Source organism: Amblyraja radiata, chromosome 23 (assembly GCF_010909765.2).
Source record: "Amblyraja radiata isolate CabotCenter1 chromosome 23, sAmbRad1.1.pri, whole genome shotgun sequence".
Classification (NCBI taxonomy): Eukaryota; Metazoa; Chordata; class Chondrichthyes; order Rajiformes; family Rajidae; genus Amblyraja; species Amblyraja radiata.
In genome coordinates, this window is record NC_045978.1 from 32,795,873 (window position 1) to 32,856,820 (window position 60,948).

At 46.0% G+C, this 60,948-nt stretch overlaps 2 protein-coding genes and 1 pseudogene across 2 annotated transcripts; 2 read left to right on the forward strand and 1 right to left on the reverse strand.

Moving 5' to 3' along the window:
• Window positions 1-4,964: 4,964 nt before the first annotated feature.
• Window positions 4,965-11,043, forward strand: LOC116986447 (phosphoenolpyruvate carboxykinase, cytosolic [GTP]-like). The gene is made up of 9 exons (XM_033041991.1): window positions 4,965-5,103; window positions 5,602-5,855; window positions 6,753-6,934; window positions 7,319-7,522; window positions 7,647-7,834; window positions 7,988-8,150; window positions 8,293-8,649; window positions 8,998-9,093; window positions 9,829-11,043. The coding sequence occupies exons 2-9, from the start codon at window positions 5,632-5,634 to the stop codon at window positions 10,281-10,283; spliced, it is 1,869 nt and encodes a 622-aa protein (XP_032897882.1). The 5' UTR covers window positions 4,965-5,103; window positions 5,602-5,631; the 3' UTR covers window positions 10,284-11,043.
• A 7,768-nt stretch (window positions 11,044-18,811) lies between these two features.
• LOC116986543 lies at window positions 18,812-18,908 on the forward strand (annotated as a pseudogene).
• A 9,704-nt stretch (window positions 18,909-28,612) lies between these two features.
• Window positions 28,613-52,261, reverse strand: LOC116986448 (phosphoenolpyruvate carboxykinase, cytosolic [GTP]-like). Its single transcript, XM_033041993.1, has 8 exons — window positions 52,068-52,261; window positions 43,110-43,291; window positions 42,435-42,638; window positions 42,123-42,310; window positions 41,822-41,984; window positions 41,323-41,679; window positions 38,583-38,678; window positions 28,613-29,290 (listed from the first exon to the last, which is right to left on the reverse strand). The coding sequence occupies exons 1-8, from the start codon at window positions 52,247-52,249 to the stop codon at window positions 28,836-28,838; spliced, it is 1,827 nt and encodes a 608-aa protein (XP_032897884.1). The 5' UTR covers window positions 52,250-52,261; the 3' UTR covers window positions 28,613-28,835.
• Window positions 52,262-60,948: the final 8,687 nt, after the last annotated feature.

Genomic DNA, 60,948 nt, shown 5'->3' on the forward strand with positions numbered 1-60,948 from the left:
AGTGGAGGGTAGGACAATGGAGAGTGATAGAGTGCAGGCTGAGAGAAAATAGATGACGTAGGCTGGTGTTGACTGGGAGTTCCCGGTGTCTGGTCTTCAATCTCTGGCCAGTTCTGGTGCAACTTTTTTCTCTTCATGGATACTGCACTCTCCCAATATTCACCGTTGTTTTTGGGCATGCAGCAACGGCTGCATTCTGTGTTTTACACGTCCAGCAGATTTTTCTTCTCTCTTGTCCTTCCTTACATCTCCACCAGAGAGACAAACTGTCATGAACAATCCTCCTTCATCCTCCCTCACGGCAGACCAGTCTGTGTCAATAGTCTCTCTGTCTCTACTGGGGTGTAATGGTTCCTGGTTCGTGACTTTTGTATCAGTAGATTAGGAGTCTCTTATTCAGCGACCCATTTGGAAAATAAAACATCGCTAAAACTAGGAGCCGCTGTGTCTGAAACACTGATTTTAAAAACTCACACTTCACAAACTTTAATGCATGGCTGGGACCTGTAATCTAAGTCAAGGTTTCAGCTTTTCTGATGTATTCACATTGAGAAGCCCTGCACGGAGCCATCAGGTTTGAGATAACCCCCAAAGCCCCGTAAATGTTGTCATTGATTCACTGTTCATCATTTTCAGACTTTGCCTCCTGACGTGTTGTTGCTTTACAAAGTAAACACAATGTATCGGCAAAATGACATTTACTGTGCAAACTGCCACCTCACACTGTCGTTGCAATTGAGAAGTGAAAGTAAATAAAATATATCTGCAAAATGTGGTACCCTTTGCCAATAGACACACTTTGCCTTTTAAAGTAAATAAAATTGGTTTTGAAAGAAGCAAAGGTTTCTGCCACCAACATAAACATTCATCCAGCAAGAGAAGTGAATTTGTGACCTGAAGCTGGTCCATTGCAGCATTACGAATGTTTTATCTGAGCAAGAATGAGCATCAGTACAAATTCCCTTTCTAAGCTCCATGAACCTTACGTGGGAGATGGATAGCCTGCAAGGATTCCTACTCCTGAAATGACAAGAACCCTCACAAGGAACATGCTTGTGTGGGGAGACACAAAATGCTGGAGCAACTCAGCGGGACAGGCAGTATCTCTGGCGAGAAGGAATGGGTGACATTTTGTGTTGAGACCCTTCTTCAGACCCAACCCGAAATGTCACCCATTCCTTCTCCCCGGAGATGCTGCCTGTCTCGCTGAGTTATTCCACCATTTTGTGTTTATCTTCGGTTTAAACCAGCATCTGCAGTTCCTTCCTGCACATGCTTGTGTGAGCCATTAGGTAAACAGAATCCAGCTTTGCAATAAATCAAGATGTTATGGGAGCTCTTTGAATAAAAGTGCATGTTTGAATTTTGCAACATTTTTAAATGATGGAGGCCATCAGCATGTCTCGAGGATGGTGAATCCTTGGTTGAAAAGCACTTGGAGGCTTAACTGCCAAGTATATTCAAGACAAATTGACAAGCTTTTGGATATTAAGTGAATCAAAAGCATGGTTCTGAGGTAAGAGATCAGCCACAATGTTATTGAAGGAAGGGGCGCACACACACCAGATCAAATAGCTTACTCTTGCTTCTTCTGCACCTATATTTATGCTTGACTTCAACTTTGATGTTCCCTTGCACTAATATTTACCAGCTCTTATTCAAAATACAAGAATGTTACTACAGGGGAGTATATTTTATTATTGATTATATTCCAGAAACAGATGCTGTTGCTATCCACACAGATAGCTGAGATTTACTATTGCCCTCAGGTTTTTATCTTTAAAATCCTTCTCGGTGGTTTTCAATTTAACATGAAGAGACCCATCTGGTGGTGAGAGGTTGCCTATCTATATGAGAAGTTTCAGTTTAGTCTCTAGACCAGTTGTCTCTTGTCAGTCCCATTCTCTTTATCCCAGACAAAAGTACTATCATTGATCCAATGATTGTTTGCAGGGAAGAGTATTGCTTTTTATTTATGGACTGACAAACATTCCAAGCAATCTCCCACCATTTAAGGTTTCATTCAAGGAAAAGAAGGTAGCCAGGGGCAGGAAAGACTTGCTTAAGGATCTTGGAGTATGTGTGTGTGTGTATGGGGGGGGGGGGGGGGGGGGGGGGGAGCACAGCTTTTGATGACATCTTGTTCCCAGGTGCACACAGGAAGCTGAACACTCAGAGACCAATGTACTGTATCTGGAGTGTAGATACTTCCCTTACACAGACATAACTCCAGCCACAAACTCATAGCTGAACTGCCCTGCTTGGGAGGACACCATCTCTTCCCCGCAGGTCACACAGGGTTCCAGGCTCCATTCTATTCCCAGCTAAAGGATAGAGAAGGATTTTCCTCATATGCCATGGTGGCTCCCACAGATCTTCTGACATAATTATAATTGGATAATTGTAAAACATAACCAAATGTAGCCATGTTAATCTAAAGTGGCAGCCCTATCAATTACCTAATCTGAGCCCTCTGCAGGTGGGATGTGCTCTGTGCTTCAGGAATGGGAAGCACAATTGGTCATTGTTGGGTTAAGGGGAGAAAAAGTAAGAGGGGCGCTCATGAGACGTATGTGGGCAAAGACAGAATGTACTTGCAAAGACAGAATGGACAGAAGTGAATATGTATAGGAAGGAACTGCGGATGTTGGTTTATACCAAAGACAGACACAAAGTGCTGGAGTAACTCAGCTGGTCAGGCAGCACCTCTGGAGAAAAGGAATAGGTGACGTTTCGGTCGAGACCCTTCTTCAGATCATGGAGTGAATAGAGATTGACAGGGAGATTGACTAAGTACATGTCATCATTATCCATGAATTCAGATGGTCTGAGGATAAATGTGCCCATGACAGACAGATCCCTAATGACCAATACTTGCTCCTCCATCTGAGCAACATGTTCAGCCTGAAATCAGCCCTCTTCCATTTATTGAACCAATTCAGTCTGTGCATGCATGTGCAAGTGTGAGCTAAGCTCAATGTTTGTTGGATTCTGCCTACATTGGCTAAATCACTTCTTTGATGTATAGGAAGGAACTGCAGATGCTGGTTTAAACCAAAGATAGACACAAAAAGCTGGAGTAACTCAGGCAGCATCTCTGGAGAGAAAGAATGGGTGATGTTTCGGGTTGAGATCCTTCTTCAGTCTCCAGAGATGCTGCCTGTCCTGCTGAGTTACTCGAGCTTTTTATGTCTATCTTCACTTCTCCGATGCCCTTATGTCATCCAGCCGGATGGTTCAGTCACCATTACTGAATCGCAGGCCCGCTCCTTGTCCAGCTGAAGATCTTTTATACAAATCTCACAAATAAACTCCAGCAGTGTCGCCATCTAACCCTGCCAGGTTGAGAGATAATAGTATAGGTTAGGAACGCAGAGAACACTAAGAATTAGACATCAAAGTGTGAGGCATCTTAAACAGGTGCAATGGGTATGATAGAAAGCCAAGCATCAATTGGACAGGGGAAATGTTTTGTACTCTAACCCATTTGTTTAAGAGCAGAATAACCTAATGGATAGTCTTTCTTTTTTTCCCACCATCTGTACATTTTTTTGTCCCCAGGACTCTTTCATGACAGATCTACTGGGTGCCTTCCACTGTGATTCCGCTAATGATGCCTCAGCATCTCTCTCTAGGATACTGGAGTACAACTGACTTTTTTAAGCAGGAATAGCATCTACTGTAACTCATAGAAATAAATTACATTGTGCAAAGCAGCAATTCTTCCATCTAGTCTAGAAAGAGCGGTAGCTTTAGGAAATTTCTGCTTGGTATGCAGGTTTTTTGACAACCCCTACACTGAAAAAGTGTATCAAAAACAAGCAGAGGTGCATGCTACCATTCTAAATGCAGTACCCACTAATGAATATTACGTTTGTTGCAGCCATCGTGATTTTTGTAGGTCGTGCCTGGGAAATTGTTCTATCAGAGGTAGTAGTGAACTCCAAGGAAAGTCACCTAATGCTTCTTGCAAATGAACATGAACATCCAGTACTTTTTCCTCTTCAGAGATCGATCCATTGTGGCACTTTCTGAAAGAGCAGTATTCACCCTGTCCGAGTCCATTTTTATCTACTTTTCAGCTACACCAGATTGCTCTGAGGAAGGGTCTTTGACCTGAAACACTAACTTTGCTTCTTTCTCCACAGACGCTGCCTGGCCTGCTGACTATTTCGAGCATTTTCTGTTTTTATTTCAGATTTGCACCATCTGCAGGTTGTTGTTCACTTACAATTTGATTATTCTATCTTTGCTGTTGATGGAATCCAACTATGCACAGATTAGCTACAGATTCTTCCTATTTTACAAATTGACTATACTCTGATAGCATCTCTTCAGCTGCAAAGTGCTTTTGGATGCCTTGAGATTCGAATAGATGTGATACAAATGCAAGTCTTCCTCTTCCCTATTCTATTCCGAGCCTAAGTGATATCGTGAATTGAATCTACGCCTGATTCGAGCCCCCAACTCCTAGCCTATCAGCAGGTAACAATAGTGATCATAAATCAACAATTCAGCTCCGGAGGTGTGCCTGCCTGTGCTAAGATCTCATTGGAAGGTCAGCTGCTGCAATGTTCCTGTGGGAACAACATATGTCATAAATCGCAATCAGCATTTTCTGGTTCAAAAAACAATCCACATAGTTGCCTCAGAGTTGGTCCAAAGTCCGACACTAGAATGTTCAGTAACTTGCCTACCTCAGCTTTAACGGGGGGAAAAAATACATTTTAACAAATATCGATCACTGTTTGCTGAAAGACGTTATTGGCTGGATTATGTATTAAAGTATGTCACGACGTGAGCTTGTGCACACTTCAAACCTATTGACGACTGGTTGTTCGAACAGTTGTTAAAAGTACAAATTCTGTCACTGGATTACGTATTAACTGCGTTCTCAGTGAGGTGGGTTCACTATCAGTGACGTACATGACAAGCCCCCTTATTGGGAGTAATTGGTGGAGGGGCTTGGCTAATTCTGTATTTAAAGACACAGGCAATCCAATGAAAGATCATCAGATACCTGAAGAACTTCAGAGTTAAGGTTGCTTGGAAGAAAAAAACATCTATAATCAAACTGACTGGAAGGCAGATTCAGCAAGCAAAGTAAGTGATTTTCAGTGTTTATTGGAATAGATGCCACTGAGAATAGAAGACACAAGAAATTGAAAATGTTAGAATCTTGAGCAAACACAAGTGCTGGAGGAAGGTCTGAAGAAGGATTTTGACCAGAAATGTCATCTATCCATTTCTCCACAGATGCTGCCTGATGCACTTAGTTCCTCCAGCACTTTGTGTTTTGCTATTGAGAATAGATGTTTTTTTCCAGTTGAGACTCATAACGTTATTTTTATTGCAGCATACCTTTGTAAATAACTGAATTATTTATTATTTCTATCTATGTGGTGTTCCTTTTTTTCTTTTAAAGCAAACTGAGACTACTTATTGTGTTTCTTAGCATTGTCTGATACTTATTCTACATACAACAATCATGCATTGAGACAATATCACTTTAAATCTCTATAATAATGTGTGTGCAATGCTTTAATTTTCTTCACGTGTTCACATTAACAGTTTGTCATAATCATTCATTGTTGTTTGCAGGTTGCTAACGATCTTCTTAGTGGAGACGATATGGCACCCCAGTTCCAGTCTCAGACCTTGGGCGCTGTGAAAGTGGTCTATGGGGATCTGAGCGAGTTAAGTCCTAGTGTGAGAGACTTTGTGGAAGAAAGTGCGAAGCTGTGCCAGCCAGCCAGCATCCACATCTGTGATGGAAGCGAGGAGGAGAACAGGCAGATTCTGGCCCTGATGGAGGAACAAGGAATGATCAAACGCTTACACAAGTACCAGAACTGGTGAGCAGTTTTCTCCCATGTGGTTTGTAACATTGTTGTTAGTCTGTTTAATTAGTCTATTTTGACTATTTTACCATTGTAATGTTCTTTGTACAAACCATGTTCTCGGGGTATCTAAACCTAAATTTTAGTAGTTACTTAAGTTATGATGTCGGATGGAAGCTGCATACCCAAATCTCGTTGCACTTATGTGCAATGACAATAAAATACATTATTATTATTATTATTATTGTTTTTTTTGGCAGTGTATAACAAATTTAGCCATACCATATTTACTTTAACTGTTGAATATCAGACGTGATGCTCGAATGTTACACATAGTGCGAAGCATGCATGCTGTGCTACCAGTGTGGTGCTTCTATCACCTCTCCAGCTCCTTGCTGGGTCTCACTGAGATTGCTAGACCCCCAAATGAACTGCCCAGAACTTCATATCATCACACTTGTCATGGTAGAATGGGTAGAGATCTAGCTCCTGCACAGAGCTTTAAAGTGATATGGAAGATAATGTCAGTTCATTAATGAATATTCATTGATGCCAAACAGATATCAAATGTCAGCATGGCTGGTCCTTGCAGCAAGAAGCAGAACATGGTTCCAGTAAAATTTCAGTGATGCTACACAGCACCATGCACAGGTTTAGATGGAATACACATTGTATAACGTTCTCTGCCCATCTCCCTTAGTAGTTTACACCACACATGCATTATATTCAACATAAAGTCTCCGACTTTGCAGAATTGTCCTGTGCACTTTGACCAATCGGTACCAGAACTCTGCAGTCGTTGTGAACGCTGCACATTGCAACGGTGCGGCGGTGAGGCTGTCAGTGTGGGCAGTGACTGACCTAAAGGAGGAGTCACCACCTCTCGTTCTCATCACCTTTTATCACCTCCAGCTGGCTGGCTCGCACCGACCCCAAGGATGTCGCTCGTGTGGAGAGTCAAACGGTGATTGTGACCCCTGAACAGCGGGATACCGTTCCCATAGCGAAGAACGGACAGAGCCAGCTGGGCCGATGGCTGTCCGAGAAGGAATTTGAGAAGGCCTTCACCGCACGATTCCCAGAGTGTATGAAAGGTAAAAGGCGTTGATTCAATCTGTAATATCTCCCAACTACTCCTTTATGTTGACTAGTTGCGCTGGCATTTGGCCACCTCTCCCAACACTCAAATTACCTAAGGTGGTTCCAGATCTACACCGCGGAGCTAGGATCCCTGCAGCTGACAATCACAGACATTGCAAACAAATTTCCTGCGAACGCTCTTTGGACATATTAGTGGGATCTTTGCCAAATTGCACAGTGTAGCTTGTACATATATAGGAATGCTACCATATTTGACAGTGTAGAGGTACAATAATTAAAATTTAAACTCTCCTTAACATTTTGGTAATAAGGCATTCTCCAGTGAGCTTCTGCTCCAGCAGTGCCCATGGACTGACCTCCTTGCTTTGAATCTTCAGGCCGTACGATGTACCTGATCCCGTTCAGCATGGGGCCCGTGGAGTCGCCTCTGAGCAAGTTTGGCGTCCAGCTCACGGACTCGCCCTACGTTGTAGCCAGCATGAGGATCATGACTCGTATGGGAGCGGCTGTGCTGGAGGCGCTGGGCAGCGGCCAGTTTGTGAAGTGTCTCCACTCGGTGGGCTGTCCTCTACCACTGAAGAGTAAGTGTGGTCCTGCTGTTTGAACGGCTTGTGCTGTGTGGATGATGGGGGAAGGGGTTGTTGTGTACTTTGAGGCAGAAACTTTGTACTGGGCCTGTGGTGACAATCTCCGTCTTGCTTGCAGAGCCACTGGTCAATAACTGGGCCTGCAACCCGGAGCTCATCCTGGTCGCCCACATTCCTCAGCGCATGGAGATCACTTCATACGGGAGTGGCTACGGCGGCAACTCGCTGCTGGGGAAGAAATGCTTTGCCCTGCGCATTGCGTCGAGGATGGCCAGGGACGAGGGCTGGCTGGCTGAACACATGCTGGTGAGTAGAGAGGGGGGGAGTAGAGAGGGGGGGAGGAGGAGGGGGGGCTGCTCCTTGTGGAGCCACGGCTGGAGGGTTAGTCAGCAGCTGCAGATTATCAGTAACCTGGCTTTGCTCCCAGCGTCTGACCGGCCTCTCCCCTTCCTTCCACAGATCATGGGTGTGACCAACCCCAAAGGCCAGAAGAAGTACATTGCTGCCGCTTTCCCCAGCGCTTGTGGCAAAACTAACATGGCCATGATGAAGCCCACACTGCCTGGCTGGAAGGTCGAGTGTGTGGGAGATGACATCGCCTGGATGAAGTTTGATGAGCAAGGTTTGTGGGTTTTGACAAATCTCCACAGTTGAAATCAAATGAAACAAAATATTGAGGAAATTGTCGAATTTATTCCAAGCCTTGTGCCTGGCATGAGAATGGATAACCCTGTTAACAAAGATCATCCTGCTCCTCTCCACAGGAATCCTGAGGGCAATCAACCCAGAGAACGGCTTTTTCGGTGTTGCCCCCGGGACATCTGTGAAAACCAACCCAAACGCTATGAAAACCATTCATGAGAACACCATTTTCACCAACGTGGCAGAGACCAGTGATGGTGGTGTTTACTGGGAAGGAATCGACGAAACCCTTCCTCCCCACATCACAGTGACTTCCTGGAGGAACAAAAGGTGGACGCCAGAAGATGGGGAACCTTGTTCACATCCCAACTCCAGGTTCTGCTCTCCTGCCAGCCAGTGTCCAATCATGGACCCAAACTGGGAGTCTCCCGATGGCGTTCCCATTGAAGCAATTATCTTTGGAGGGCGGAGGCCGAGAGGTATGGAAGTGTATTCTGTAAAGGAGCACTCACAAGCATTAGACGGTCCGTGTGCGGGTTAATGACAATGTACTGAACCACTGCTCAATGTGCTGAGGAGCCCCCACTGCAGTCAAGTAGTAAATGGCTGGAATTGTAAGCTCTTAAATCAATCAATTGAACTGCATGAGATTATAGTCGTTACACAGTTCTCACACATAATAATGTAGCATGCTACTGATGTGTGTCACTTATACAATCCCTATGATTAGCAGGGCAGTTACTGATAGCTCCCCTATCCTACAATCTAGAGGGCAGTAGGTTTTCTTCCCAATATGTACAATTTCATATTGATATCTGTCCCTCCAGGTGTCCCTCTGGTGTATGAAGCGTTCAACTGGCAGCACGGAGTTTTCATCGGAGCAGCCATGAGATCCGAGGCTACAGCTGCAGCTGAGCACAAAGGTACGAGACGATATGATAGAACTTGATTTATCCCAGGAGGAAAATTGATTTGCCAACAGTCATGAATACAAGATACATGTAACAGAAAACATAAAATTAAAGTGCTGAGTGGAAAAGATTGGGGATGTGCAAAGATTATGGATGGGGGGTGGGGGAGAGGAGGAGGGGAGTCCGTCTACCCCACGACAGAAGCGGGAGGTATTGTACATTTTGATAGCATAAGAGTGAGACTGGGACAGGGAGTACAATGAGTCGAGTGTGGGGAGTCCAGTGAGACCCATGACAGTGTACAGTTCAGTCAGACAGAGAACACCACAGCATTGTAGCGCTGTTGTTACAGACAGACGGAAGGTGAGCAACAGTCAATTCACAATCCAGTAGTCTGCAGTACAGGAGGGTTATAACATTGCAACATGTAATGCAGAGCAGAATGAAATCATTTAGAAATTTAAAAAAAGTTAAATTGGTCGTGAAATACAATAATGTAGTGGCACAGAGCACAATAACAATGGAGGAGAACATGCACTAACATTGAAATATATGTTGGGAAGTGTATGCCAGGAACATGGAGCTTTGTTCAACATGAGACAGGGAGCTTTACCCTCACATTTGAATCCAGGACAAAGGTTGTGGCATGCTGGGGTTTGTTTCCATAAGTAACATCCCATTAGTCCCGTGATTCCCGTGAGCCTCTCGGTACCAGTTTTTTACGCCTCCTCTCTCGTTCTTCTTCAGGTAAGGTCATCATGCACGACCCTTTTGCCATGAGGCCTTTCTTCGGTTACAACTTTGGCAAGTACCTGTCGCACTGGCTCAGCATGGAGCACAGGCCCCAGTGCAGACTTCCCAAGATCTTCCACGTCAACTGGTTTCGCAAGGACAAGCAGAACAACTACCTGTGGCCCGGCTTTGGTGAGAACTCGCGGGTCCTGGAGTGGATGTTCCGTAGGATCGAGGGAGAGGACTGCGCCAAGCTCTCTCCCCTTGGCCTCATCCCCACTGATGGTGCCCTGAACCTGGAGGGCCTGAACAATGTGAACATGGAGGAGCTCTTCAGTGTCGAGAAGGAGTTCTGGGAAGAGGAAGTAAGAGAGATCAGGAGATACTTTAATGAGCAAGTCAGTAACGACCTTCCCAGTGATGTGGCCAATCAGCTGGTGCAGTTAGAGCAGAGAATAAGTCGCCTGTAACCAGGGCCTGCCAACAGGACTATGGGCAGTAGCCATGATCAGTTCCCACAAAATGGCCTCCAGTTGGTAAACATCAGTGTTTATTATGATTGTGAGTTAAATTCTCACACACATGCAATAATATTAGTGAGCTGTGTCTACTAACAGGTTTAGGTGAAAACTGGTGTTTCTAGAGTGGGCATTTACAATAATATTTAGTAGCGTAGACCTCTTGCTTATGTCTATTTGTATTTTGTACTCTAATACATAGCCAACATGAATTAACAAGGTCTGTGAATGCAGAGTCTGGCTGTGGGAATCCATGGCTCAGAATATGTTAGAGAACCATCTGCAGCCCACATGAAGGAAGCAGGACTTGAACCGGCCATTCTGAGCTGTTCTGAGTCTGTATTAATGTTCCTGCTGGAACTTTTGGGAGAGGTGACCTGTCCTGTGAACAGCAGGCAGCAAGGTCCTTTTAACGGGACAATTCTAATTTTAGTTTTGTTCAATTGTGGTCATTAATTTATCGGTGAGGTACAGTCAGCACCCTGATACCACTGCCTCACTGATCAATGACCTTTGATAATACCACATGTAGAAACTCAGCCCATCATCAGTGGTTGACAGTGTGAAAGCATAGAGAGTTCATCTGTTCAAACTATAACTTATTTTTCTACAACTGATTTTGACTGAACTTGCATTATAATGCAGTGTGTTTCAAAAAAAAATGATTGTAGAGTTGTGTGGTGTTAAAAAATAAACTGTTTTGTTATGTTCTCTACATTTTGAATTTTATTTCACTGCATAATTCTCTGGGGTGCTATTTTTATTGTTGGGGGGTGGGGGGGATATGGGCATCAGTGGAAGGACTAGCATTTATTATCCGTCCCTAATTGCCCTGGAGTAGGTTATAGTGAACCACAACTTTAACCCGCTGCTGGTTTTTTGGTGAAGATGCCCCACGGTGCTGTTGGAAAGTGAGTCCCAGGATTTAGACTCAATACAATGTAGTAAAGGCAATATATTCCCAAATCAGCATGGTGTAATACTTGGAAAATATGCAACTGTCAATGCTGAAAATATTCAGGTTAGACAGCATATGTAGAGAAAGAAATGGAATTAATGTTTCAGATTGGTGACCTTTCATAATTCGTTGCATTTTCTGTTATTAGTCCTGCTTAAAAGCTCCCTGATCCTAAAGAAAAACTGGACAAAACTCCCAGGATATTTACAATCTTTAATTTAGTAGATATTTAGATTAAAAGAAAATCAAACTCACACGTACGTAAACAATTCATAATACGTGGTCCCGTTTCTTAAACAATTCACCATAGGTGGCCTAGTTTCCTGAATGTCCGTGTTATTGAAATGGGAGGATGGCAAGAACTCCCGATAGCTTCATACATATAAAAGCGTTGCCCGGGCTTGCTACTCTCCTAGTTTTGGCGATACTGGGAAGGTAAGTGAGTCGCCGACATCTTCCACAAGATGTAGCAGACAGCCCTTCTTCACCAGCAGAAGATCGGAAATTAATCCTTAGTAAACGAGAGGTCCATTCTAGAGTCTGATAACAGCAGGGAGGATGCTGTTCTTGAATCTGGAGGTATGTATTTTCAAGCCTTTGCATCTTCTGCCGAGTAAGTGAGGGGAGAAGAATGAATGACTAGGGGGAAAGTGGTCCATGATAATGTCGGCTGCTTTCCCAAGGCAGCATTATGTACAGATAGAGTGGTATTAAGGTGGGTCGTTCGCTTGACGGACTGGGCAGCATCAACAATTCTCTTCAGTTTCTTGCGATCCTGGGCTGAGCAGTTGCACACCAGGCTGTGAAGCATCCTGATAGTATGCTTTCTATGGAGTAGATACCGATGAGAATCATTGGCCATATTTTGCTGGAACCACTTAGTTCCAATGGTGCCCCGGTAGAATGGTAGTCAATCTATATCAAGAGGAAAACAGTTGCACAAAGATTGAAGATGTACCTTGCGTGAATAAAGCTAGTTGTGTTTGTTGGAGATCCATCTTCCCACGACATCACTGCAGGAGTTCCTCTGGGGAGTGAACTCAGCCTAATTATCTTCCTCTGCTTCATCAATTGTCTTCCATCCATTGGGAAGTCCACCTCCTGCTTAGGTGCAGGAGTAGGCCATTCGGCCCTTCGAGCCATCACCGCCATTCAATGTGATCATGGCTGATCATCCCCAATCAGTATCCCGTTCCTGTCTTCTCCCCATATCTGCTATTTTAAGAGCCCTATCTAGCTCTCTCTTGAAAGCATCCAGAGAACCTGCCTTCATCGCCCTGAGAATTCCACAGACTCACCACTCTGAGAAAAAGTGTTTCCTCGTCTCCGTTCTAAATGGCTTACTCATTCTTAAACTGTGGCCCCTGGTTCTGAACTCCCCCAACATCGGGAACATGTTTCCTGCCTCTAGTGTGTCCAAGCTCTTAACAATCTCATATGTTTCAATGAGATACCCTCTCATCCTTCTAAACTCCAGAGTGTACAAGCCCTTAGTTAGTGTACAATTCATGATTTCACCTGCAAAATGCTCCCACACATCTATGGAAATGGTGGCTCATAACTTCACTGCAGCTAATTTCACCTTGCTCTGTTCTGGCTGACTCCAGCAAACCCACAAGTAATTTCTGATCCTTTTAAATTGGCAGAAGTAACTACAAGTCTTTGTCAAGGTCGAGGGCTTGCCTCCCTTGGAGAGGATTAGATGACAGTATTACTTTGGCATCGCTAAGGTTCTAAACCACAGTGAACTGTACTTCCATGACAGGTTCCCACTGGAAACATCCCCCTGCATCATGTAAGGCCTGTATAATGTGACTAGTGAAGATGGCTAAAGTTGCTGGGCGAGAATCCACAAATAGGGCAGTAGTGATGAACAGACCAGGTTGAAAAAAGATGTTATTAAGCTCTGCACCTCTCCTGCTAATGCCTCTCGATCGGACATACCGGGTAATCAATGACCCCCCTTCCCCCAGGGGTACTAGCAGTGGCCTTCTGAGAGCAACAGCTGCAAACCCACAAGTGCGTACAGGGTTAACAGTGGCCCCCTCAAAACAGTGGTGGCCATTTGAGTAAAGAAGCTGCAAAACTGGGGCTGGTTCTTGCCCGGCCCATTGGACGAGCCACATCAAATTATGACGTTGCTACATGGCAGGGTTAATCCATGTCATCTAGTGACAAGAGGTCAATACGTGTGGATGAACGAGTGATCAATGAAGGACTAACTTAATCAATAAACCCCAACAAAAGCTGATTTTGCCCACAAGATCGGCCAAATAACGACCATAACATCTTGGATCAACACCGGGACCACTCCCATGCTGCCTGCCAGAAAACATGGTGGAGCTGGATAGACAATAACACACGAGGCACTTTAAACACTCGAAATATGCTCTTGTGAGTGTTTCTAATAGTACGAGTAACAGGTTTCTCCCTGCACTTCAGATCAGCTAACCAGTCATGGTCCTCATGTGTCTTGATTCTGCATACCTGCTATAGTGTCATAATGAACAAGCCCTTCAGCACAAAATGTGTGTGATAAGCATGATGCCATCTGCCTGCATGTGGTCTGTATCCCTTCATCCCCTGCCTGTTCACATGCCTCTTAAATATTACTATTGTATCAGCTATCACCACCACCCGTGGCAAAAAACGTGCCTCATACATCTTTAGACTTTCCCCATCTTACCTTAGATCTACGCCCTCTCGTATTTGACATTTCTACCCTAGGAATAAGGTTCTGACTATCTACCCCCCTCATAATTTTAGATATTTCTATCAAGGTATACCTCAACCTCCGATATTCCAGAGAAAACACCCTCTCCTTACAACTCATACTCTCCAATCAAAGCCACATCCTAATAAACCACCTCTGCACCCTCACCATAACCTTCCTGTAATATGATTTCCAGAATTGCACACACTATTCCAAATGTGGTTTCAACAAAGTTTTATAAATCTGCAACTTGTCTCTGCAACTTGTATCTTCAGTGTCCCGACTGATAAAAAAAAATAAGTAGACCTACGCCTGCTTTACCATTCAATCCACTTGCATTCCAAATTTCAGGAAGCTATGGACTTCGACCCCAAGAACCAAGTCAAGAGCGTTTTATCGTCATGTGTCCCAAAACAGAACAATGACATTTTTACTTGCAGCTGCATAACAGATGTGAAACATAGTACTCAGGAGACACCATAATAAACAAAAAAATAAATTCAATATATAAAACACAAACAATATAGTGCAACGAAAGAAACAAATGAAACAATATCCCAAGTCCCTAGTGCAATCAAGGCAGTTTGTACTTTGGAGTTTAGTTGGAGATCTTAGTGTTCAATGATGGTGTTGGGAAGAAACTGCTCCTGAAACCGAATGTTGCTGTTTTCAGGCTCCTATACCTTCTTCTTGATAGCAGGAGTGTGGCCAGGGTGGCGTGGGTCCTTGATGACGCTGGCTGCAATTTTGAGGCAGCGCTTTCTCTAGATCCCTTTGATGGTGGGGAGGTCAGTACCCATGATGGACTGGGTAGTGTTCACTACTTTTTGCAATCTTCATTCCTGGGCGTTTGACTTGTTGAACCAGGCTACGATGCGACCAGTCAATATGCCCACTACTATATACCTGTAGAAGTTCAAGAGAGTATTTCTCGACATAACCAGGATCCTTTTGTACATCAAAGCTCCTAAATCATGCCATTTACTGTATATCCTCTTACGTTTTATCTCCCAAAGGATAACACCACACTCTTGTCAGGATTAAACTCCATCTGCCATTTCTTTGCCCATATTTCCAAAAATCTAACCACCTGTACCCTTTGACAATCTTCCTCACTACTCACAAATTTTCCACTTATCAGGTTGTCCATAAACGTACAAGCTCCTTCTACAAGCTCTCTGCCTTCCCCATCTCCATTTTCATCCATATCATTTAACGGTCCACAAACAACAGATGGACCAGTACTGATCCCTGCAGAACATGATTGGTATCAGAACTTCAGCCAGAATAACATCCATCCTTAGGGTCTCATAAGGCCTAGCCACTTTTCAATCCAATCTGAGTCTCCGTAGATCCCTTGAACCTTGGATCATCTGGGACCTTGGCTAAAGTGCACAACATCCCCTGTCCTTCCTTTACCAATCACTTTGGTCATCTCAAAATAATTAAATTTGTGAGACATAACCTTCCCTGCACAAACCTCTACTGACTATCCCGAATAGGTTCAGACTTTTTCAGATGTGAGTAAAACCTATCCAGAATAATATTTTTCCTACTGTTAGGTTCACCAGCCTGCAAATTTCCTGCTTTGGCCCAAGTGTTCTTCTTAAGAAAAGTAACATCAGCTGTTTTCCAGCCCTCTGGGACCTCACTATTGTCAACTGAGTGTCGTGTGATGATTGCCATCACCCTGTGTGCTCAGTGCGTGCATAAATGACACACACAGAACCATCTCCATTTGTGCACCACACCTGGTATAAAATCCTGATTGATTTTAAGCTGCAATTGAATCATTTGGCAGAAAGCAACATGTGCTAGGTGATTGAATTTGACGTTTCTAGACTGATGTGTTATTTCCATGGCTTTATGCTGCAGAATGTCAGTGCTAAAATTCTCATGTACCGATACACAAAGGTCCCTCCGAAATAATGTTTTGAGTGGACTTTGAGGCTTTGGCATAGAGCCATACCAATAAAGATCAGAACCCGCTGGTATTTGCCAAGGCCATTGGGTGCCAGATTCACACTCGATGACCCTAATGTTACAGACACTAGAAATGGAATTACAACATATCCCTCACCTTTATTGTGTGCAACATACTCCACCGGGTGGCATCGTACAATGGCTGCCTCGTCAACAGTGTCTTGTCCCTTTCTCTCTTTGTTGTTTTTTTAGTCTGTAGTTAAATGTTGTTTTAGTGTATCTTTAGTTTTGTATTGTGTGGGGGATGGAGGGGGTTGGGGGAAACCTTTTTTATCTCTTTCCTTGAAGGAGATGCGACTTTTTCCTTATCGTATCTCCGTCTGCACTGCGGCCTAATCTCGTGGAGCTGGCAGCCTCTTGCTGGGGATCAACCTTGGGAGCTCCAACCTGCGGATTTAACAGCTCGCAGTTGGCGGTCCCTTTGCCAGGGATCGACCTCGGAAGCTCCAACCACGGGAACCTGCGGAATTCAACATCGTGGAGCTCGCGGTCCCCGGTTAGGGACCGGCTTCGGGAGCTTCAATCCAGAGGAGCTTCGACCATCCCGATCACGTGAGTTTCGATCGTCCCAAGGCGGGAGCTTCGATCGCCGGCTGCAGGAGCTTCAATCGCCTCCACTGCGGTTGGTCCGACTCCCCCAACTGCGGGAGAAAAGGAGGAAGGAAGATAAGACTTTATTGCCTTCCATCACAGTGAGGAATGTGGAGGAGCCGCTGTGGTGGATGTTTATGTTAAATCTTTGTGGTTGCATGTTTTGTTGCTTTTTTGCTATGACTGTATGGCAAATCAAATTCCTCGTATGATTTACATACTTGTTTTGTTTTCATACTTGGCTAATAAAATCAATTACAATTACAATTACAATTATGCTGACAGACGACACTGAGATTCACTTTCTACGGAAATCTGAAGGCTTGTAAGAAAGCAGAGACAGTTGTGATTCCAAAGAGCAATTATTTTCCAAAGATGGAGAGCAGACAAGAAGAAGAGAACAGACGGAGTGGACTGGGTTACAAAGAGGGAATGGGCCAAGGGCAAATAAAGGCCATGGGAAGACTTGCAAGCAGGGAAAATGACATTTCTCTTCCTACCAGTAGTTATTGGAGTGCAGGAGCAACATTGGTCTATGACTGGTAGACTGATGGAGAATTTGGAATGAAGATGATTTTTAGATTGCAGATTAGCTAGGTTAGCTCTGATTACAGACTGGGGGGAGAATAATCTGACGCAGATACATGACTAGGTCTCAATTAAACCCAGCCTATTTTATGTGTGAGGGTAATCATGGCCCAAGTTAGTAATTGAAGTTAGTTCTTGGTTTTGGTAATTGAAAGATTGAGATTTAATCCTAATTGGTGAACGAGTGAGAGTTAATTTAGTGCTGGTTAGTTAGTAAAGGTTAATCATAATTTTACTTCGGAGTCACGTGAGTGATTCCGTGAAGTAGCCCCGCCAGTCCGCATGCAAGTCATTACGTCGTTCGCATGGCGAAGCACCGGACGGGCAGGCGAGTCGCTCCTGCCAGCGGTAAGTTTAAACCTACAGGTAAGTTTTACTTCTTACCAGGTTGTGTTTTTCTTGCAGGAACCTCTTCAGAGGCGGTATCACCAGGGTGCCGACTGAGAGCACCGTGGCTACTCCTGTGGGGTGGAAAAGCCATTAAAAAGTAAGGCCCGTGGACTCCGATGAGTCGGGCCAGGAGGATTCCCTTCCCACTAGAAGCGACGTCTGTGGACGTCTGGCAAAGATGGAGCACCTGATGGAGAGGATGCTCCATCACGACTTGCTCCAGGAGGAGCTTTATATCCGTGGGTCACCCCATGGGCACGGGGCTACTTGGGGGCCCATGGCAGCAGCACCTGTAGAAGGGCTGCATAATGTCACCTTCATGGAGGAGGTGAGCTTACCGGGGCAGTTTTGTTCTGACCCTGAGGTTGGAGGTATTGCAGAGCAGCATACCCCAAGGCATGGAAGCCAAGAAACAGGGGTGCCAGGCATGGCATCGAAATTCACCATACCAACTGGGACTGGTGAGCCAATAAAAAGAATATCAGGGCTGTCTGGAAAGAGCTCCTGATGGAGAAGATGCTCCAGCACGATATGCTCCAGCAAGAGGAGCTTTATATCCGGGGGTCTCCTCGGGGGCACGTGGCAGCAGCACCTATAGAAGGGCTGCATGATGTCTCCCTCTTGGAGGAGGTGAGCACACGGAGTCAGTTTTGTTCTGACTCCGAGATCGGAGGTATAGCCGGTGAGCATACCACGAGGCAGGAGCCTGCGGCAGCAACTGTTCAGGGCTGTCTACGAATCTCCCTCTCTGTGGAGGGGAGTGCGAGTGGTCAGTGTAACTGACTTCAAATTCTAAAGTATGTCCGTGGAACGTACTGGAGCACATGCGTATGGATTCAAGGGAGTCCTCGCAAACGAAGGTGGCAGAATACCGGGAAGGGGCCAGAGTTCCCCTCATGCTATAAGTGCCGGGAATCAACAGCGCTATCAGGGGTGACATTAAAGACCAGCCGCCGAATCTTCTCTTCAGGTAAGACCTATTCAACAGGTAAAACCTGGATGAGGAAGCAAAAGCTGTCGGACCAATCGAGGCACCAATGACGAGCAAAGCTTCATCGTTGCGGCGACAACACACCCCACGCCTCCATTGGCAGTAAGCAGTTCACTGAAGTTGGTAGCAGCATGGAAGCTGGGTCTTCAAGCCGAGGCCTAAGTCGGGCTCAGGGACCATCTACGGGACTATGGGACCATCTACAAGTTGGTAATATTTACACTTGTTTTTGTACAAATGATAATGATAACATGTGTTTAGTTTATGTGTTGTATGAAAGTAGCATTCCCCTTGATAAGGATGGAATGGGCCCTAGTGGCCTTACAACACACAAATGGTTGTGGCATCTAACCATGTAAAACTGCACAATACTAGGGTTCCAAGCACAGAATTGGGCCAGATTTGTCTTTACAGGCAAGCTCAGAATTATGTCCAGAGTTGTCTTTCGAGGCAGGCTCAGTATTATGGCCAGGATTGGCTTTCGGGACAGGCTCGGAAATCGGGCCAGAGTTGTTGCTCGAGCAGGTACGGAATTCGCAGGCGTGGCCTGTTCATTGTGAAAAAGATGCAGAATGGTGTTTAACTCGCATGTGCAGTATAGATAGAGCTCTAGGGGCTAGCGGAGTCAAGGGATATGGGGAGAAGGCAGGCACGGATTATTGATAGGGGACGGTCAGCCATGATCACAATGAATGGCGGTGCTGGCTCGAAGGGCCGAATGACTTCCTCCTGCACCTATTTTCTATGTTTCTATCTTTCATATCAAAAACTGTTTTAGGAAGCCAGACTTGGTGTCGACAGGTGGGTCACATGGGCAGAAGCTTCCTGGGGCTTCTTCAGAGGTCCAGACTTACTGGAGCCAACTAGGTCACATGGGTCTCCAGCACCTTGCAATGTATTGTCACTATCAGTGAAGCCCAGTTTCTCACAGGTGCCTGCCATTTCCAAAGTACCCAAACCCCTGCATATTAACACCCTCATCCTCCTGCGATCCAAAGAATAGTCCCAGTCTGCTCAACCTCTCCCTTTAGGTTCAGACCCTCGAGTCCTGGCAACATCCTCGTAAATCCTCTCTGTACCCTTTCCAACTTGACAATATCTTTCTTGTACCATGTGCCCAGAACTGAACACAATATGCTAAATACAACTGCACCAATGTCCTATAAAACAGCAACATGACCTTCCAACCTCTATACTCAATCCAGACTGATGAAGGCCAAAGTGCCAAAATCCTTTTTGACCACCCCATCGCTCTGTGATGCCACTTTCAAGGAACTATGTACCTACACTCCTAGATCCCTCTGCTCTACAACACTCCCCATAGCCCTACCATTCACTGTGTAAGTCCTGCCCATGTTAAACTTTCCAAAATGCAACACCTTCCAGTCAAATAAATATTGAAAAATAAAATAGAAAATGCTGGAAACACTCAACAGATCAGGCAACACCTTTGGAAAGAGAAACAGTCATATTCTAGGTCTAAACCCCTTGGTCAGATGCTGACCAATCTGTCCAGCATTTTCTGTTTTCCTCCAATGTTTTGGTGAGTTGGCCATGACCTTTGAACTGTGACACTGCAAAACTGCAAAGAATTGCCCTGTTTCATCAGGGAAGGAATGCTGGTATGAACCAAAGAGCAAGTTTTCACTTCCTCCCATGATCAGTTCATATACAGATCAGGAGACAAGGGAATGAGTGATAGATGTGTACGTGAGGGTCCAACCTAGCCCTGGTTACTGACTGGGGACGTGTAATCTACCCCTGGTTACTAGCCAGGCTAGTCCGGATAAATAACTCGGTGTCAATTAAACCCAGTCTATTTTATGTGTGGGGTTAATCATGGCCCAGGTTAGTAATTGAAGCTGGTTTTGGTTTTGGTAATTGAATGATTGAGGTTTAACCCTGACTCTGGTTGTTGAACGAATGAGGGGTAATCTGGTCATGGTTAGTTAGTAAGGGTTAATCCTGATTTTAATGAATGACTGTGCTAATTCTGACCCAGGCCAATGAATGAGCAATAGTCAATCTAGACCCCTGGTTGGTGAGTGAGTGAATGGTTAATCCACACTTGGTTAGTGAGTGAGTGAGTGTGCTACTCTGACCTTGATTGGTCTATGAGGGATAATCTAGCCCAGGTTAGTAAATTAGGTACATCTAACCCTGATTAGTGTGATGGTTAAATGGCCATGGTTAGTGAGTGGGATTAATCTGGCCCTGGTTAGTGAGTGAGATTAATCTGGCCCTGGTTAGTGAGTGGGATTAATCTGGCCCTGGTTAGTGAGTGAGGGTTAATCTGGCCCTGGTTAGTGAGTGAGGGTTAATCTTGAGTCTGGCACACACTGGACAATGGACCTTGGCTGTATTCCCTGCAGCCACTGTTCATGCATCTCTAAAGCTGTCTGCAGACCCACAAGGCAGCTGAATAGTCCCTTGGGACAAGTTTCAAAGGCAAGACGGGTGTGGTGTGAGGGAGGAGCAGAGAAGGGTTCGTGACAGGAGACCTGACCCTCAGGAACCTCCAGAGAGAGATGCCCCCTGCTTCTGGCTGCCCCTGGAATAACAAATCCAGAGGGTGTTTTTCCGACTATCACAAAGATCTGTGACTGTGTGTAGCCCGCACTCCTGCTAGGCGCCCACGCCAGGACTTCCCTGCCAGGAAGACCTTTTGTCATCATTTTGGCCCTCATATCTGAGGAAAGATGTGCTGCCGTTTTGAGAGGTTTACGAAAATCATCCCGGGGGTGATTGGGTTAACATATGATGAGCGTTTGACGGCATTGGGCCTGTACTCACTGAAGGATGAGGGGACACCTTGTTGAAACTTACTGAATAATGAAAGGCCTGGATAGAGTGGATGTGGAGAGGATGTTTCCATTAGTGGATGAGTCTTGAACCAGAGGGCATAGCAGAATAAAAATACCTACCTTTAGAAAGGAGGTTAGGAGGAATTCCTTTTGTCAGTGGGTGGTGAATCAGTGGAATTCATTGATAAATTCTTGATTCCTAAGGGTGTCAGAGGTTATGGTGAGAAGGCAGGAGAATAGGGTTGAGAGGGAAAGGTAGATCAGCCGTGATTGAATGGTGGAGTAGACTTGATCGGCCAAATGGCCTAATTCTGCTCCTAGAACCTATGAAGTTATGAAGGAGCCCCACAGTGACCAAGTGCGGCCTGAAGAAAGTGTTGTTGGCCAGGGGCTACAACATGAGCCGCAACAACACTGCGTCAACCAGACGGTGCAGCAGCTAGTGAATGGTGGCATAGACTCGATGGGCTGATTGGCCTACTTCTGTGCTCCTATGATCGCAGTCTCCCACAGGGACAACTGTGAAGTACAGTTCACGCTTCATCCCACTTGCCATGAAGGCTAACCTTCCATTCGCTGTTGTGGCTGCACATTGCCTTTCTCACCTTCACACACACAAATACCTCGCTACTTCAGTGCTCTGTAGTCCCCTTCATTTAAACAATATTCTGCGTTTTCTGCTTAAATGGATATTCCCACATTATAATACACCTCCCAAACTCTTGCCGACTAGTTTAACTTATTTGCATCCCTCTACCAGCTCCCTGCCTTCCCCACACATCGGCCAAGTTACCAATGGTAACTCTTCCGGTCGAAAAATATTCAAAAATAAAACAGAATATATTGGAAACACTCAACGGATCAGGCAACACCTTCAGAAAGAGAAACAGTAATTTTCCAGGTTGAAACCCCTTGGTCAGATGCAGCCTAATCAGTGCAGCATTTTCTGTTTTCTTCCAATATTTTGTTCGATTGGCCATGACCTTTGAACCTTGACGCTCAAAACTGCAAAGAATTGCTCTGTTTCATCAGGGAAGGAATGTTGGTATGAAGCAAAGAGCACGTTTGCACTTCCTTCGATGATCAGTTCACACACAGCGCAAGAGATAAAGAAATGAATTCTACGAACATTTTTGTACCTTCCATTTCCTTCAATTGGGTAGTACAGGAGGAAAACTAAATTGTGAAATTCATAAACAATAAGGAAGGATTAATAACGAATATCAATAAGCTGCATCTGATGGATGTCTAAAACAAAAGCAGAAAATGCCAGAAACACTCAGCAGATCAGGCCGCATCTGCAGGAAGAGAAACAGAGTCAATGTTTCTGATCAATAACACTTTGTTAGAAGCTTGCAAAGTTGCAGGGAGGGATTGTTTCTGACATGATACAGCTGGGGTGACCTTGAAGAGAAGCTGTAAATATGGTTAAAGCATAATGTGCTGGAGTAACTCAACAGGTCAGGCAGCATCTCTATGCAGGATCTGGTTGGGGTCTGGTCCATTCTTCAGACTGATCTGAAGAATGGTTCTGACTCAAACAATCGACTGTCCACGTTCTTCAGAGATGCTGGCTGACTTGCTGAGTTACTCCAACACTTTGTGCTTTACTCAAGATTACAGCATCTGCAGTTCCTCGTATCTCCTGTCAACATGTTTACCAGGTTAATGAGTAAATGGGAGCAGTTAGAGAGTGAGTACGAGGACAACAAATGAATTTGGGAATTGCAAAATGCAGGGAGGAGTTAGACTGGAAACTCCCGGAGATAAAACAAAGGAAAATAAGACCAAGCTGAGCCAATACTACAGATGGATGACTGTTGCAGACAGGGAAATCAAGTTACCTGAGGCAGTGGAATTCAATATTGTCTAGAGAGTACAACATGCCCAGGTGGACGATGAAGTGCTGTTCCTCACGCTTGTATCAGGCCTCATTGCAACAATGCAGGAGGCCAGGGACTGATAGGTCAGAGTGAACTGGGATGTGGAAATTAAGTGACAGGCAGCAGGATATTCAGGGTCCCAAAGCCATGTGAACGCAGGTGCTCTGTAATGCAATCATCCACTCTGCAAATAGTTTCTCTGGAGACTACACAGTGAACAGCAAATGCAGCACACTAGATTGGTAGAAGAGCAGGTGAATCACTGTTACATCTGGAAAGACTGTTTTCCTAAATGGTGCAAAGGGAAGAGGTGAAGGGACAAGTGTTGTATTGCATGTGGTTGGCAAGGGAAAAGTAGGTGACATTGTGAGAAGAGGGGCTGGTTGGTGGGAACTGGACCAGGAAGTCATGAAGGGAATGGACACTGCAAATGCTGAAAGAGGGGGTGGGGGGGGAGAGAGAAACATACATCTTGTGGTGGAATCACTTAGATGATGATGTAAATTGCAAACCTTGAAATTGCAAAGAATGATCTGTTGAATGCAAAGGCTGGTGGGGTGGATGGTGTGTGATTCCACCAAGGGGAATACAGAGAGGCTAAGTGATTTGGGCAAAAAAAAGGCAAATGGATTTTACTGCAGGGAAATGTGAGGTAATCCACGTTGGTTAGAGGAGCCTAAAGGGGGATTATTGCCTACAAAGGAGAGAGACTGCATGTAGGTGAAGTTCAGTGGGATCCAGTTGTTCTTGTGCATAAATCACAAAATAAAATAGCAGTCAGGTCCAAGCAGTTAAGAAGCAAATGGCTTGTTGGCTTTTACTGCAAAGAGGTTGGAGTGTAAGAATAATAAGGTTTTGTTCTTGTTTTCCAAGATGTTGGTGAGGCCACGTTTGGATTATTTTGCACAGGTTTGGTCCCTTTAACCAAAAATTGATATAGAAATTGATATAGAAATGGAGGTCCATAGCAAAAGGATTTGAGTATAGGAGCAGGGAGGTTCTACTGCAGTTGTACAGGGTCTTGGTGAGACCGCACCTGGAGTATTGCGTACAGTTTTGGTCTCCAAATCTGAGGAAGGACATTATTGCCATAGAGGGAGTGCAGAGAAGGTTCACCAGACTGATTCCTGGGATGTCAGGACTGTCTTATGAAGAAAGACTGGATAGACTTGGTTTATACTCTCTAGAATTTAGGAGATTGAGAGGGGATCTTATAAAAACTTACAAAATTCTTAAGGGGTTGGACAGGTTAGATGCAGGAAGATTGCTCCCGATGTTGGGGAAGTCCAGGACAAGGGGTCACAGCTTAAGGATAAGGGGGAAATCCTTTAAAACCGAGATGAGAAGAACTTTTTTCACACAGAGAGTGATGAATCTCTGGAACTCTCTGCCACAGAGGGTAGTCGAGGCCAGTTCATTGGCTATATTTAAGAGGGAGTTAGATGTGGCCCTTGTGGCTAAGGGGATCAGAGGGTATGGAGAGAAGGCAGGTACGGGATACTGAGTTGGATGATCAGCCATGATCATATTGAATGGCGGTGCAGGCTCGAAGGGCCGAATGGCCTACTCCTGCACCTAATTTCTATGTTTCTATGTTTCTATTCACCATGCTGATGCCTGGGTTGTGTAATTGACCCCATTCCTTAGGATGCCATGTACTAATTCCACAATTTGCTCGCCATCTTTCCAATAATCCAGCACGGAAACAGGCCCTTTGACCCATTGAGTCAATCAAGCATGCGTCTATGATGATCCCATTATCCTTCTCACAACTTCTCCTCTTCACCTTCCCAAAAATAAAATCTCCTGTTTCACACTTACACTTGGGTCATGTTAACCTGCCAGTCAACATGTCTTTGTGATTTGGGAGGGAACATAGAATCCGGGAGAAACCCTTGCAGCCACAGGGAGAACATGCAAACTGCAGACAGACAGCACCAGGACAAAGCCAGGTCTCTGAAGCTGCGAGGCAGCAGCACTAACCACTGCGCCACCCTTCAGAGCAGCCGTGTGTAATCTCCGGTTAGCCTTTGACAGTATCATTGTCCTCACTTTGCTCTATTGCCGGACAGTTTCTTGAGGACAATGTTTAATCTCCCGTGGGCTGCCATTACTCTGTGCGACTGGAAATCCTTTCCCAGCCTGCGTAAATTGTCCAGACATTCTTCACCTTGCTCATGTGCTGCGTGTCTTCAGCCACGCTCCAGCTTCATAATCCTGTGCGATTCACAATGTAGAAATGTTGACTGTTGGCAATCCCAAATCCACAAACCCCCACTTTCTGCAGCAAACGCACACAACCTGCTCTATTATAAATATATATATTACTAGACTAAGTGGGACCCGTTGGGTCCTATGTTCACATGGGAGGGCTGGTCCCTCAACGCAATATTCCACCTCTCCACCAATTCCAATATTGGTGGCCATTGGGGGGGGGGGGGGGGGGGGGTATGGGTGTTGTTGGCTGCAGGGACTACTGGTATCTAGAGGGCTAGTATGGACATTGTGGGCCAAATGGATTCTTGGGGTGGCAGCACAGTCCCTCAAGCCTGATGTGCTGGAAGCTCACTCACGGCTGGTGGGCTGGCAGTTGACTCACGGCTATTCCTTGAAATTCCACTTCAAGCAGGGTGCAAGGCCACAAAATTCAGGTTCAGTTCCCTACCACTTTAAGCAGGGTGCAAGGCCACCATTTCATGCAGGGTGCAACACCACCACATTCAAATGCAGTTTCATACCATTTCATGCAGGGTGCAAGGCTACCACATTCAAATGCAGATTCATACTATTTCAAGCAGGGTGAAACCACCATAAAAACCACCATAAAACCACACAAAACACCACACTCACAGTTCAGTAGACATTCAGTGTGTTCAATTGATTCACAGCTCAGACAGAGTCGTGACCTCTCCCTCCCCCATCATGCAGAGACTGAGCCACATCCACACTTCCGGGTTTTATAATCCTTCTCCCTCCCACCGGAAAAGGTGTGGCCTTCATGGCGTGATTGACAGGAGAGAGATTCTCAACATATTTTAAACACTAATAACACTTTTGTTTTTCATTGAGGGGAAGAATCCTCTGCACCTGATGTGCGGAGGGGGACTGAGTAAGATGGCCAAAAGTCATAGCCGTAAGTGGTAGCGTTTTACCCAAAATCAATATCGTGCAAACAGGAAGTTGTCAAGTTTAGACAAACAACCATTTGCAGGCAGTGCCTTTTCACTTCAACCCAAACACCCCAAACAGCCATTTGCAAGTAGTGCCTTTTCACTTCAACCCCAAACCCACCAAACAACCATTTGCAGGCAGTGCCTTTTTACTTCAACCCAAACCCCCCAAACAACCATTTGTAGGCAGTGCCTTTTTACTTCAAACAACCATATTTTCATTTTCAAACCACATTAAGGGCACTCACAGTTGAGTAGACATGTGTTCAGTGTTATTCAGAGCTCAGAGAGACGTGACCCTCTGGCTTCCTCCATCTTGCAGAGACTGAGTGAGGCACACCACTTCCTGGTTTTATAGTCCCTCCCCCTCCCTCCAGCAGGGGCAGCAGAGAGAATGGCAATTAAAAAAAAAACATTAATATCTCTCTGATTTTTCATCGATGGGAAAAATCCTCTGGACCAGGAAGGCAGAGGGGGGCTCTGAGCGAGGTGGTGGCGTTCTCTTGGAAATCACAGCAAAGTAAGCCAAAAGCGGTCAAGATCAGACTTTTAGTAATATAGATATCCACTTGCCTTTTTAGTTTGTTGCAAGTTTTTGTTTAAAACACACCAATCTATGCCTTCATTAACTTGTCACAGTTTTAACTGCACTACATGAAAGGATTTAATCTAAAGTTTGTCATATAATTCTCTACATTTTTACTATGTACTAGTGATATGTAGAAGCTGACCCGACATGCATGGTCACATCAAAGGGTATCAACAAGACCCACTGTGCAGTTGAGATCTTCCTCCGTGTTAGTAGGAGAGGTGTTACCTGCTTTGGGGACATGACACGTGGCTTCTGATGCATCTGGCGGGTTGCTTACTTCCACAACCCCACCACACAACGCTCTCTGATACCAATGTCGATCAAACTCCCCAACCTCTGCACCAACCCTATCCATACCATCGCGTTCCCCTCACCCATCCCTCCCACCCCTGGACCCCAGCCTGGTTGATTCTCTACATCCCATCACGTCCAAACACCTCAGTGTGTCTCCTGCCCTCAATGTCTCAGCCTAACATACAAGTGAGTGCAGCGGATGGAGGTTGGGGACAGGAATAGTTGGTGACAAGGGAGGGTAAGGATGAGGGGCTCCGAGGGAGGGAGGGGTAAAGTAGATTTTGAGGGTCAGGTGAGGGTGATTTTTGGGGAGGATACAACGGATAAATGCAAGGTACAATCTGATTAAGAAGTGTGAGGCCATTTATGACTTGGAAGGCAAGGTAGGATGGGTGAACAAAGAGATACACCGATCACCAAAAGCTGTGCCACAGGTCAGGAAGGCCAAACTTTACTTCTGCAAGGATAGAATGGAAAGGGAGGGAAGTTCTGTTAAACCTGGTGCATACCACACTAGTAGGTGTGGTAACATAAACAAAACATCAATTTTCTAAGATACCCCAGATGATAAAATCGTAATGCAAACAAAATGCATACCCCAAGTAAAAAATTGACAGCAGCCAAAATTAAATTGTCAGAATCCTTCAGGATTTATATAGACTCAAAGAAACTCAAAATAGTTACTGGACTGTCAAGGGTCGACACAAAATGCAAATGCTGGGAGTTACTTGGTGGGCCAGGCAGGCAGCATCTCTGGAGAAAATGGATCGGTGATATTTTGGGTCGGGACACTTCCAAAGGTATTTGGTAACAAATGCAATAGTGGATTTTCACTGGTCTATTTTATGCTTAAACCACAAAATACAACCTGCGACTCTATAGAGCTTGTCAAGTGTGTATGTTATAAAACAAAAGCAATTCGAATGAAAGTCTTTTTTTTTTAATTGACACATAATTCATTACACATAAGCAAAATATGTTCTTCTATTTGATTCTGCCATCTTTTACCGTAATTTGAACTAACTCTCCCTCTCGCCCTCCATTGGGGAACTATCTCTCCTTCAGGTATTCATCCAGTCCACACAAGGCTCCATAAGGCCCTGACCATAGAATCCCTTTTGAATGGCTGCCCTCTTGGTGTGCACGCACAAACCCTGACTGCAGACATGCACGCACGCGCGTACATGCACACGTACACGCATGGGTGCGCGCGCGGACACACGCACACACACACACACACACACACACACACACACACACACACACACACACACACACACACACACACACACACACACACACAATGGCAAACAGGGACATAAACTCTGACCCTCCCCTCCCCTCCCTAAATCACGAGTTGCTGAGGCTGATTGCCTCTGACGGCAGATTAGGAGGTCAGTTAGTTCAGAGCAACAATCAGGAGGGGGGTCTGTGTGCTTCTGCATGGACGGACTCACTCCTTTAACCAGATGACCCATTGGGGGAGGTTCTGAATCCTTAAATTTATGATCATGGCTACTGCCCATAGTCCTGTTCGCAGGCCCTGTTTACAAGTCACTTATTCTCTGCTCTAACTGCACCAGCTGATTGGCCACGTCACTGGGAAGGTCGTTGTTGACTTGCTCATCAAAGTATCTCCTGATTTCTCTTATTTCCTCTTCCCAGAACTCCTTCTCGACACTGAAGAGCTCCTCCATGTTCACGTTGCTCAGGCCCTCCAGGTTCAGGGCACCGTCAGTGGGGATGAGGCCAAGGGGAGAGAGCTTGGCGCAGTCCTCTCCCTCGATCCGACGGAACATCCACTCCAGGACCCGCGAGTTCTCACCAAAGCCGGGCCACAGGTAGTTGTTCTGCTTGTCCTTGCGGAACCAGTTGACGTGGAAGATCTTGGGAAGTCTGCACTGGGGCCTGTGCTCCATGCTGAGCCAGTGCGACAGGTACTTGCCAAAGTTGTACCCGAAGAAAGGCCTCATGGCAAAAGGGTCGTGCATGATGACCTTACCTGAGGAAGAACGAGAGAGGAGGCGTAAATAACTGGTACCGAGAGGAGCACGGGAATCACAGGACTAATGGGATGTTAGTTATGGAAACTAACCCCAGCATGGCACAATCTTTGTCCTGGATTCAAATGTTAGGGTAAAGCTCCCCGTCTCATGTTGAATAGATGGAGTATGTGAGAGGATATGTAGCATTGTGGTAAAGATACTGGATGTAATCCTAAGGCATGGAACTGGAAGCAAATATTCAAATCCCTCCAATATGAAATTAGGCACATTACATTGAGGAATAAAATTATTTGATGCAGATTCTCAGAAAACCCCATCTGGTGCCCGAATAGTGACACGGAGAAGTGGGAGCTGGAGAGGCCCATCTTCCTGCCTCCCCCAGATACTTCTTGAGGCCTTTTGAGTAAATGTGGTTGAGTCTTAACTATCTTGTGGACATGTCTCCACACCAACTGTGCTAGAGAATTCCACAAGGCCCACACCCTCAGAATGAAAAACGTACTCACCTCAGTCCTAAATGTTGAGTTTAGTTTAGAACAGCACGGAAACAGGCCCTTCTCGTCCCACCGAGTCCGCGCTGATCAGCAATCCCCGCACATGAACACTATCCTACCAGTACTAGGGACCAATTTACATTGATACCAAAGCCAATTAACCTACAAACCGTACATATTGGGAATGTGGGAGGAAACTAAAGATCTCAGAGAAAACCCACGCGGCCAAGGGGTACAAATTGCAAATGTCTTGCCCCACATCCTGAAACTGTGTCCCCTTCCCCTGGAGCTTGGGAAGGGGACACAGTTCCAAGGGAAACATCCTCCCTGTATCCAGACAAGGGAAACTTGCTCCCTGTATCCAGTCTGTCTACCTTTATCACAATGTGTAGAAAGGAACTGCAGATGCTGGTTTACACCGAAGATAGACACAAGATACTGGAGTAACTCAACAAGTCAGGCAGCATCTCTGGAAAAACGAAATAGATGAACACTCCTGTCCATTCCTACACTGACCTTTCTGACCTGGGCCTCCTCCACTGTCAGAGTGAAACCCAATGCAAATTGGAGGAATAGCACATCATATTTCGCTTGGGCATCTTACAACCCAGCGGTATGAATCTATATTACTAAAAGTCTGATCTTGACCGCTTTTGGCCCACTGTGCTGCGATTTCCGGGAGAACGCCGCTACCTACGGCCGTCATGTTTGGCCAGCTCGCTCAGAGCCCCCCTACGCCTTCCGGGACCGGAGGATTTTTCCCATCGATGAAAAATCAGAGGGATATTAATGTTTAAAAATAATTCACCATTCTCTCTGCTTCCTCCGCTGGTGGCAGGGGGGAGGGACTATAAAACCCGGAAGTGTAGTCCCTCACTCAGTCTCTGCCAGACCCAGGAAGCGAGAGGGTCACAGCTCTCTTAGCTGTGAATAACACTGAACGTACGTCTACTCCACGGTGAGTCCCCTCGATGCGGCTCTAAAGCTGTAAGTGGCTGCTGCCCAATTGTTTGCCTCGCCTTTTTTAAAAGTTTGTGTTCACAAAATGAATTTTGGTTGTCGGGTGGCTGCTGCCCAATTGTTTGCCTCGCCTTTTTTAAAAGTTTGTGTTCACAAAATGAATTTTGGTTGTCGGGTGGCTGCTGCCCAATTGTTTGCCTTGGCTTGGCTTTTAAAATCGTTGCAGCAGTTGGCTGCCAGCCCAAGAATCCATTCAGCCCACAATGTCTATACTAGCTCTCTGGATACCAGTACCTTCGGCCCGCAACACCCATACTAGCGCAACAGAAAGCCCCCCCCCACCCCACTGGCGAGCAATATTGGAATTGGTGGAGAGGTGGAATATTGCGTTGGTGACCAGCCCTTCGTGTGATGCTGGGACCCAACGGGTCCCACTTAGTCTAGTATTACCTGTAATTTCAAGTCACCCTTGCATTCCCTCTCTCTCTGTCCCTCCCCCACCCTAGTCGTCCTGCTGGTTTCACTGTTCCTATCCCTTTGTTAGTACCTTGTCCACAGCCAACAATGGACCGTTGTGGGCTCCACCTTTCCTGGTTTGCTACCTTTTCATATTTCTGGTTTCCCTCTCCCGACTCTCAGTCTGAAGAAGGGTCTTGACCCGAAACGTTACCTATTACTTCTGTCCAGAGATGCTGCCTGACCCGCTGAGTTACTCCAGCATTTTGTGTCTCTCAAAATCACAATTTTGTTTCTTTCCTCTCATTCTTCCAAGGTGAATAAAGGCCAGGGGATCTCAACCTCTTCTCAAAAAAAAGGTGCAATCGCTCGAATGAGTATTCTATAGGCCTCCCAATAGCCAATTGGAAGACCGAACAGCTCCTCTTAACAGATCTGTAGACATATTATGTAAAGATGTAAAAGCAATAGATTTGTCGTGGTGTATTTAACTTGCCTAATGTTGACGAGGACTTCCTCTCTACAAGTGGCTTAGATGAGATAGAATTTGTTGGGTGTATTCAGGAGGGTATCTTGAATCACTACGTAGATAATCCAACAAGTGGAGGAAACATACTCAACTTTATACTGGAAACAAGCCTGGCTCGGTGAGTGGCAATAGCCACAAAAAGCTGGAGTAACTCAGCGGGTTAGGCAGCATCTCTGAAGAAGAGGGATAGGTGACATTTCGGGTCGAGACCCTTCTTCAGTTGGAGAACATTTTGGGAACAGTGATCACAAATCCTTCAGTTTTAAGATAGTTATGAATAAGAATGTCTGGACCTTGGGGGAAAGTACTAAATTGGGGGAGGGCAAATTACAACAGTATTAGGCAGGAGTGAGAGAGACTAAATTGGGAGGAGCTGTTATGGGTTAAATCTACACCTGACATGTGGGAGTCTGTGTTCAGGACCGGATTGTACCAGTTAGGAGGCAGGATAAGAAAGGCAACGTAAGGGGGCCTTGGATGACTAGAGAGGTTGTAAATTTAGTCAAAAAGGAACGGGAAGTGCATGCAAGATTTAGGAAGATTAAATTAGACAGGAACATAAAGTAAAATGAAAACAGGAAATAACTCAAGCAAGGAATCAGGAGGACCAACAGAGGGCATGGAATGTCATCGACAAGACCGATTAAAGAGAATTCCAAGGCTTTTTATACATACATTTGAAATGAAGGGTCACCAAGGAGAAGTGTGTGGAGGATAGTGAGGTCAGTGTAGGGAGCACCAATAGGTTAAGACATTGTGAGATCATGGAGGAGGGGCTGTTAGGTCTAAAATAGAATTCAGGAGGATAAGTTCCAAGGGTCCTATAGGATCGATCTCTGGTTATTTTTGAGGGAGACAAGAATGGACATTTTTATATCCTCTCTAGTCACAGGCAAAGTCCCAGAGAACTGGAAAATAGCCAATGTTGTTCCTTTGTTTAAGAAGGGAAATAGGGATAATGCAGGAAATTATAGGAGGAGTACTCACATTAGTAGTAAGGAGGCTATTGGAGCGGATAATTAGATATTGGATTGACTCACATTTGGAAGAGAAAATTAGAGAGTTAGCATAACTTTGTCCATGACATGGTGACAATTTTGTCTTTGTAAAGGTGACAAAGGTGATTGAAGAGTGGATGTTGCCTGCATGGATTTTGAAAACGGCATTTGAAAACTTTCTTCATGTTAGGCTGATCCAGAAGATTAAGATGCATGGGGTCAGCAATAATTTGGTGGTTTGGATTCACAACTGGTTTACCCATAGAAGATAGAAGATAGTGGTGCAAGGGTGTTATTCTGGCTGGAGGTTTGTGGTCGATGGTGTTCCACAGGGATCTGTGCTGGGCCCTCTGTTTAAATGGGTTAGACAAAAATGTAGATGGTTGATTAGTAAAGCCCCTGTCCCACTTTCCCGAGTTACTCACGAATTCTCCCGAGTTTTTCCCTTGATTCAAACTCGGAGATGCCAGACGTAGTTACTCGGGGCTATTTTTTCTACTCGTGGACATTTTTCAACATGCTGGAAAAACGTCCCGACTTACCTACGGGCTGGCATTACGAGCCGCTACGAAATATCTACGAACTCCTATGGACTCGCTACGGACATTCTCCGAGTTTGAATCAAGGGGAAAACTCGTGAGAATTTGTGAGTAACTCGGGAAAGTGGGACAGGGGCTTTAGGTTGTAGACAGCACAACCATTCGTGGGGTTATGACAGTGCAGAATGATGTCAAAGGGTACAACAGAATATAGAACAGTTACAAATGTGAATGGAGAAATGGCAGGTGGAGTTTAACCTGTGCAATGAAGTTGTTTCGCTTTGCGAGGTTAAATGTAAGGGGAAAGTATGCAATTCACGGCAGAACACTTAACGACACTAATCCCTCTCTTGGAGCCCAAATCCATAGCTCCCTGAATCTTAGGGCCCAAATTCAAGAAAGTGGAAAGTGGTAACATAACTAGATGGAGTGGGAAAGGATGCATATGGTATACTTTCACCAGTCATGACATTGAGCAGAAGAGTCAGAAGGTCAAGTTTCCGCATTATAAAACTTTGCTGAGGCCACATTTGGGAGATTGTATGGATTTAGGTCCGCCTCATTCCAGGAAAGATGTGGGGCTTTGGGGAGGGTGCAGAAGAGGTTTATCAAGATGCTGCCTGAATTCAAGGGTTTTAGCCCTTAGGGGAGGTTGAGCAAAGTTGGATTTCTTTTCTCAGGAGCAGCGAACTCTGAAGAACCTGATAGAAGTTTATAAAATTACTAGACTAAGTGGGACCCGTTGGGTCCCATGTTCACACGGGAGGGCTGGTCCCCCGACGCAATATTCAACCTCTCCACCAATTCCAATATTGGTGGCCAGCGGAGGGGCTTTCTGGAGTGGAGGTATGGGTTCTTGGGGTGGCAGCTCAGTCCCTCAAGCCTGATCTGCTGGCAGCTCACTCACGGCTGGTGGGCTGGCAGTTGACTCATGACTATTCCTTGAAATTTCTTTTCAAGCAGGGTGCAAGGCCACCAAATTCAAATCCATGTTCCTACCATTTCAAGTAGGGTGCAAGGCCACCAAATTCAAGTGCAGTTTCTTACCACTTTGAGCAGGGTGCTAGGCCACCAAATTCAAGTGCAGTTTCCTACCACTTCAAGCAGGGTGCAAGGCCACCGAATTCAAGTGCAGTTTCCAACCACTTCAAGCAGGATGCAAGGCCGCCAAATTCGTGCAGTTTCATTCCACTTCAAGCAGGGTGCAAGGCCACCAAATTCAAGTGCAATTTCATTCCATTTCAAGCAGGGTGCAAGGCCACCAAATTCAAATGCAGCTTCATACCATTTCATGCAGGGTGAAACCACCATAAAACCACACAAAACACCAAATTCACAGTTTAGTAGAAATTCAGTGTGTTCAATTGATTCACAGCTCAGACAGAGTCGTGACCTCTCCCTCCCCCATCATGCAGAGACTGAGCCACACCCACATTTCCGGGTTTTATAACCACTCCTCCTCCCACTGGAAAAGGTGTGGCTTTCATGGCGTGATTGACAGGAGAGAGATTCTCAACATTTTTTAAACACTAATAACACTTTAATTTCTCATTGATGGGAAGAATTCTCTGCACCTGCTCAGCGGAGGGGGACCGAGTAAGATGGCCAAAAATCACAGCCATAAGTAGTAGAGTTTTATCTAAAATCAATATACAGTGCAAACAGGATGCAAGTGCATTTGCAGTAGTGCCTTTTAACTTCAAGCCAAAGCACCCAAGCCACCATTTGCAGTAAGTAGTGCCTTCCAACTTCAAGCCAAAGCACCCAAGCTGCCATTTGCAGCAAGTAGTGCCTTTCAACTTCAAGCCAAAGCACCCAAGCCACCATTTGCAGTTAGTAGTGCCTTTCAACTTCCAGCCAAAGCACCCAAGCCACCATTTGCAGTAAGTAGTGCCTTTCAACTTCAAGCCAAAGCACCCAAGCCACCATTTGCAGTAAGTAGTGCCTTTCAACTTCAAGCCAAAGCACCCAAGCCACCATTTGCAGTAAGTAGTGCCTTTCAACTTCAAGCCAAAGCACCCAAGCCACCATTTGCAGTAAGTAGTGCCTTTCAACTTCATGCCACCATTTGCAGTAAGTATTGCCTTTTAACTTCAAGCCAATGCACCCACGTCACCATTTGCAGTAAGTAGTGCCTTTCAACTTCAAGCCAAAGTACCCGCCACCATTTGCAGTAAGTAGTGCCTTTCAACTTCAAGCCAAAGCACCCAAGCCACCATTTGCAGTAAAGAGTGCCTTTCAACTTCAAGCCAAAGCACCCGCCACCATTTGCCGTATGTAGTGCCTTTCAACTTCAAGCCAATGCACCCAAGCCACCATTTGCAGTTAGTGCCTTTCAACTTCAAAGCAAAGCACCCAAGCCACCATTTGCAGTAAGTAGTGCCTTTCAACTTCAAGCCAAAGCACCCAAGTCACCATTTGCAGTAAGTAGTGCTTTTCAACTTCAAGCCAAAGCACCCAAGCCACCATTTGCACTAAGTAGTGCCTTTCAACTTAAAGCCAAGGCGCCAAAGCCACCATTTGCAGTAAGTAGTGCCTTTCAACTTCAAGCCAAAGCACCCAAGCCACCATTTGCCGTAAATAGTGCCTTTCAACTTCAAGCCAAAGCACCAAGCTACCATTTGCAGTAAGTAGTGCCTTTCAACTTCAAGCCAAAGCACCCAAGCCACCATTTGCCGTAAATAGTGCCTTTCAACTTCAAGCCAAAGCACCAAGCCACCATTTGCCGTAAATAGTGCCTTTCAACTTCAAGCCAAAGCACCAAGCAACCATTTGCAGTAAGTAGTGCCTTTCAACTTCATGCCACAATTTGCAGTGTAGTGCCTTTCAACTTCAAGCCAAAGCACCCAAGCCACCATTTGCAGTAAGAAGTGCCTTTCAACTTCAAGTCAAATCACCCAAGCCACCATTTGCAGTAAGTATTGCCTTTGAACTTCAAGCCAAAGCTCCCAAGCCACCATTTGCAGTAGGTAGTGGCTTTCAACTTCAAGCCAAAGCACCCAAGCCACCATTTGCAGTAAGTAGTGCCTTTCAACTTCAAGCAAAGCACCCAAGCCACCATTTGAAGTAAGTAGTGCCTTTCAATCTGAAGCCAAAGCACACAAGCCACCATTTGCAGTAAGTAGTGCCTTTCAACTTCAAGCCACCATTTGCAGTAAGTAGTGCCTTTCAACTTCAAGCCAAAGCATCCGCCACCATTTGCAGTAAGAAGTGCCTTTCGACCAAGTCAAATCACCCAAGCCACAATTTGCAGTAAGTAGTGCCTTTGAACTTCAAGCCAAAGCTCCCAAGCTACCATTTGCAGTAGGTAGTGGTTTTCAACTTTAAACCAAAGCACCCAAGCCACCATTTGCAGTAAGTAGTGCCTTTCAACTTCAAGCCAACGCACCCATGCCACCATTTGCAGTAAGTAATGCCTTACAACTTCAAGCCATAGCACCTAAACCACCATTTGCAGTAAGTAGCGCCTTTCAACTTCATGCCACCATTTGCAGTAAGTAGTGCCTTTCAACTTCAAGCCATAGCACCCACGCCACCATTTGCAGTAAGTAGTGCCTTTCAACTTCAAGCCAAAGTACCCAAGCCACCATTTGCAGCAAGTAGTGCCTTTCAACTTCAAGCCAAAGCACCCAAGCCACCATTTGCAGTAAGTAGTGCCTTTCAACTTCAAGCCACCATTTGCAGTAAGTAGTGCCTTTCAACTTCAAGACACCATTTGCAGTAAGTAGTGCCTTTCAACATCAAGCCAAAGCACCCACCACCATTTGCAGTAAGAAGTGCCTTTCAACTTCAAGTCAAATCGCCCAAGCCACCATTTGCAGTAAGTAGTGCCTTTGAACTTCAAGCCAAAGCTCCCAAGCCACCATTTGCAGTAGGTAGTGGCTTTCAACTTTAAACCAAAGCACCCAAGCCACCATTTGCAGTAAGTAGTGCCTTTCAACTTCAAGCCAAAGCTCCCAAGCCACCATTTGCAGTAAGTAGTGCCTTTCAACTTCAAGCCAAAGCACCCAAGCCACCATTTGCAGTAAGTAGTGCCTTTCAACTTCAAGCCAAAGCTCCCAAGCCACCATTTGCAGTAAGTAGTGTCTTTCAACTTCAGGCCAAAGCTCCCAAGCCACCATTTGCAGTAAGTAGTGCCTTTCAACTTCAAGCCAAAGCACCCAAGCCACCATTTGCAGTAAGTAGTGCCTTTCAACTTCAAGCCAAAGCACGCAAGCCACCATTTGCAGTAAGTAGTGCCTTTCAACTTCAAGCCGAAGCACCCAAGCCACCATTTGCAGTAAGTAGTTCCATTCAACTTCAAGCCAAAGCACCCAAGCCACCATTTGCAGTAAGTAGTGCCTTTCAACTTCAAGCCAAAGCACCCAAACCATTTGCAGGCAGGTCCTTTGTACTTCAAACAAACCATATTTTCATTTTCAAACCACATTAAGGGGACTCACAGTTGTGTAGACATTTGTTCAGTGTTATTCAGAGCTCAGAGAGACGTAGCCCTTGGTTTCATCCATCTTGCAGAGACTGAGGCACACCACTCCCTGGTTTTATAGTCCCTCCCCCTCCTTTCCAGCAGGGGCAGCAGAGAGAATGGTGATTAAAAAAAATATATTAATATCTCTCTGATTTGTCATCAATGGGGAAAATCCTCCGCACCCGTAAGGCGGAGGGGGGCTCTGAGCGATGTGGCCAAAAATGACGGCCGTAGGTGGTGGCGTTCTGTCGGAAATCGCAGCACAGTGGGCCAAAAGCGGTCAAGATCAGATTTTTGTAATATGGATGAGAGGCATTGAGTAGACTCTCAGAACCCTTATCCCACGGTGGAACTGTCAAATACTAGAATACTTAAAAATGAGAGGGGGTAAGTTTAAAGGAGATATGCGTGACAAGTTTAATTTACACTGAGAGTGGTCGGTGCCTGGAACACATTCCCAGGGGTGGTGGTGGAAGCAGATACGAAGCATATATGGTAGGCTTTTAACAGGCTTTTAGATGGACACATGGATATAAAGGGAATGGAGGAATATGGATCATTTGTGCGCAGAAGGGATGACTCTAATTTTGTATCCTGGTTGGCACAGACACCATGGGCCAAAGGGACTTGTTCCTGTACTATTCCATGTAACTATAAAACGCCTGCAATCCCAGGGATTAGTCTGCACAGCCTTTGCTGCAATTCCTCAGTGGTTGATAATTCCTTGCTTTGGAGCTGAGGACAAAACTGACACGATAGTCTCACTGTACTCCCTGTCCCAGACTCAATGTACACCCCACACGACAGTCTCACTGTACTCCCTGTCCCAGTCTCACTCTTGTACCTTTGTGCTCAGCTGCAGCTGTAGCCTCGGATCTCATGGCTGCTCCGATGAAAACTCCGTGCTGCCAGTTGAAGGCTTCATACACCAGAGGGACACCTGGAACACAACACAATGTCTTTGATGGTGAAATCTGCTCTAGAATGTGAAATGGGTTTGTATTTTTCAAACCATTCCCCCCTGTCCCCACCCATGTTATGAGTTGCTGTCAGTTGGATGGACAATCTGCATCATCCTGGTGTCGATCTGGAAATAGGCACAATGGAAGTGACACTTTAGTGATGCCCAGAACATACAGTGAACCCTAGCAATAATGGACCATGGGGAGGGGATTGGTGTCCGTTATTGCCTAATGTCCACTGTAACCCAGTGAGGGGGTAAAGTGTAACCCAAGGCTGGGAGAAGGGAAGGAGGAGGGCGTTGGGGGAGATTGAAGAGTTGAGAGTGAGATAGAGCTCTTAAAGATTAGCGGAGTCAGGGGATACGGTGAGAAGGTAGGAACGGGGTACTGAATGTGGATGATCAGCCATGATCACAGTGAATGGCAGTGCTAGTTTGAAGGGCTGAATGGCCTACTCTTGCACCTATTGTCTATTGTTAGAAACAAGCAGGAATTCACAGGCTGGGGAACTGCAGAACCCTCTGGCCCCACATGCGGTGCACAGGCCAGGGATGGGCCCGGTAATCACGCCATCTTCATACTGCTTGCACTCCCTGCTCCCTCAACCAGACGCCAGCTCAATGGGGAAACTAGTGCAAGTCGGATGAGGCTGTGCAAAGGGAGCCTCGGTCCACCAGAACCAAAATCTGCTACATATTGTGAGGGTTTACTGTTCAGCACATTCACAAAGTCATGTTTACCACAGGAGGACTGAAGTGTATGCTAGCCTTCTCGTTGAATTTGTGGGTCGGAATGCACCAGAAGAGAGGGGTCAGGATATTCTATCAGAAAAACAATCACTCTGCACATTCTGAGCATTTTCTGAACAGCATGGTTCTGGATCCTCCGTGTGTCTGACCCAAGGCCCTAGGATGTATCCAATGGTCTCCAATGGTGATCAACACTCGTCAAGGTGCTCCTTCATTTTGCATCTTACTTTCTGGTTCTCCAGCTTTTCGTGTCTATGTTCGGTTTATACCAGCATCTGCAGTTCCTTCCAACACATGCTCCAGTACAGTCCATTCACAGAGCGGGGCCTCTCATGCACAAGCAGACCTTGCCTGAGAACATCCATCGCAGGCAGAGCCCCATCATTAGTAAACTTCCCTGTCTGACTCCCACCTCCACCACTGCCCTGACCTCCACTGTTCAAGCCCAGCCCAGCCCACCATGACCACAGAATCAGTACCACTTCAGCCACCCTCTGCTTCTTTCCACCATTTTGGAACCTTTGTGCAGTATGCGTCCGACTGCATCAGGTCTCTGGGAGCCGTGAAACGTCGCTCGTAGACGGACCCATTAAAGGCACTGTGGCAGCCCACTGCCCGTCCCACAGCAGGGTGAATCAGCCCCGTCTGGCACTGGCAGCTTATAAACCCCTGCGGTAGGCAGGATAAAGCACAGATGAGGGGAACTTGCATTAACATAGGATGGTGCCGAGCATGGAGCGCTTCAATAATAGGAGGCTGGTCCGACTGGGTCTGTTTATCCTGCAGTGGAGGATGTTAAGAGGGGTCGTGATTAAGGTGTATATAGGGTGGACCGCAAGTACTCTGTACAACTCCACAGCCAGACTGGCAGGCCACGACAAATTTTGTGCGGGCGTCAGGGATTATGGGGAGAAGGCAGGAGAATGGGGTTGAGAGGGAAAGATAGATCAGCCATGATTGAATGGCGGAGTAGACTGGATATGCCGTAAGTTTAGGGTATGGAGTAAGAGATATAGAGGAGGTCTGAGGGAGTTCATTTTCACCCACTATCTAGTGACGAGTACCTGGAATACAGTGCTTGAGAGAGAGGTGGAAACAGAGTCGCGGGCAGCATCCAAGTGCCAAAGTGAACACTTCAATCACTTAGGCATGGGAGGCCAAGTGCTGGAAAGCGAGAGATCACTAAGGATACCCACTGGGCAGCATGGACATGATTGGGCCAAATGGCCTGGTTCCCTGCTGCATGACCGCTGCATGACCGCTGCATGACCGCTGCATGACTGCTGCATGACCGCTGCATGACCGCTGCATGACCGCTGCATGACTGCTGCATGACTGCTGCATGACTGCTTCATGACTGCTGCATGACTGCTTCATTACTGCTGCATGACTGCTTCATGACTGCTGCATGACTCGACCTCCCTATCACAACCTCAGCTTCCCTCTTAGTCTGCCAGCCAATCAAGTGTGTCGGGGCAGAGTGACTGATGTAATGAAGAAAATATGACGGGCAGCTCACATGACTGCAGGTCCCATAACAGATCTAAAATAATAACCAGTTTCTCTGCCAATTTATGGAGGAATAATGTATGGCATTATAGTGTACCTTGTGGCAAATGTCGAAACCCTGCCACAAGGTACACTACAGATAGCGCATAGGTCTTCAGTTGTATGACAGATCACCACTTAACATTTCCCACAAAGCCTGCAGCAAACATTTCAAGTCAGGTTAGTTAGACAAGATCAAACTTACAAAGGTCCTGTTAAGAAAAGGGATGGAGCACATTGAGCAGTGGTTCAGTACATTGTCATTAACCCGCACACGGACCATCTAATGCTTGCGAGTGCTCCTTTACAGAATACACTTCCATACCTCTCGGCCTCCGCCCTCCAAAGATAATTGCTTCAATGGGAACGCCATCGGGAGACTCCCAGTTTGGGTCCATGATTGGACACTGGCTGGCAGGAGAGCAGAACCTGGAGTTGGGATGTGAACAAGGTTCCCCATCTTCTGGCGTCCACCTTTTGTTCCTCCAGGAAGTCACTGTGATGTGGGAAGGAAGGATTTCGTCGATTCCTTCCCAGTAAACACCACCATCACTGGTCTCTGCCACGTTGGTGAAAATGGTGTTCTCATGAATGGTTTTCATAGCGTTTGGGTTGGTTTTCACGGATGTCCCGGGGGCAACACCGAAAAAGCCATTCTCTGGGTTGATTGCCCTCAGGATTCCTGTGGAGAGGAGCAGGAAGATCTTTGTTAACAGGGTTAACCATTCTCACACCAGGCACAAGGCTTGGAATAAATTGGACAATTTCCTCAATATTTTGTTTCATTTGCTTTCAACTGTGGAGAATTGTCAAAACCCACAAACCTTGCTCATCAAACTTCATCCAGGCGATGTCATCTCCCACACACTCGACCTTCCAGCCAGGCAGTGTGGGCTTCATCATGGCCATGTTAGTTTTGCCACAAGCGCTGGGGAATGCGGCAACAATGTACTTCTTCTGGCCTTTGGGGTTGGTCACACCCATGATCTGTGGAAGGAAGGGGAGAGGCCGGTCAGACGCTGGGAGCAAAGCCAGGTTACTGATAATCTGCAGCTGCTGACTAACCCTCCAGCCGTGGCTCCACAATGAGCAGCCCCCCCTCCTCCTCCCCCCCTCTCTACTCACCAGCATGTGTTCAGCCAGCCAGCCCTCGTCCCTGGCCATCCTCGACGCAATGCGCAGGGCAAAGCATTTCTTCCCCAGCAGCGAGTTGCCGCCGTAGCCACTCCCGTATGAAGTGATCTCCATGCGCTGAGGAATGTGGGCGACCAGGATGAGCTCCGGGTTGCAGGCCCAGTTATTGACCAGTGGCTCTGCAAGCAAGACGGAGATTGTCACCACAGGCCCAATACAAAGTTTCTGCCTCAAAGTACACAACAACCCCTTCCCCCATCATCCACACAGCACAAGCCGTTCAAACAGCAGGACCACACTTACTCTTCAGTGGTAGAGGACAGCCCACCGAGTGGAGACACTTCACAAACTGGCCGCTGCCCAGCGCCTCCAGCACAGCCGCTCCCATACGAGTCATGATCCTCATGCTGGCTACAACGTAGGGCGAGTCCGTGAGCTGGACGCCAAACTTGCTCAGAGGCGACTCCATGGGCCCCATGCTGAACGGGATCAGGTACATCGTACGGCCTGGAGATTCAAAGCAAGGAGGTCAGTCCATGGGCACTGCTGGAGGAGAAGCTCACTGGATAATGCCTTATTACCAAATGTGAAGCACTGTAGAGTTTTAACTATAGTTACTGCACCTGTCTACATTGTCAAATACGGTAGATTCCTGTATTTATTCACTCTACACTGTAATATGGTACGGACCAGCCACTGTGAACAATTGGTGCAGACAGGAAATGTGTTCACAATATTCACGGTTTGAATTCAGGGTTGACCAAACCAGCTGCAGGGATCCTGGTTCCTCAGTGTAGATGTGGAACCACATTAGGTAATTTAACTGCTGAGGAATGTGGCCAAATGCCATGTAGCTTGGGGCCTGGTAAGATCCACACTGAAGATCAATGACTCTGGTATTATTATTGAACCGTTAATGAGCGTATGAACGTAAATGAGTAGCTGGGAGATATTACAGATTGAATCAACGCCTTTTACCTTTCATACACTCTGGGAATCGTGCGGTGAAGGCCTTCTCAAATTCCTTCTCGGACAGCCATCGGCCCAGCTGGCTCTCTCCATTCTTCGCTATGGGAACGGCATCCCGCTGTTCAGGGGTCACAATCACCGTTTGTCTCTCCACACGAGCGACATCCTTGGGGTCGGTGCGAGCCAGCCAGCTGGAGGTGATAAAAGGTGATGAGAACGAGAGGTGGTGACTCCTCCTTTAGGCCAGTCACTGCCGACACTGACAGCCTCACCGCCGCACCGTTGCAATGTGCAGCATTCACAACGACTGCAGACTTCTGGTACCGACTGGTCAAAGTGCACAGGACAATTCTGTAAAGTCGGAGACTTTATGTTGAATATAATGCATGTGTGTGGGGTAAAATACCAAGGAGACGGGGTTGCAGTTTATCCTGTGTGTTTTCCATCTAAATGTGGACATGTTAGTGTGTAGGGTCACTGAAAATGTACTGGACTCATGATCTATTTCTTGCTGTGAGGACCAGCCATGCTGACATTTGATATTTGTTTAGCATCAATGAGTGTTTATTAATTATAATTTTATTTCGGAGTCACGTGAGTGATTCCGTGAAGAAGCCCCGCCAGTTCGCATGCGCGTCATATCAATACAATACAATACAATACAATACAATACAATATCAATACAATACAATACAATACAATACAATACAATACAATACCATTTATTGTCATTTGAGCCTCAGTGAGGCTCAAACGAAATTCCGTTTCCACAGCCATACAAACAAAGACAATTTCCTACAGACATACACACAATTTAATTCACACAAACATCCATCACAGTGAACCCACTGTGATGGAAGGCAAAGTCTTTTCTCTCCCCTGTTCTCCATGTCTCTCCCGATGTCCATGCCCCAGGCGGGCGATGATAAGTCCCACGGCCATTTTAGGCCGTGCCGGGCGATTTACGGCCCCGCTCCCGGTCTAAAAGTCACAAAGTTGGAGCCCCCGGCGGGCGCTGGAATGTCCCACGGACACGAAGCCGTGCTGGGCGATGTACGTCCCCGCTCCGGGTCGTTCCAACCCCGCGACACGGGCTGGAGAAGTCGCGTTGCGGCAGCTCCGGGAAGCGGTCTCTCTCTCCCCCCGGACCCGCGAGCTCCCGATACCCCGACAGTCCACCGGACCTGCGGCTGCGTTGCTGGAGCCTCCGAGCCCCAGGAGTCGAGTCACAGCAGCGAGTCACCACCGCTCCCCACGCTCCAAGGCCGGCCAGCCCCACGATGGTGAGTAGTCCACAGCTCCGCAATCTCCCGAGCCCCCGGGTCGTTCAGGTTGGAGGCCGCTCCACGGTGCTAGGCCCCAACGACAACGGAGACCCGACAGGGAAAAGATCGGGTCTCCCGGACAGGGAAGAGATTTTAAACAGTCCCCCCCCCCCCCACATATACACATTTAAAACCAGTATTAAAAAAACACCAACACTACATTTAACTAGACAAAAAATAAAAAAAAGACAGACAGGCTGTAGGGGCCGCTGTAACGGGTGAGTCGCGCCGCCTATACCGTCTATCGCATTGCGTACGACTGGCAGGGGGACGTGAAGGAGCCCTGATTGTAAACAGCGCGGAGAAGCCCTGCTATAAGGGACTATGGAGGAAATCCCGGTTATAGCAACGGGAATACCACGCTCGGGGGAGAAAAACCCGGCAATGAACGTCGTGGAGAAGCCCTTCTACAAGTACCGCAGAGGGAATCCCGGCTGCAACGACTACGGGAATTTCAAGCTCGAGGGAGAAAAACCCGACCATGAATATCGCGGGGAAGCCCTCTACAGGAACCACAAGACCAGGCTTGGGAGGAGCGTTGCCCCCGCAGCGGAAGGTTTAAAACAGGACATGCAGGTAAATTATTTACTCTAAGGTCGTTTTGTTCTATTTTTGTGAGAATTATGTTACAGGAAAGGAACCATGGACTAAGTCCAAATGGACCGCATCCAGACTGACTGCGGAGGACCGCGGAAGTGCGGGCAGTCAGCAGCGGTAGACTGCACCTGGATCGCTATTCGATCAGCAGTCTCCGACCTGGCACCTGCACAGTCCGAATCGACACCGTAGACTGGCGGGAAGGCCAAGCAGAAGTCGGACAGGCCCGAAGGCTCGGACGAGTCGGGCTGTGAAGACTCACCGCCGGCGGGAGCGACTGTGATCGCATATCCCACATGGAGCGGTTGATGGAACAGATGCTCCAATGTGACATGCGCCGGTATATGGAGCCTAGTCACCATGGGGTCCTAGGACTGCCATGGCAGCACCTTATTGAGGGCTGCATAATGCATCTCCCTCGACAGAGGGGAGCATTAGGAATCACTTCTGGGCTGACTCTGAAGACGGGTTTGGCTGAAGATACCACAAGTGTGCTGGGGGTGCAGGAACAACACAACCAGCAGCAGGAGCAGGCTGTGAATGACAACTACCAAATACCCAGCATCAGGGAACTGTGTTATCTGGGGGATACTGCCATTTGGGGGCAACCTGTTGAAACAGGTCAAGAACCTCGATGAGGGCCGTCGGGCTCATGAAGGCCACATCATCACGCAAGACCTCACATCTCCGGCGGCAGCACCCCTACGCACCCACCAGCAAACCACGATACACTGAAGCTGGTGAAAACTTGAAGGCAGTACAACCAGGACAAAGGTCTTTTTCAGGCCACAGCCCAGAACGGCCTTCCTGGAAGATGCGCCAACCCCGTACTCAAGCTCCTCTACCTCCCAGGAGCAGAAGGTGCAAAAATCATGCACACATGGTTGAGGCAGCTCCTGGGTCGGGTTGCATAAGTCCTCCTATTCGGATAAAGGTACAGAGCCACATCGATGATGTCTCCTGTCACGGATACAAGTTGGTAATATTTACACTGGTTTGAATTTTTACACTGGTTTGGGATAACATGAGATTAGTTTATACTGCACAGCAGGTATGGTTGGAGTTGCCTTTCAAGGCAGGCTCGCAATTATGAGAGATGTGGACTGTTCATTGTCAACAGCCTCAACCCGCATGTGCAGTATAGACATTTCTGAATAACTTCCATGTGATCATTTCCGCTCACAGACTTCGGGGATATTTGAAATTTAGCTGGATGAGGCAATGATACACTCAGAAGCGTTGCAAAATGGGCTAACTTCAGTTCCCAGATTATTTACCAAATCACTACAATCAGTGCTTCGACTGCACAGAGCTAACAAATAAGTGTTATGGCCAATCTGGATGATATTGAACATACTGTATTTTCCTAAATTAGCCTTATCAGCCACATAGCTATATTTGAGAAATTGGGTTTCTCATCCGTCCAGTTAAATTTAAATTAAGTTGCTACCAACTGATGCTATTGATTATTGGGATACAATTAATCCATTCATTTGGCTGGGACTCCGCTCTGAGACAAAAGATTAGACCTCTGCTATTCCCAGCTGAAACTATCAAAGTCACAATGATGAACGAACAGTATTCAGCGTTGCTCCACTAAACCTTTCATCCGTAAATCTTCATTCAATTCCAAACTTTCATCTATTGCTCAAAGATGGAAAATTACTAATACCATCTCTAGTTACTGAGGCAGATGGAATTAGCATGAGTTATCAATTGTTCAGTTATGGTATCAACTGCCAATGGACACCAAGTGCATTCTGTGCATTAAAGGGTGTGTTCATGCATAACTGCATGCACAAGTCCAAGGTGATACACATTGGTGGTGGTATATGTTAATCACAAGGGTACAATCAAATCAAAGTATCCGGTGATAGTTTTACCTAACCGCATTTAGCATTGGTGTATTATCATGCAAAATCAATGACAACACAGAATGAATGTGCAATCACAAAGTATTTAATGACATTGTGGCTCGATGGGACACTAACGATCGAGATGCTTGCATCCAGGCTCAATCACCAGTTGCAAAAAATACAAGGCATATCTGTGGCGATGGGTGCATTCTCGCTACACTAGGGAGGAATGTTCTTTTATGTCTTCCTCCATTTGGCCTCATTAGACGGGTCTTGCAAAATTTAGCAAGATTCCCGCTTCCAGCATTTTCATAGTGCCTGCCTGGGTTATATACCCATGGTTCCGGCTGATGTGGGGAATGATCATAAAACCTTACATGGTTATTTCTGGACACAAAAAAGATGCTGGTTTAGTTGTGATGTTGAAACCATCCTCTGCATGATATAATCAATTCATTGACTTACAGACTCTGAGAGACCGTTCCTGCGGCTCGGGTTGTCAAACCAAAAGCACTGGAAGTGCTCACTGCAGATTGCAGGGATAGCACCAAATAGCAGCATTCTTCATAGGAGATGGGAGGTATTGTTTATGCTTATTTACATTTAACTCGGCATGGATGACTGACGCCTTGAAATTCAGTTTTATGGGACTTTATGGCATTAAGTTAAAGTTCCATTTACTGTGCCTGAAGTACCTCCTCATCATTTGGCTGCGGGGAGCAGAAACCACTCTGTCCGGTCTCACCCTCTGACATCTAGATTATGAAGGGTATCGTCAACTTAAAACCTCCCAGGCCTAGGGACGCAGAGATATGGGTTGTTAACATTGTGCTACATCACTTCGCCGATGGGCTCCAGCAATATCCCTGTCCTTGGTCAAACTCACTTACTAGTGGTTATGCCATGGCACTGAGTACAGTGCTACGGGTCCAGTCATTGCTACACTGGATAGGATGATCATATCTGCGAGCTATAATAACATGTTTTGTTCATGATTAGTCAGGCAGAGTAGACAGGGACATAAGACCAAACTAGATGGTGTATATCCCATGGACCTTGGGTTGTGTGTGGTCACGCATCTACACCAGTATATCAAGGTCCCTAAGAGCCTTATAGACTCTGACTAGCAATATTGTTAGTTACATAAAACCTCGTTAGAAGGAATCACTACAAACCTTCTCCAGGGGGTTAAATGGGTCTGGCTTATACAGGAGTGAACATTGACATTTTGAGTCTCACTCCACCAGGACCGCAATACCTCAGCAGCAGGGTTATGGACCACATCCTAGCGGCTGCAGGATGGTCAAACTAACGTTCTGTCCAAATATTCAGAATAAACCCATTGCCAGATCGGGGGTTTTGCCAACTCTGTTAGGTCTGTTTCATACTTCCTCCCGGTTGAGGGAGGTTACTATTGCCACTATTGTTCATTAATAGCATCAACATGTCTATATCTATGTCATGTCTGAATGCATTATTAATGTTCACTCATCATTGGCCTACTGATGCAGTTTATGACGCCTGGACTCGTTTCCATGGCATGAAATCACAGAGCTTTAAAATCTTCACGTAGTCACTCACGTGACTCCGAATTAAAATAGTAAGATTAAACGAGAACTTACCAGTTTGAAGTTTGATCTTTATTTTATGAGGAGTAACATTGAGGGATTATGTGCCCTCCACGCCCACCCTCTATCATAAAGGTCAACTGGTATTCTAGCTTCTCTTATTTTACTATATTTAGTTCAAATAACTGTTGTCTGTGATTTCACACCGCTGCTTTGAAGATTGACACGCATGCGTGCTGGCGGGCTCCACGTAATCCCTCAACGTTACTCCTCATAAAATAAAGATCAAACTTCAAACTGGTAAGTTCTCATTTAATCTTACTATTCTTGATCGTAGCTATTCCTCAAACTTATTAACTTATTGCAGCATTCTTTGTAACTGTTACTTACTTACTTACTGCCTATTGTGCCTCCTGGCATGTAGGGCAGCAACGAAGGTCCTCCACTCAGTGGTGTTGATTCCTTCACTTGCTGTTTCCGTAACATATTTGTTTTACGAGACAGGATTGTTAGCCCAGTGCTCAACCTCCAACCTGGAGGTCCAGTGGATCGCTCTTCGTCTCGCCTCTACCCTTCGACCTGTCCAGCATGGGAGACCCTAACAGGAGACGAATCTCCCGCTGGCATAGCTCTAGGGGTCACTGAGACACAAAAGCTCCCCGACCACGACAAGGTTGAAATCTAACGGGGAGATTGTAACTGTACAAACAATGAACTCTCATGTTCTCTGTAGCATTTTACAAGCTGGAAATCCCCCCATCTGTGTTCAAAGTTGTAGGAATTGTGATTCTCCGTAAGACATTGACACAGGAGGAGGCCATACATGCCCCTCGACCTGCTTTGCCTTTCAATAGGTTGTGGCATATCTTACACTACGATTCCTCTTCCCTGCACTTCCCCATACCCCTCAAGTCCTTTGAAATCTAAAACTAATATATTCAGCAACTGAGCCTCCATATCCCTCTTGCGCGAGGAATTTGCCTCCCTCTTGATAAAGATATATCTTCTCATCTTGAGTCCGAAAGGCCAATGTCTTCTTTTGAGACTGGGATCCTGGTTCCTGACACCCCACACAAGAGAAACATCACCCCCCTCTCTCACACTCCTTAAGATTTTTGCATGTAGATATAGAGATTGCTATGCTATGAATGCTTGGCCTGCTAATTAGCTGCACTTTGACACAGACCAGGGAACCTCTGCAAGGTCCTACAGATGGCTGGAGTTGAGATGAAAATACCAGTGGCACAGAGGTGAATGCAGTCCTTGGGCTGGCCTTCTAATCTGCACATACCCCTGCTAAGGTTGTGCTTGTGATATTGATTTACAACCTGTATATTGCAGGTGAATCCTCCATTTATTGACCTGCAAGTCCAATGTGCCTGCTGCCTTTGTCCCTCCCAGTGGATTACTTTTAGACTTTAGTTTAGAGATAGAGTGCAGACAATTTACATTTTTACCAAAGCCAATTAACCTACAAACCTGTTTAAGAAGGAACTGCAGATGCTGGAAAATCGAAGGTACACAAAAATGCTGGAGAAACTCAGCGGGTGCAGCAGCATCTAGGAGCGAAGGAAATAGGCAACGTTTCGGACACGAGTTTCTGAGTTTCTCCAGCATTTTTGTGAACCTACAAACCTGTACGTCTTTGGAGGGTGGGAAAAAAACAGAGTCCCCGGTTCAGTCCTGACAATGCCTGCTGTCTTTGCGCAGAGTTTGTACGTTCTCCCCATGACTTGCATCGGTTTTCTCCAGGATCTCTGATTTCCTACCACCCTCCAAAGACGTAGAGGTTCGTAGGTTGATTGGCTTGGTATAACTGTAAATTGCCCCTAGTGTGTAGGTTAGTGCTATAGTGTACGGGCATCGCATGTCGGCACGGACTCGGTGGGCAAGAGCCAGTTTTCGTGCTGTACCTCAAAACTAAACTAAACTAAAAAATAAAAGCTGTTGCACTTTGAATAATGTACCTAGGTACAGGTACTTATATATATATTACTAGACCAAGTGCAGACCCGTTGGGTCTGTTCCCCCAACGTGCGATTGTGGGGGGGGAGGCGGCATGCAGCGTCACACACACACTAACTATCTCCCCCCCCCCGCACTCACGCTAATTACCCCCCTTGATATTATATTAATATTATTAATTTGCTACTTTTACCCCATAACCACCCTATCTACTGACGCATAGCCCCCAACTCGCAGTCACACCTAGAGAGTGGGGGGGGGCAGGGGTAGAGAGTGAGGGCAAAGAGAGAAGGGGCAGAGACAGAGAGAGAGCGGAGGAGAGAGAGAGATTGAGAGAGAGTGGGTGCTGATAGGGGGGTGAGGGGGAGAGGTGGGGAGCAGGTAGGGGGAGGGTAGAGGGTAGGGGGTGTGGAGGGGAGGGGGTTTAGGGGAGGGAGGGTGGGGGAGGGGATGGAGGGGAGGAGGGGAAAGAGAGAGAGGGGGAGGAGAGAGGGGGAGGGCGAGCATAGGGGCGAGAGTCGCGAAAGAGGGGGAGAGAGAGCGTGTGCTGAGAGGGGAGGGGGAGAGGTGGGGAGCAGGAAGGGGGAGGGAGGGTGGAGAGAAGGGGGTAGGGATGTGTGGAGGGGGTTTAGGGGAGGAATGGTGGGGGAGGGGGTGGAGGGGAGGAGAAAAGAGGGGAGAGAGAGGGGGAGGGGGGAGAGGAGAGGGGGGGGGAGAGGAGAGGAGAGGGGTGAGGTGGGGAGAGGGGAGGAGGGGGAAGAGAGGGGGGAGAAGAGAGGGGGGGTAGAGGGGGGGAAGAGGGGGGGGAGGAGAGGAGGGGGGGAGGGGGGAGGGGGGAGAAAAAGAGGGGAGGGGGGGAGGGAGGAGAGGAGAGGGGGGGAAGGAGGGGAGAGGGGGGAGAGGAGAGGGGGGGAGGAGAGGAGAGGGGGGAGAGGAGGGGGGGGGGGGTTAGGAGAGGGGGGAGAGGAGGGATGAGGGGGGAAGAGGAGAGGGGGAGCAAGAGGAGAGGGGGGAGAGGAGAAGGGGGGAGAGGAGAGGGGGGGATAGGAGCGGGGGGGAGAGGGGGGGGAGGAGAGGGGGGGAGAACCTAAAAAACCTTTTAAAACCAAAAAAGACACATTCTGCAAGCATTGTAGAACCAAAAGAGACACTTTTTGCAAACATTTTAGAACCAATAAACACTTTTTGCAAACATTTTAGAACCAATAGACACATTCTGCAAGCGTTTTAGAACCACTAAGGACACTTACATTTGAGTAGACATGTGTTCAGTGTTATTCACAGCTCAGAGAAACGTGACCCTCTGCCTTCCTCCAGCTTGCAGACACTGATTGAGGCACACCACTTCCTGGTTTTATAGTCCCTCCCCCCTGCCGCCAGCAGGGGCAGCAGAGAGAATGGGGAATTTTGTAAAATCATTAATATCTCTGTCATTTTTCATCGATGGGAACAATCCTCGGCACACATACGGCGAAGGGGGGCTCTGAGCAAGGTGGCCAAAAATGACGGCCGTAGGTGGCGGCGTTCTCTCGGAAATCGCAGCACAGATGGCCAAAACTGGTCAAGAACAGACTTTTAGTAATATAAAAGATAGTGTAGGTACCTAAGTATGGTAAACTTATACCTAGGTACACTGCAGAAAGGGAGGCTGCTCACCAATTGTGGTACTTGCGTAGGCGTTTGATCATTCCTTGTTCCTCCATCATGGCCATAATCTGCCCGTTCTCCTCCTCGCTTCCATCACAGATGTGGATGCTGGCTGGCTGGCACAGCTTCGCACTTTCTTCCACAAAGTTTCTCACGCCAGGGCTCAAGTTGTTCAGATCACCTTGAACCATGTTCAGGGCGAGGAGGGGCTGAGAATGGAGTTGGAAAGTTAAGTCTTCGCCAAGAAGTAGATCGTCAAGATCCTGCAAACAACATTAACATTACCGCTGAGAGCTGAAGCATGGTCACTGAGCAGCTCACTGGGTGTGAGATTGCAGCCGTGGGAAGGATGCCCATGTTTATTGCAGCAGGATGTATTTGGACTTGCATACATTAAATGTACAATAGGAGGTAGGCTAGGGGGAGGAGGATGGGAGGAGGAGAACTGTGCATGAGGCCAAGCTACTCTGATCCCTTGTGCCCGCACATGATCTATACCCTCCATTCCCTTTGTATACATGTGCTATCTAGAAGCCTCTTAAACATCACTCTCATATCTGTTTCCACCACTATCCCTAGCAGTGCATTCCAGGCACCAACCACTTTCTGGGGAAAAGAAAATTGCCCCAAACATTTCCTTTTAACTTCCCCCCTCTACCCTTAATCTATGCTGCCTAGTCTTTGACATTTCCATAACTTGTCCGTGCCGACCAAGTTGCCTACCTGAGCTAATCCCATTTGCCTGCCTTTGGCCCATAACCCTGTGAACATTTCCTATCTATGTACCTGTCTTTCAAATGTTGAAATTGTACCCGCCTCTACCCCTTCATCTGATAGCCGGTGTGCAAAAAATGTTGCTGCTCAAGTCACCTTTTAACCTCTCCTCTCAAAGCTTAAACATAGAAAAATAGGTGCAGGAGTAGGCCATTCGGCCCTTCGAGCCAGCACCGGCATTTAATATGATCATGGCTGATCATCTAAAATCAGTATTTAAGAAGGAACTGCAGATGCTGGAAAATCGAAGGTACACAAAAATGCTGGAGAAACTCAGCGGGTGCAGCAGCATCTATGGAGCAAAGGAAATAAGCAACGTTTCAGGCCGAAACGTTACCTATTTCCTTCGCTCCATAGATGCTGCTGCACCCACTGAGTTTCTCCAGCATTTTTGTGTATCTAAAATCAGTACCCCGTTCCTGCTTTTCCCCCATGTCCCTTGATTCCTTTAGACCTAAGAGCTAAATATTTGATCTTTGGTTTTAGATTCCCCTGGTAAAGAGACTGTGATCAATCACCCTGTTTATGCCGTTTAATATTTCATATACCTCTATAATGTCTCAGCCTTCTATAGTCCTGGGGGGAAAAAATCCATCAATCCAGTCTCCCATCATAATGCAAGCCCTCGTCACTGTAACATCCTTTTGAATCTTTTCTTCAACCTCTGCAACCTAATCATATCCTTCCTAGAACTTGGAGACCAGAACTGCACACAATACTCCATGTATAGTCTCACCAATGTCTTTACAAGTGTATTTTGTAAGCAGGTTTACATTGACACCACCCATTAATGATGTACTGCAGTTGGCTCACACTGAAAGCCCCCTCCCCCCCCCATATTCATGTATTACGGTCAGCTAATACTGACACTAGTCATCACTGATGTACTTCTGTAGGCTTACACTGACACTACCCATTAATGTTGTACTTCAGTTGGCCCACACTGACACCCCGTATATTCATGTCCTTCAGTCGGCTAACACTGACACCACCCATAATTGACTTACAGTGGCTTACACTGATATAGTTGGTGGTCCAGACTCAATAGTTGCATTTGTTGCTGTTTGAGTAACTGATATCATGTGGTCACACACTAAGGCCACAAGTTGCATCAAGAAGAAGTTGACAAACGAGCATTCAGCTGCAGGGAAAGGAACTCTATTAGCAGCAAAGTGAAACTCTAAAATGAATTTCCCCAAGCAAAACACCAAGTGCTGGAGGAACTCAGCAGGTCAGGCAACATCTGTGGATTTCCCCAGCCATTCCACCTGGCAGTCTTTTTCTCAAACAAGCTGCTCTGAATCTGGACAGTATTCACAAAAAGCTGGAGTACCTCAGCGGGTCAGGCAGCATCTCTGGAGAAAAGGAATAGGTGGCAATTCGGGTCAAGACTCTTCGTCTGAAGAAAAGTCTCGACCAGAAACGTCACCCATTCCCTCTCTCCAGAGATGCTGCCTGACCCGCTGAGTAACTCAGGGTTTTTGTGTCTATCTTCGGTCTAAACCAGCATCTGCAGATCGTTCCTACGCACTGTATCTAGAAAGTATGGGAATGAAATGGAGGAGGATTTCAGACTGAAGCTGTTGTTTCCCTGCTCACTTCCAACTCCCAGGCTGGTCACAGTGCTGCTGGGCTTCACCAGCACAGTGTTCCCCACGGACAGCCTCGCCAAAGACCAAGGGTAATGATAAGGGGAGGTAGGGGGGGGGGGGGGGGCTGCAATGTTTATCCTTTATCTCATACAAAATGTTGCACGGGATTAGAGGAAGGAATTAGGTAATATCCTAACAGGCAAAATATAAAAAAATAAGATAAAGTAACCAAAGCCATCTCTTTCACGGGCAGAGCACCAAGGCAAATTCCTTGTATGTGAATACTTGGCCAATAAACTTATTCATTCATTCATATTGCCAGATTTTCCACACCTTCCTGGGTAATATTTAGAGTATGTTGTCCATACGCCAACACTCACTCGGTCAATTGAGAATCAGAACATTGGGGAAAATGGCAAGCACATGGGACTGGAGGTACCAATTCAAAGAGAACATTTTAGTCGCAAACATAGCACAGCCACACAAATTGCAATGAGGTAAATGGCTTGCTAATTATTTTTTAATTGATGATAAATATGGACCCTGCAAGACTGATAAGCAGGCATTCAGCACTAATGTCTGCACTCTGTATCTCCGGTAATTTTGTAGCAAGCTGTCACTGCCCTTTCAAGCTCGTGCAAATGGAAAGTTTTTATTTCAAAACAGCACTGGAAAATGCCACAAAAAACAACTTGTTTAACTTATTTAGTTTTGAGTTAACTGCAGCTCGCTGAGTGAAGATGCAAGTTCACTGACCAGATTGTGAAGCTGATGTGGTAATTAAATAATATTCTTGCATCTCAGGGACGTTGCAATGTTGATTTGCTGTTTATCCGTTGATTTAGAAACTTGCCCCTTGGCATTCCTATCTCCTTACCTACTAACGAGCTGAAAAAATGGCATCAGAACATAAATATATGCTGTGATGGTACAACTCACTAAATCAATTCATTGCAATTGACTAATTGAAATAGGAACAGAAAATCTCCCTTTTGCAGTTCTGTTGAAGGATTCCAAACTTGGAAATTAACTTGTTTAAGAAGGAACTGCAGATGCTGGAAAATAGAAGGTACACAAAAATGCTGGAGAAACTCAGCGGGTGCAGCAGCATCGGGCTGAAACGTTGCCTATTTCCTTCGCTCCATAGATGCTGCTGCACCCTCTGAGTTTCTCCAGCATTTTTGTGTACCTTGGAAATTAACTTTCCTTCCACAGATGTTATCAGACTGCGGGGCATTCTAAGTACTTAAAAGTGAAAACAGGAATTGCCTCTTGACGGTACAGTCCAACCTGTGTAGATTATGACATTAGATTAATTAAAAATGACACAAAGTGCAGGAGTAACTCAGCAGATCAGGCAGCATTTCTGGAGAAAGTGTATAGGTGACGATTTGGGTCGGGACCCTTCTTTGGATCACACGAAGCTGGGGGGCAGTGTTAGCTGTGAGGAGGATGCTAGGAGGCTGCAAGGTGACTTGGATAGGCTGGGTGAGTGGGCAAATGCATGGCAAATGCAGTATAATGTGGATAAATGTGAGGTTATCCACTTTGGTGGCAAAAACAGGAAAGTAGATTATTATCTGAATGGTGGCCGATTAGGAAAGGGGGAGATGCAACGAGACCTGGGTGTCATGGTACACCAGTCATTAAAAGTAGGCATGCAGGTGCAGCAGGCAGTGAAGAAGGCGAATGGTATGTTAGCATTCATAGCAAAAGGATTTGAGTATAGGAGCAGGGAGGTTCTACTGGGTCTTGGTGAGACCACACCTGGAGTATTGCGTACAGTTTTGGTCTTCTAATCTGAGGAAAGACATTCTTGCCATAGAGGGAGTACAGCGAAGGTTCACCAGACTGATTCCTGGGATGTCAGGACTTTCATATGAAGAAAGACTGGATAGACTCGGTTTGTACTCGCTAGAATTTAGAAGATTGAGGGGGGATCTTATAGAAACTTACAAAATTCTTAAGGGGTTGGACAGGCTAGATGCAGGAAGATTGTTCCCGATGTTGGGGAAGTCCAGAACAAGGGGTCACAGTTTAAGGATAAAGGGGAAATCTTTTAGGACCGAGATGAGGAAAACTTTTTTCACACAGAGAGTGGTGAATCTCTGGAATTCTCTCCCGCAGAAGGTAGTTGAGGCCAGTTCATTGGCTATATTTAAGAGGGAGTTAGATGTGGCCGTTGTGGCTAAAGGGATCAGGGGGTATGGAGAGAAGGCAGGTACAGGATACTGAGTTGGATGATCAGCCATGATCATATTGAATGGCGGTGCAGGCTCGAAGGGCCGAATGGCCTACTCCTTGCACCTATTTTCTATGTTTCTATGTTTCTATGTTTCGGACAAAAATTGGTTCCTTCTCTTACTTCCAAATTGCCAAGCATTAATCTAATATTTCCCCACAGGTCAGTAGCAACCTAGAATAGATACCTCTGAAACTCTGGTCCAATCAAAGGTTTGAAGACTGTGATGGAATGACTTACAAAGAGTCATAGAACAAAGTCGAACAAAATTGAACCTGGCTCACTGAAACTGCAAGGGGGTGAGTGGTTCTACCAGTTGTGCCACTATGAAATCAGGTTCTTGAACTACCATGGCGGGTCTTGAACCTGTTTGCTCATCTTTTACATCTTGATTGCTGGTGCATTTTAAAGGGAGGAGTCCCCCAGTATTTGAGGTTGCTTTAGGTGCTTACCACCAAATTACATGTCAATGTCTCATCAAACAATCTCACAGTTTAAATGGTTACCCATTTTCCCCTGAGATTCCTGCTTTTAACAAAGTCATCCAAATCCCCAAAACAAATACTGCTTGCAAGCCCACATGTTATGCTAGGAACTCTGACAGTAAACTGAAATAAAAACAGAAAATTCTGCCAACATTGAGCAGGTCAGGCAGCATCCGTGGAGGGAGAAACAAGAGTAATGTTTCAAGTCTAACAACCCCTTTTGTCTGAGACAAAAAATTGGAGTCGTTACCTCTGGAATAAAGAACGTTTCAGCAGCAAGTGAGGTGAAACAGGAAGCAGATAGGAGATTAAACAGGCAGTAACACACATGTAGAATGCATATTTAAGCATGGAACATGCGGCTCATGTCTGTACGTGTGTTCGTGCTGTCATCATTGAACAGTAGAGTCTTGTGAAGAGTGTGGGAAGGAACTGCAGATGCTGGTTTACACCGAAGATAGAACACCTCCACACAATCCACCTAGGCCTACGTGGTCTCCTAGTTGCTAAACACTTTATCTCCCCCTCCCTCATTCCCACACTGACCTTTCTGCCTTGGGCAAATTGGGCTCTTAACATCACCTCATATTTTGCATTGGCAGCTTGCTACCAAGCGGTATGAATATTGATTTGTCTAACGTCAAGTAATCCTTCCTTTCCCTCTAGCTCCGTCCCTCCCACATCCTATTTCTCCGACTAGTTTCACTGTCCTCCTGATCAATTTTACTGATTGTATGCCTCGTTGTCATTTTCCCCTCAGCCAACAATGAACCATTCTCTATATTTCCTTGGGCTTCATCTGCTCTGATCTGTCATTTTCACACGTTCCCCTTCCATACCTCATCTCCCTCTCCCCTACTCAGTCTGAAGAAGGGTTTCGACCTGAAATGTCACCCATTCCTGCTCACCAGAGATGCTGCCTGTCCTGCTGAATTACACCAACATTTTGTATCTATCTTTTGAGTCTTGTGAAAAGCCGGCTTTGCTACAGTGTAATGTTGTGTATTTAAGTCAGTTTAGCGTGAAAGCTTCAACGTCTAATAATGCTGTCATGAATAAATCTCAAATTTTATGTTGTGTCTCAAAATATTCATAAGGATTTTATAACATGAGATATGTTTATCATAAAATGAGCATGAAAGGCCCTTCCTATTAATTACAATGCAGCTGGCCATAATAGTCCCATCTGTTAGGAAATGAGACGGGTCAGGTGGCAGAGGTATGCGTTGGGGAACAGTTCGGGACCAGTGATCACAATACCATTAGTTTCAATATAATTATGGAGAGGGTCAGAACTGGACCTAGGGTTGAGATTTTTGATTGGAGAAAGGCTAACTGAGGAGTTGCGAAAGGATTTAAAAGGAGTAAATTGGGACAGTTTGTTTTATAGGAAAGATGTGGAAGAGAAATGGAGTACATTTAAAGGTGAAATTTTAAGAATACAGAATCTTTATGTCCCTGTTCGGTTTAAAGGAAATAGTAAAAATTGGAAAGAGCCATGGTTTTCAAGGGAAATTGGACACTTGGTTCGGAAAAAGAGGGAGATCTACAATAATTATAGGCAGCATGGAGTAAATGAGGTGCTTGAGGAGTATAAAGAATGTAAAAAGAATCTTAAGAAAGAAATTAGAAAAGCTAAAAGAAGATATGAGGTTGCTTTGGCAAGTAAGGTGAAAGTAAATCCAAAGGGTTTCTACAGCTATATTAATAGCAAAAGGATAACGAGGGATAAAATTGGTCCATTAGAGAGTCAGAGTGGACAGCTATCTGCAGAGCCAAGGAGAAGGATATTGAATTATGTGAGGTAAGGGAAACAAGTAGAGTAGCTATGGAAACTATGAGATTCAAAGAAGAGGAAGTACTTTGGGACGGCAGATGGCACAATGGGCTAAGTGTTCGGCTGGCGACCGGAAGGTAGCCGGTTCGAATCCCGCTTGGAGTGCATACTGTCGTTGTGTCCTTGGGCAAGACACTTCACCCACCTTTGCCTGTGTGTGAATGTGTGTGAGTGATTGGTGGTGGTCGGAGGGGCCGTAGGCGCAGATTGGCAGCCACGCTTCCGTCAGTCTGCCCCAGGGCAGCTGTGGCTACAGAAGTAGCTTACCACCACCGAGTGTGACTGAGGAGTGAATGAATAATGCGATGTAAAGCGCCTTGAGTATTAGAAAGGCGCTATATAAATCCCATCCATTATTATTATTATTATTACTGACACTTTTGAGAAATATAAAAGTGGATAAGTCTCCAGGTCCGGACAGGATATTCCCTAGGACATTGAGGGAAGTTAGTGTAGAAATAGCAGGGGCTATGACAGAAATATTTCAAATGTCATTAGAAACGGGAATAGTGCCGGAGGATTGGCGTACTGCGCATGTTGTTCCATTGTTTAAAAAGGGGTCTAAGAGTAAACCTAGCAATTATAGACCTGTTAGTTTGACGTCAGTGGTAGGCAAATTAATGGAAAGGATACTTAGAGATAATATATATAAGCATCTGGATAAACAGGGTCTGATTAGGAACAGTCAACATGGATTTGTGCCTGGAAGGTCATGTTTGACTAATCTTCTTGAATTTTTTGAAGAGGTTACTCGGGAAATTGATGAGGGTAAAGCAGTGGATGTTGTATATATGGACTTCAGTAAGGCCTTTGACAAGGTTCCTCATGGAAGGTTGGTTAAGAAGGTTCAATGGTTGGGTATTAATGGTGGAGTAGCAAGATGGATTCAACAGTGGCTGAATGGGAGATGCCAGAGAGTAATGGTGGATGGTTGTTTGTCAGGTTGGAGGCCAGTGACTAGTGGGGTGCCACAGGGATCTGTGTTGGGTCCACTGTTGTTTGTCATGTACATCAATGATCTGGATGATGGTGTGGTAAATTGGATTAGTAAGTATGCAGATGATACTAAGATAGGTGGGGTTGTGGATAATTAAGTAGATTTTCAAAGTCTACAGAGAGATTTATGCCAGTTGGAAGAGTGGGCTGAAAGATGGCAGATGGAGTTTAATGCTGATAAGTGTGAGGTGCTACATCTTGGCAGGACAAATCAAAATAGGACGTACATGGTAAATGGTAGGGAATTGAAGAATGCAGGTGAACAGAGGGATCTGGGAATAACTGTGCACAGTTCCCTGAAAGTGGAATCTCATGTAGATAGGGTGGTAAAGAAAGCTTTTGGTGTGCTGGCCTTTATAAATCAGAGCATTGAGTATAGAAGTTGGGATGTAATGTTAAAATTGTACAAGGCATTGGTGAGGCCAATTCTGGAGTATGGTGTACAATTTTGGTCGCCTAATTATAGGAAGGATGTCAACAAAATAGAGAGAGTACAGAGGAGATTTACTAGAATGTTGCCTGGGTTTCAGCAACTAAGTTACAGAGAAAGGTTGAACAAGTTAGGGCTTTATTCTTTGGAGCGCAGAAGGTTAAGGGGGGACTTGATAGAGGTCTTTAAAATGATGAGAGGGATAGACAGAGTTGACGTGGATAAGCTTTTCCCACTGAGAGTAGGGAAGATTCAAACAAGGGGACATGACTTGAGAATTAAGGGACTGAAGTTTAGGGGTAACATGAGGGGGAACTTCTTTACTCAGAGAGTGGTGGCTGTGTGGAATGAGCTTCCAATGAAGGTGGTGGAGGCAGGTTCGTTTTTATCATTTAAAAATAAATTGGATAGTTATATGGACGGGAAAGGAATGGAGGGTTATGGTCTGAGCACAGGTATATGGGACTAGGGGAGATTATGTGTTCGGCACGGACTAGAAGGGTCGAGATGGCCTGTTTCCGTGCTGTAATTGTT

What these genes read in the sequence shown, in the direction of transcription:
- LOC116986447 (XM_033041991.1), top strand. Translation starts at nt 5,632, where the DNA reads ATGGCACCCCAGTTCCAGTCTCAGACCTTGGGCGCTGTGAAAGTGGTC. An exon ending in CTGTCCTCTACCACTGAAGA is followed by an intron (nt 7,523 to 7,646) that starts GTAAGTGTGGTC and finishes TCTTGCTTGCAG; the next exon opens with AGCCACTGGTCAATAACTGG. An exon ending in AGCTGCAGCTGAGCACAAAG is followed by an intron (nt 9,094 to 9,828) that starts GTACGAGACGAT and finishes GTTCTTCTTCAG; the next exon opens with GTAAGGTCATCATGCACGAC.
- LOC116986448 (XM_033041993.1), bottom strand. Translation starts at nt 52,249, where the DNA reads ATGGTTCAAGGTGATCTGAACAACTTGAGCCCTGGCGTGAGAAACTTT. An exon ending in GATGAAGTTTGATGAGCAAG is followed by an intron (nt 41,680 to 41,821) that starts GTTTGTGGGTTT and finishes TCCTCTCCACAG; the next exon opens with GAATCCTGAGGGCAATCAAC. An exon ending in AGCTGCAGCTGAGCACAAAG is followed by an intron (nt 29,291 to 38,582) that starts GTACAAGAGTGA and finishes GTTCTTCCTCAG; the next exon opens with GTAAGGTCATCATGCACGAC.